This window comes from Pygocentrus nattereri, chromosome 24 (assembly GCF_015220715.1).
Source record: "Pygocentrus nattereri isolate fPygNat1 chromosome 24, fPygNat1.pri, whole genome shotgun sequence".
Classification (NCBI taxonomy): domain Eukaryota; kingdom Metazoa; phylum Chordata; class Actinopteri; order Characiformes; family Serrasalmidae; genus Pygocentrus; species Pygocentrus nattereri.
In genome coordinates, this window is record NC_051234.1 from 24,562,481 (window position 1) to 24,622,480 (window position 60,000).

Here is a 60,000-nt window from a genome sequence, read left to right on the forward strand (position 1 = left end):
ACGGTCATGAAAACCAACACAGTGACACACATCCACCTGTTCAGCTTACTGCAGTTTAGCTTTGCCCATTCAGGCTGACGTTACAGAGTTTCAGATTGCTATTGAATAAGATACAAAATAGGGCAGCCAATTAGAAGAGTCTGACAAATATCGGTCTTAAAGGTACAGTAAGAGTAGCGTGTGTAAAGGATTAAGACAGGGTTAGAAAAAGAAAATGCCAGGCAATTTTAATTGTAATTAAAAATGAATTACAACAATATTTTAAATACATTTACATAGAAAATTATGAATAGTTATTAACAGTGACTGTCAGACAAAAATCTTCAAAAGAGTAACTTTACAGGACAAAACAGCCTTTACTTTTAATGACAGTCACTGCAAAAATATTTAATTCCTTCCAAGTAATTCTGGATCATTTCTGTTGGTCCATAAATACCATGGTACTACTGTATTATACTTATGTTCTAAAACAATGAGATAATATTTTGTCAAATAAGCCAGTTAAAGCAGCACTGTGCACATTGTTTTGTTGTTGTTGTTGTTCAAAATGAAAGAAATAGCTTTACTGAGTTAGAAGAAAAATGTTGAAATATGGTGAGTGTGCAATGCTGCAAGTCAACCTGTTAAGCCTGAAATAATAATTTAAATGTCCAGCACTGCTACTGAAAATATGAATAACTAATGTTTACTGAACTCCAGCAGAGCCTGATGTTCGGAGAAGTAAGCGTAAATGTACTGGACACATGTATGAAACAAATGACTTAAGAAATTTGCACAGAAAACAACGCTTAGCACTGTTTTTCATGAGCCAGGGAAGCTGCACTTAAGGATCAGCTGTCAGTATTGGAAGAGAAAACGTTTCCCCAATTTCAATCACAATTTATCACTTCCCATACTGTCATCATGACCTCCAACACATGAATTAAACAGATTACTGAACATCAGATTTTATCTCCATATTGTCGGCCCCAGATAAAACTTAGGTAACGGCCACAGGTGCAAACAAAATGCTGTGTCCCAATACACAAAGTCAGCGAACACCTGAGTCTCACTAACACACAAACACAGAAACGAGGATTGTGTGTCTCAGTGTTCTCGGTCACTAAATGATATATCGGTGTTTATTTGCTGATCTGGAAAAACTATGTAAAGCCATTTGAATAGAGCGACTAGAAATACTGACTCTTATGTGAATGAGGTCTATGAGTAATTCATATTAGCACACATGCCCCTTCCACCAAGTCGCTCATTCACCACACTCTGTCCATCGGCCTTCAGCAAGAAGAGACGTGACAAAGTAGAAAGAGTGACCTCATTTTGGGCCACTTAACTCGGCTCATCAGCACTCCACTAACATACTCACTCACTTATTAACGCATATTAACTGACCGTAATGTATGCCCCCTCATGCACAGCATCAAGAACCCAAACCCACACACACAGGTTTATTTATATAAATGTAAGGATATTGTGTTATACACTTATCCTACATACAAGTACAAGTTACTGATTTTTCTGGAGATATTTCTGACAAGATTAGATAGAAGATATTTACATAAGGTAGAAGCAAGTCATGGGAAAAGCATTACTTTCTAAAACTGGAGCTCAAAAATGACCGAAGCTATTGGCACTCCTAACAACCACCTGGAAGACCTGCCAAAATGGCACTGTCAGATTATCTGTAATTGTTATTGTTTTCTCTTTTGTCACTTATTTGTTTGCTGAATTTGACTACCTCTTGTTTTCTTTCTTTCTCTGTTGTTTTTAGTTGACACTGTAAAGCACTTTGTAGCTGCAATTCACCAACTGAATCCTCAGAGAACTCACGTACAAGAAGTTGACAAGCTACCGGAGGGAAAAGAATGAATAACAAAAATAAATAAAAGCAAAAAAGGAAAAGGTGAGATTTTGACCTACAATCACAGGTCACCCACAGAGGGGTCCAAAGCTTCCCAAATGTGCCATATTTATTTAATCATATCATGTTCATTTTTCCAGAAGTAACTTTGCTACCCATGTGAGCTACATCTACACTCTGCCTGTGTAGCTGCATTTTAAATGTATGAAACACTATATGAATAAACTATATGAATAACACTATGCGTCTAAAAGGATGTGAAGCCGACAAGAAGTTCTTACTGAAAACAGCAAATAGACAAAAAAAGAACATAAGCAAATCAACAAAGAAGCTGATGGTATTCAGAATAATGGACTGACCACCTCAGCGCCCAGACCTCAAAATCACTGAATGTATTTGGGATTATTTGGATTGTGAGAAGCAGAAAATGAAATAAATGGATATTATTTACAGTCATTACATGTTTTCTTTTTCATTCCAATGCTGAAAAATGAATAGACCACCTCAAAATTAAGTGACAGGTGGTATGTAACAAGAATTTTCTAAGCACAACCCCAAATCTAACCATAACCTCAGTAACATAAAGACATGCTTTTGCTCTGTCAGTTTTAAAAAAGGAAACGTGGCCTTTTTGTAAAAAACACTTTACAGAGTCGTGAACATGCTCCTGTAGGTCAGTCCTGTTTTTCTCTTGTTTTCCTACAAAGACAGGACATTCTGTCCTAAAAATATACAAATACAAAGCCACACACACGCATGCCTTCGAAAATACATATTTTAGTCTTTTGGAGAAAATGGCTGTGTCATACACCTGTGTGACAGTCCTGATTTAGAGACGGTCTATTAAGAATGAAAGCAGAGGTCAGCAAGAGAGCTTGCGATTCGCAAAAACAGTGTGTGTACTTTCAGGAGAGAAAACAAATACTCTGGAGACACTTCTAATGACATCCCAGCTTTCCTCGTAAGATCTATAGGCCCATCTCCCCTGCATTTAAAAATCAATGCCTTTCAGCACCACTGGGAAACAGAGGAGAGAGAGAGAGAGAGCGATCTTTTCAAAAAGGCGTGTCTACAAACACGTGTTTGATTCTAGCCTGTGGTACATTCATTTTCACCCCTCACTGGCTCTGTTACAGCCCTGTGAAACTCATTATTAGGTCCATCATGATTATTTAACTCAAATGATCAGAATACACCCAAAAAAAAGAAAAAGCCTGAGAAGAGATCACAAGTTTGGTCCGCAGCCATACATGGCCAGCATAATTGGCCTGGCTCGCTCTGGGTGGGCAGGATGGCCATCCTTCTCCCCCTCATCACTCAGCACAATCAAAGTGGCAAGTCTGTTCGCTCTGCGTCAATCTTGGCAAACGTTTATTTCCATTCATACAAGGCCTGGCTGTTATCTCTCTGAAAGGGGAGAGATCTATAAACTGAAAGCCACATTAACCTTTCAAATCCATAATAAAATCTGACAAAAACACCACGGCGCTATTTTCTCCTGTCCAGGAAGCTCAAAGAATACAGTGTTGCTTCACCCACCGGGTGATAGCTGGAGACCTAACTAGTGGATAGAAGTGGACATGACTAAAGTGAAGTCTGGATCCACCCCACCAAAAATATCACTGATTAAACTTCTTGATTAACTACAAGTTATTAGGTTAGTACAGTTTGCGTGATAAAGTAAGAATATGTTCATATACACTTCATTGAAGTCTTTTGGAAGACTACCAAGGAAAAGCTGGAATCTTTAAAAAGCATTGCTTTCTTCTTTTATTGCTCAATTCATTTTTATTGTTTAAAAATGTTGTTTAGTTTAAACTGATGACTCCATTACCAAAATAATCCGCAGGTACTTAATATAACCAGTAATGACAGTCAATAAAGCTGCCGTATGAAAACAGACACACTCCTGCTCAGGTAATCAGCTCTTAACAGGTGAATCTGTGTCAGAGCAGGACAACGTACGACGCCAGCACATGCCTGCATTCACCGAACCTTTCAGAGCTCCAACCTGATCAATACAGTCTCTGTCTGAAGGGATTCCATAATCAATAAGGTCCATTCATCACTTTCTTTTCTTTGCAGATATGAGCACACAGAGCGGGTAACCTCCACCCTGCAATTCAGAGCTTTACAGCTTTGCTTGTATGAGAAAAGAAAGAAAGAAAGAAAGAAAGAGAAAGAAAGAGAGAGAGAAAGAAAGAGAAAGAAAGAGAGAGAGAAAGAAAGAGAAAGAGAGAAAGAGAGAGAGAGAGAGAGAGAGAGAGAGAGAGAGAGAGAGAGAGAGAGAGAGAGAGAGAGAGAGAGAGAGAGAGAGAGAGAGAGAGAGAGAGAGAGAGAGAGAGAGAGAGAGAGAGAGAGAACACAGAATGAAGATAAACAGAGAGAGAGAGAACACAGAATGAAGATAAACAGATAGTAAACAGTGATTCTTACCTGACATGACAGGTTGTCATCCTCTCCTAAAGAATCCTCCAGGACGTGGTGGGTCTCCTGCAAACAGGTGAAAATGTAAACACACTCTGTCACTCATTCTGTAAAACATGCTCAGCAAGACAAACAACAGAAGAGCAAACCACAGATGACAGGGTATAAACACCCTGACCTGTGACACAGTGGGCCTCTGAGCTTCTGCAGGTCATCGTTCTAAGAGAAGATGGCGGTTAAAGGAAAACACCAGTGATTCTCAGATTAATCTCTATCTGCTGCATCTGCAGCCAACAGTCGATTACCATGGACAATAACTGCACTGTTATTAAAAAAGAACAGAAAATGCGTCGACTTAAAAAGTATTTATAATAGAAGTCAACTGACATGCAGATCAGACTAAAACACCATTCTTTTTAAAATGATGTATAGTTAAATAACAGTTTTTAGACAACTCTACTCATATGTGGGCCCACACATCAATTCCTCTCTCCACCATAACTACATAACTTGAAAATTTGATCAGTGCAGCATCTGATTTTTGAGTGGACATAAAACAAGAGCCTCCTATATTGTGCAATATGAAATCTAACAGTATTGAATTTATCCTTTTTTTACTTTTGTGTACCTACTTCCACTTTAACTCTTCCATCCCTCTAATTTAAAGAAAATGTTATGAATGCCTCTTCCCAACTAAATCTGGCGAGATGCCAGGGCCCCAGTGTTTATAATGAAGAGTTATGAAATGAATTTAATGTTTTTAAGTGTAACGCTGATTAAATTGGAGAGATAAAAAGGATTTCTGAGTTTAAATGTAGGATTATCCAGATGCATAAAAAGGGGAAAACAACTGGAAACATACAAGAATGTTCAACAATTTGTTTAAAAGACACAAAGATGGGACTCCAAACAGCCATAAAAGACCTGGTAGACCACGAAAGTCGTCACCATCAGATAAACAGCACTTTAACCTTTCAGCTTTGAGAGAGAGGCGAAAATCAAGCTCCACCGTTGCTTCAGATCTGAAAAAAACCACAGGTGTTTCTGTCCATCCATCCACTGTGAGAACACCACTCAACACTATCAGTCTGAAACAATATGCAGCTGTCAAGAAGCCGCAACTGTGAAAAAAACGAATCCAAAATCGTAATTAGGATTGTTTGGATTGTGAGAAGATGAAAATGTAAGCAACTTCTAAGACTGAACTTTGGAGATAAAATTAGGTGGAAAATCATTTCTGCAGATTTCTTTAAAAATAACTCAAATTAAGCCTCCTGAAAATGATGGAAGCTGTAATGAAGACAAAGGGTAGGCACAATAAATACTGAAAATGCTGACATTATATATAGTTGTTGAGGCTTCTTTGCTCTTTGATTTTAAAAGACCTCAAAAAATGCTCTAAATCAAGACACCACTATCATATTAAACAGAACTCTGAATCCTCTGAATGGTTAAACCCCTGGAGGTTAGGTTGACACTGTACTCCTTTATCACGCTGACTGTAAATGAGTAGGTTGTGCCTCGGGCTGAACTAACCATGGAAAGATACACTGTTCAGATGTGCAGTGCAATATCGTTAGGCATACAGAGAGCGCTTAAGCACACATTAAACTAGGCGGAGCCTCAGACAAGCCTCTCTGTCACTGCATCATCAGCAGACTGACTGATGACCCTTCTCCATCTGCTGACTACCTCGGCCACAGCCACTCGCTCTGCAAATCACTCTGCTACTGCACACATAGGCTTCCCACGCAATTTCGTTACAGCCTGCGAAGGACATCTGGTCGATATGAAAATATATTACATTGTATGAAATTAGACATCAGGATTTTTTTTTATATCCTGACATTGTAATTATAGCTGGAAACTGACAGGGGCTTCACAATATCATACATACAACACAGCAATATGATACATTACCATATGAAGGAATGTGAGACGACCAAGTTTTTAATTATAAGGAATTAAACCAAAGATGAATATATTTGGACTGCAGAGTAAATAAAAGAAATGGGAAAATTACAGCTACAATGCGCAATGTGACATCGGAACGACAAAATGATACAACTCCACAAGACGTAAGAATATTGTATGTGATAAGAAAGAGACCTTGAACATATTTCTATATTGGTCTGACAGTGTTTTGCTGCCAGACTATGACAGTAAATGAAAGTAACAGGACGACTTCAACCCCATGATCATTCAGGGTGAATACTGTGTAGTAGTTGCCTTACTACTGCTTTAGCACAACCACAAACAGCATGTTTTCTGTCTCTATGTCACGTCAACAATGACAAACTGAAAATGATGGGCTCCATCTATGCACTATGGGTCTGCTTCCCAGACATGAAATTAGCTTAGTCCTGGACTAAAAAGTGCCGTTTTAATGGTGAATCGTCACTGCAAATTATTTTTAGTTCAGGCTTAAGCTTAATCCAGGTCTGAGAAACTGGTTACACATGTCCAAAAGTTTGTAGCGACCAAACAGAGACAGCCACAAGAGCATTAGTGAGGTCAGATAGTGACGTTGGATGATTAGTTCTGGATCACAAATGCCACAGTGCTGGCGAATTAATACCCCTTTTGGCTTTGGATACTGACCTCAGGCTGCTCCAGTGCGTCCCATTCTATTGCCACTGCTTTTCAATGGAGATCTCAAGGTGTGTACGCGGGTAACTACCTGTGTCAGCAATGAGTGCGACTTTTAGTAGCCTAATCCGGCACTTCTGGACATATAAAGTATATGCAAGCTTCTCTTCTGTGCTGTGGATGTGGCAGGGTGAAATGACTAAGTGCCATTGATAGATCTCACACAGTTAAGGTGGGAGCATGAATAGCCAGACTCCATGATTCATTGATGCCGTGACGCTAAACGTGAAACTAAACGCAACTCAGCTGAATAAATGAAATTGAACAAACCGAAGGAAGCCAGGTGCTGACAAAAAAACTTCCCTTTTTGACTCGAACAGGCTAACAGCCCATGTCATGTTATAGACTGAGGTTACCCAACTATGGCACCACGCCAGCTGAAGGGGAACTCCACAGATTTTTCAAAAAGTCTACGTAATTAAAAGGACTGAGATTTAAACAAAGTCATTTAGGCTGGTTGGGTGCGAAATGTCCTACTCTAGAGAAGTTAACAGAGTCAGAATTGTTCACAGTGGTGGTGATAGGAACCAGACGTCTCAAGAGTTCAATGCCTCTGAAAGCTCCCTTACAGAACAATGTTAATACTGCCTGCTGTCTGACACAGACAAGCAAACTTGTGATCAGGTTCTGGCTTAAAATTGAATTTTAACTCATTTATTTTCATCCACTCGTGGTGGAGGGGTGCATGCAGGGCGTTTTAAGGCAAAATGCTCCGCAAAGAAAACTTATTTTTTTCAGATTTCTGAACCATCATCAACATCACATGCAGAAACTCAGAAGACACTTGCAGATTCAACGGTGGCTTTTAGATGGTAAATAAATAAAATGGCTGTATTTGTGTTGCAGACATGCTAACCCCTGGTTCCCATCACCACCACTGCAAAGAAAACAGTTTCTAAGGTTCTCCACAATGAACCATTTCACAGCAACCCACTCTGAACGACCCTGTTTACATCTCAAGCACCGACTTATTCGGAAACTTTAAAGCAATGGTGGAATTCCCCTTTAAGGAGAAGCTCAAAGCTTATTAGAAAGAACTTGAACGCTGATTAATTCATTCATTTCTTTTCTAGCTCCAAGCACTTACATCAGAGACACAGAAATAGCTGACAACGCTTGGACGTTCGCCTCACAGACGAGACAGCCAGCACCAAGCATAGAAACGGGCGTTTCTAATCAAAGTAACACCTGAAATAAAGCAGTCAGCTCCAGGAAAGTGGAGCAGTAACTTACTTCGTGACTTACCTCGCTCGCTGCGCTCCCAATGGCCATCTTTCGCCAAGGGTCAGCTAGTTGCGCCAGGGGCATCTTCACTGCTGGAAGTTAGACTGAAAGCTGAGGGAGGAGGTGGAAAAAACACAGCACAACTCTTTCTCAGCAAACCCGGCCACTTGGAAAGGATTTGTGAAGGCTCGCTGTGAAAGCGAACAGAAACCCAGGCTGTAGATGAAAGGCTCGGCGGTTTCACAGCCAAATGGTTAAAGAAGTGACCGCCACCTCCTCGCTCAACTCTCCACCTCCCTCCCTCTGCCCCTCTCTCCTCTCTGCTCAACCCGTACGCTCTCTCATTTCCGCTTGCGCGCGAGTGGAGCCTTCCCATTGGGTCTGGCTCCCATCAATCAGCGATATTCTCCCTCTGCGTCACAATCGGAGGGCGGGGCAAAGGCTGAGCCGCGCGTCCTATAGGCAGGTGAGTCACCCTCTCGCAGGTGTGTGAGGACCGGTTACTCATCAAATGTTTTCCCAAGCGCCGGTTTGTCCTCGACATGATCAGCCGCCAGGAAACCAGCCAAGCAGGCCTGTCTGTTTCCTTTTGATCTGATTATACGCTCATTTACAATTGTTAATAAATTCCCCTCAATTGCTGTTCTCCGTCATACATCTCTTGCGACACCTACAGGCTCCTCACTGAACTTCACTAACACCTTCTCGAGTATATGCCCGCCCTAACCAGGGCAGGGAACGTTTTTAACCTGGGTTTCTGCATAATTAAATGTTTATGTTGTGAAGTAGGGGTCCTTAACGTCGACCACCCTGCAGAGTTTAGCTAAAAGTCCTAATCTAACACACCTATTATATATTATTGTATTGCACAGTGTATTGTAGTTTACTGTACTGTTGAATGCACCGTGTATTGTAGTTTACTGTACTGTTAAATGCACAGTGTATTGTAGTTTACTGTATTGTTGAATGCACCGTGTATTGTAGTTTACTGTACTGTTGAATGCACCATGTATTGTAGTTTACTGTACTGTTGAATGCACAGTGTATTGTAGTTTACTGTACTGTTGAATGCACCGTGTATTGTAGTTTACTTTATTGTTGAATGCACTGTGTATTGTAGTTTACTGTACTGTTAAATGCACAGTGTATTGTAATTTACTGTATTGTTGAATGCACCGTGTATTGTAGTTTACTTTATTGTTGAATGCACTGTGTATTGTAGTTTACTTTATTGTTGAATGCACTGTGTATTGTAGTTTACTGTACTGTTGAATGCACTGTGTATTGTACTTTACTGTACTGTTGAATGCACCGTGTTTTGTAGTTTACTGTATTGTTGACTGCACCGTGTATTGTACTTTACTGTACGGTTGAATGCACTGTGTATTGTAGTTTACTGTACTGTTGAATGCACCTTGTATTGTACTTTACTGTATTGTTGAATGCACCGTGTATTGTACTTTACTGTACTGTTGAATGCACCGTGTATTGTAGTTTGCTGTATTGTTGAATGCACTGTGTATTGTAGTTTACTATACTGTTGAATGCACTGTGTATTGTAGTTTGCTGTATTGTTGAATGCACTGTGTATTGTAGTTTACTGTACTGTTGAATGCATCGTGTATTGTAGTTTACTGTACTGTTGAATGCACTGTGTATTGTAGTTTACTGTATTGTTGAATGCACCGTGTATTGTAGTTTACTGTATTGTATTGTATTGCATTGTACAGCGCAGAGTTCTGTGTTCAACTCTGGTCCTTCTTTCTGGGTATCTACAGTGACTTTGTTTCTAGCAGTATCTGAGCTCAGGACTGTCTTTTTCTCTAACCTATTGGTAACTAGCAAGGATGGCTGGTTCTAACTGCATTGCTGACATTGTGACGCCACAATTCAGCACGACCACTGTAAAGAAATCAGAGTCAGAAAGTTTCTCTACAATGAACCACTTTACATGACTCACATCTGAAGGACTGAGTTATGCAGGTGGTGTTCCAATTTAAAAGCTACATTTTTAATAACTGGAATTCAGGGGAGTCAAACAGGGCACTTCACAAAATATACAAAACATTTGAACTTATGCTGTTTACTAACTAGCGATTAAATCTCAACAGCAGAACATGTACAAAATAATTTAAGCAGTTCATTGATTTAATCCTTTCTGTTTACAAGATCATACGGTGTGTGTTAATCTTGACCTGTTCCATTTATAACATGTTATTCTGAGGGAATTTCCCTTGTGTACCCTTGTGTTTTAAGGGCCTGACAGTTCATGATATGCTTCGTCTTCATTAGCTGGAAACATGAACAGTCAACAACACAGAATAAAGCACCTATTATAGTGGCTCAAGTTATCCAAGTTTATTAAGTCAGACTTACATGTTGCTATGTGCATTCGGTAATATTTGGTAAGAACAAAGAAAAACATAAGCACAAATTTCATGAGCGATTTGAAAAATATACCTTAGGTACTTGCTGATACCCTGGTATAAATGTGTGCTGTCATTTTGCCAAATATAATAATAAAAAAAAAACTTGTAAACATGGGGTAGCCATGATAAAACAGTCTCCACTTCTTTCCTAGATGTTGGACAACTAAAAGACAATCAATCATGAAGAGGCAAACATCAATATTTATAATATTAAAACATTCTCACATTTCTATTAATCATGACACACATTAACCACAAAGAAAATGAATAACATGTGAGCGCTTTCAGGAATATATAATACTTGGCCCTCTGGATGTTACAAAATCCATCCCTGGGATTTGTGCGTTTGCAGTTAGGTAACATAAACAAAGGATTTTGGACGTCAGTGCTGAGGGGGGTAAGACTGTGCTGCTGGCTCTAAGGTGCTCTGTAGCAAGAACGTCCTGCTCATGTCGGGGTGAGGGCAGCTGGCAATTTTTAGCTGATGGACTTGAGCTTGGACCAGGGGTTGGTGCCACGCACCTCCATGGGTGGTTCATTGTAGAAGATGTGGTTGCACAGCTCTTCCAGCGGGGGCTCTGGGTCAGACGTGGCGAACTGAGCTGCCTCCTCAATCTCCTTACGGATCTCCACGTCAATTTCCTATTTTGAGAAGAAGAAGAAAAAAAATTAAAAACGAGTGACGTGTAAATAAGTGATGTGTGAAGCTCTGACAACAGCAGAAGGGGGTAGATCTTGTCGTCCAGGGCTAAGTATCTATATACATATAATATCTTTTAACATTTATTTATTTATTCATTTATTTATTCACTCACTCATTTTCTTACTTTAGTTGTGGCCAACCCGCTAGTTAGGCCTTCACCTACTACACAATGCTACTAAGTAAGACGGGTGAAGGCTTGCACATGCTTTTTGCAGAGATACAAACTGCCAGCATGCTTGGAAGAGAAGGCTAACTGCCAATTCTGTTACATCAGCTAACAGATGCCCATGTTGGCTATCATCACCCATGGGTGACCCTCAGGGAGAGGAAGGACCATTCTACCCAGCCCAGTTATGCTCTCTTGGATTCCCGGTCACGGATGGCTGTGGAATCACCAGGGATCAAACTCACGATCTCCTGGCAGAAATTTGAATGTGAAACAAGATTTAGCGCTGCCAGAGAAGCTGCAGCAGGCTTACTTGTACACACAGGTTTTTCTATGCTTTGTTTAGCATGTCTTCTTTGTGACACAAAGCTTTGACTAAAATAAAATATTTGTCATTAATGTTAGCACATCTAAAATGCTGTCAAGTGTTACTTTGTTTACTCTGCAATGTGCTGTGGTCACTTCAGAAGCTCATTCTAGTTCTTTTTTTTTTTTTTTACTTTGTATTTTTTGTCCACAGTCACTTTCAGTATGTATTCAAATCCAAGAACAAGTTCAACTTTTGGGGCAAAAAGGGAAGTCTAATTTATCTGCCTGAAAATACCAATAGGACTAGGAGAATTTTTAAAAAAATATTTGTACAAAAAGAATATTCGGGTCATCTAAATTTTTTGTAGCACCTGATTTTTAAAAAAATATTTTTGCATTTAAAAATGTATTGAACATAGTATCTTTCAGAAACCTGTAGTAAAATGAAGGTATCTTTATTAAATATATTGTGAATAATACCCTAAAAGACCCTAGTCATGTGCAGCTGCGTGAGCGTATAACCCTACCTCTACGTTTTCCATATAACCTACAGTTACTGTTCATGCACGTTCTGTACTGTCTATGCACCTATTTTCTTTGTACTATTGTTTTTTTTTTTGTTTTTTTTTTAATCTATTTTTTATCACTGCATCAGAGAAGTTGCCTGATAGTGGTTCATTATACTCTACTACCCTGCAGGTATAATGAAAATATACTTGAACTGAAAGGAATTGAATATAATGTGAGCTCACCTTTATTTCCTCCAAACTAGCCATATTATTGCTGATCATTCGATCCTTCAGCATCGAGATCGGGTCACTCTTACTGCGCACTTCCTGGATCTCCTCACGAGTTCGATAGCTTGGGGGAAAAGCACCGATTAGAAAGGGAATACGAGGAACACAGTCCAGGAGAAAAACAATCATCTACAGTACTAAAAACTTCAGCTACTGAACGGTGGGAGAAATGTGGAATCAGGGTGTGGTCAGAGAGGTTGGATTTAGGCTTCTAAAACAGCTCTGGTGGACTGCACCATAGGAGGGACCAGCGATTACCACTGGGGAAAGGTCAAAGGCTAACCTCACCTGACCCCGGGATCGCTCATGCTGTGTCCATGGTAACGATAGGTCTCGAGTTCCATAAGAATAGGACCCTGGAGCAGACGGGTCAGGAGCGGGTCAACAAAGAGCCCAAGAGTTATAGATTTGTTCTGCCAAATGCAACTGTTACCACACAGCACTGCCTTCTAAAGCTCATTACTGATGTTATGGCTGAAGAACAGTATCTGTGCTGAGCTTCAGCTGAAACTTACCTTTCCTGATCTGCAATAATCAGCTGCAAACTTGGTAGCTTCTCTCACAGTAAGCACATCCATCCCATCCACCTGAAAGACAAAGAGTCAATGTTGTACTGACTATAGAACCATTCCCTTAGAGCTCCACCTTGCCCAAATAAAATGTACATCAACTGATGGGCTACAGTCTGCAACAGTAAACAGGCATAATGCACATTACAGTGCTGTAAAAGAATCTCAGCAGTCATGACGTTTATTTAACTACGTATTTGGGCATCCACTGCAATGGACTGGCGACCTGTCCAGGGTGTTTCCTGTCTTCGGCCCAGTGACCGCTGGAAGAGGCTCCAGCTCAACTTAGAAAATGTGTGTTTCTCTGGGTAGCACATATTTTAGCTACTAAAAACACTGTATAACATTAGAATTAGAGGTGTTAATCTTTAGGCACCTCACGATTCGATTACAATTCAGAGGGCTGCGATGCGATTATAAACTGATCATCGATGCATCTTGATGCATCTTTTTTTTCCATACAGGCTTTCAATTTTCCTAATGTCTGAGGACTTGGTAGTTTTAAAGCATTTTTTAAAGCAAGTATTTGTAATGATCCATAATGTAAATGCATTACAGATCATTACAAATACTTTCCTTTAAATATCTAAAATCTTTTATTAACAAATCAAAAGGCAGTGATGTGGCAAGTGAACTAGAAGACTCTGAAGACGCTGCTGCCACTCATCTGCAATAAAATGCGCTGCTACGGTGAAATAAAATCCAGTGGCAATGCATGTCCACGCAGCATGTTACCGCTGTCCTGCCCATTTACTTTAGTGATTTTATACCGTTGGTTTTGGTCTCCTTGTGGGGAGGGGTCGCTGTGTGAGTAAAATATTTTCGAGACTGGACGCTGAAGCTCCAAAGTGTGCAGCACAGCGCAAAAGCACTGGTCCTCAATGACTGAGAAGCAGATTGCAGGTCACCAAGCAACAAAGTCTCGCCTCGCCATTAGCTACGAAAAGACGAACATGATTCGAGACTAACAGACTTCTTCGCATTTATAAGTGCAGTTGGTTTCCTGGTACGTTAAATCTGCAACTAGAGAGTCTCTATAAAAAGTTGTGAAGCAGAAGTCGCTACTTTTTTTAATTTTCCCATTCCACCTTAAATGGTGCAGCAGTTACATTCGGCGCCTCAGGCAGAATTTAAGGTAATATGGGAAAATTAGAATGAGAAGCTGGTGAATGAGAAGTGACTTCAGCCTCGTAAAACAGCCGAACAATGAGAGACATTTTACAAGAAACTGTATTGTTTATATTTTAGCCTATACTAGGACATGAGCACACACTGAGACATACAGGACATTAAATATTGTAGCTCCCAAGGTGGTTTGACTTTGTTGAAAGGACAAAATATCTAATCTAAACATTTGGGCTGTGACTCCTGACCTAACCTGGCTTTTAATGCACAGTGAGCCGTTCAGATTTTTCACTCTTCCCTGTGTTTTTGTTATATGCCACCCAAGACTGTCCGGGTGTTGCACTAACCCACTTCCAAGTTCCGCCTTTTACTTTCTGTCAACATTTGCGTTATAAATTAAATAATCAGAAAATCAATATTTGACATTTATGAATCGATTCAGAATTGTTCATGTCCACATCGCAATGCATCTAAGAATCAAGTTTTTCCCACACCCCTAATTAGAATGAATGCAAATAAGCATAAATAAAGAATCCATACCCTTTGCAGTATGCACATTTTTTCTCTTAAAGTCTGCTGACTTACAAGTTTGCTATACAGTCAAAATATGATGCAAGCTAACACAAACTAACCATACCGAATTATCAAAATACCTCATGCAAGCGTGAGGTGGTTAAGCTTCTCTGGCAGTAGCAACATCCAGTTTGAGTAGCTGAACAGCATTCAAGTGCAGTACTTGGCTTACTTTCAGGCAAGGTCAATTCAAAGTGCAGGACTGTTAGCCAGCTTGTAGCATGTACCACTATCAATTAAGTTTCTCAATGAATTGTATCTTACTTAGTGATTTTCAAAAATGCAGCTCACCTTTGTCAAAAAGACAAACTACCTAGACCTGTACATTGGAAATAGTAATTAATTTAGAGCACTGTACAATTAGAAGAACACAAGTTTGATTCCTGGAATCCAAACTTTTGACAGAATTTCTCTGATTGTTTCAATGAGTAACAAGTAAGAAACAATTCACATAAAATTACAACATACTTTTGTTAAGGGTTAACTGCATATGAATGTGTGTTACCTTCAGTCCAGGTATGAAGTCTCCTCTCTTGAAGTAGTCTGTGCTGGCCGATGCTCGCTCCACCGAGGTACCCATTCCATATTTATTGTTTTCACAGATGAAGATGCAGGGGAGCTTCCACAGTGCCGCCATATTGAAAGACTCAAATATCTGCCCCTGATAAGAACACAAAGCACGATACTAAGTGGAGAAGAAGTCAGTCACTTTCTCCCACAACAGAGGTCACTTTTATAAAGAGCATCTGACCTGGTTAGCAGCTCCATCCCCATAGAGTGTGACGCATACTTCATTATTGCCCTTGTACTGGCATGCAAGAGCCAATCCAGCCCCAAGGGGAACCTTTGAGGGATGATAAATAGCTCACAACAGTGGAATAACAAATGTTCAGTAAACATTTAAAAAAGCATCAATTTTGAAATAAAAAAAAAAATGAAGTTAAGACATTTAAAATCTTGCTTTGCACTGTTTTACTCCAATACAGGTCAAATCTGATTTATAAATCACTGCCTTCTGTGATTATTTGTATATTAACTTTTAAATATCAGTGCTTTATTGATGTGGTGTTCACCAATATCATGAAACCTCAATACTGGTTGACAGCATCAGCCTACTCAAAAGCCCTTGTGAAAATGTCCATTACAATATTGTAGGACAATGGAGGTTAAAAATAAAATGAAATGAATGTCACCTGGGCTCCCACGATTCCATTTCCACCGTAGAAGTGTTTTGCATACATGTGCATAGATCCTCCCTTGCCTTTGGCTACTCCACCCCTTCTGCCTGAGAAAGGTTACAACACTCATACTGAAAAGCAGTGATGTAATCGTGTACTTAAATGCACTTTCATTGTAAACTGCTCACTCAAAATCCTTTTTATTGTGAGAATGGGCATAATCTATGCTTGGAGAAAAGGCTCTTAAGGGAAGCTTCACCAAATCCTCTTCCTTTTAAACTATTTTATTCTGAGACTTGCCTTAAAAGGCCTCTATGTAGGACTATTTAATTGTTTGTCCTTTTTGTAATTAAATGGTGCTACTTAAGTGCCCAAGTTCAACCTAAACTAATCGTAAGCATCATAAAATTTTTGAGATTTTCACAAAAAAATGATGTTGGAGTGTGAGTGACGGACAATTTAAATAAATATGTGACAATACAACGGCCCCTAGTGTACAGAAAGCTAACAGCACAAATGTGAGCTGTTCATCAATACTGTGGACTCAAGATGAAGAATTACTATAACTAGAAGAAATTATGTTATTTTGCACATAATAGGTTTAATTATGGTTATTATTTTTGACTCAATTCAATTTTTTAATCAGTGCCCCGTAGAAATATTCTCACAGGTCTATAAGGTATATGCTAATGTAAACAAAATATATTGCCATGATTATCTAACCTTTCATCACAGTTTAAGACATTATCATGATAATGGAAGGGAAAAAAACACCACATGCAAAAGTACAAAGAGGTAGATTTTTTAATAAACATCATATGTTGTTTTTTTCTACATTTTGGAAATATGGGGGATCTCTGTCTTTGATGGGTCGTTGTATAATTGTACAGCAATTTTCATTCATTTCTGTTTTTCAACAGGCTTAATGGACATCATGTCTTTGGTTTCCACTAGCTGGGGATCCTCTAGCTAGCTATCCTTATATGAAACAATAGTTGTGAAGGCACTCACTGAGTTGTGAAGGCACTCAGTCCAGTAACACACTAAAACAGATGTTTCAACATCAAATAAAGTAGGAGATCACAATGTGACAGCTTAGTGGGAGCTTGTGAATCCAGAGCTACTCCAGCGCTGTGTGTTGAATACTGCAGTATACCTTATTACTATTAATTAGCTTATTAGTGAATTACAGCTTAGTTTACAAATAGCTTTGACTGAACCGCTGAAACTGCACAATGACTTCTTTTAGAAGTGAATTTCAGTCAGTGGGATTCCTTTTCTTCTCTTTCTACAGGGAAACTATTATTGCTTGGGGCAACTGACTGTATGTTACAGGTGCAGCACATAGAGATTAGATTGAAAAACCGGCCTTAATAGTAACGGTTAGAGCGACAGACTGCTTTAAAGGATGATTAATAAATGTTTTAATGTGTAAACATACAATTTTGTGAAAGTCATGAAAAGGCACAAACCTGTGAGCTCAGCCAGAATCTCTTTCACAGACACACCTCGCGTGTAGGTGTACCCATGAGCGCGATATGCTGTGATCAGGTGGTCACTGGGGTTAATGCCGGCTTCAATGCCCACAGCACATGCCTCCTGAGAGAAAATCCAGGTAGAATGGACAGTGTATTATGTGTGGGTACACAAGGACTGGACAATAGCTTTGCTCAAACTACACAAACATCAAAGGAATAACAAATGAAATAATGTTGAAGTTGGATTTACATTCACGTTTTTAGGCTTTTAGAAAAAATGCAGTCTTTCATGTGGCTGTTAACTCTATGTCTTTTGAACAGTTCTTTTTTTTTTTACTATATTCACCAAAATTATTACAGTGTGTAGGCTACAGAACGTTGCCTTGACAACAGAGAAATGTTGGTCATCTATTGCAAAGAATTCCATTACTGTTTTAGTTATATGATGATCTGCTTTTAGTCACAGTGCACCAGTGAGCTGGAATTCACTACAGGAAACACTAAAACTCAGTTCACTGGTGTCACTCAGTCATTTTAAACGTTTAATATCAAACCACCTACAGACAGCCTGTACCTGTTTTACTTAATCATATTTATTCGTAACTTTTATTTTTGTGTTAGTTCTCCTTTGTTCTCTATCTTTTATTTATTTATTTCCTCTCATTGTATTTTTTTATTAAGTTTTTTATCATTACTTTTTTAAATTTGTGATATTGTATTATTACAATACATTTGTATTATTACTAATTTCTTATCTACTTTTGATCTTAATTTCTTACCATTTAAATCTCACGTTCTATTTTTTTCTACTTTTATCTTTTATTCACTGTTATTTTAAATGTTTTTTTTTCTTTTAATTTAAAATGATTAAATGTAGTTATTATTTTCTTTGTCATGTCAATCCCTGTTTTTGTAAATGCTCGGCTACATTGAAAATGAGGGTTGCCCTCAATGTACTTCCGAGTCAAAATAAAGGTTGATTGATTGATTGATATGTTGCACTTTGGTTGTCAATTGTAAATACTTTTTTTCATAACCTGATGCTACAGACAGCGTTCTTGTACTAGTGGGGACGTTTCTATCTGCTTCTGTTCAATTGCTATACTGTGCATATCCAAGCAGGATGGTGTATTTTTTAAGTGCTGTTAAACCAGCAGTGGGGAAGCTCTTGAGTGTCATGCACTCCTGATACTCAGCATGAACACAGGTTTTTAAAGCGCTTGTTTAATGTCCGTTAGAAAGAAGAAAAATAAAAATAAATAAATAAATAAATAAATGCATAGGAGGGTGAAGGAAATTTCAAATTGTTTTTTGTTTTTTTTTTGTTTGGTTGGGGATGAGGGGGGATGGGGTCAGCATTTCGTTTCCACTGGCCAAAAAACGAAAGAGCTATTTTTGGTCATTTTCTCCCAAAATGTTACTGTGGCTGAAATTTCTGCAGGGGAAAAAAAGTGACCTCAGTGACTGCAACCACATATTCCTCCACTACTGTCAGAGAAGGCTCACCTTTTTTTTACAGCTTTCAGTTAACATGCAAAAAAACTTTTTTTTTCAGCTTGGGGTTCGTGGAGCGGTCCACACAAAAGACAGGACACATTAAAAGCAAGGTCTCCTGCTTTCCAAAACAGCACTTCTCTCCCATTGAAAAAGTATCTTGATGAAATGTACCCCCCCCTAAATCCTTGGGATTTTCTACATATTTGAAATAATCCACTTTTGTTATTTTTTTTATAGTACACATCAGTTTTCTCACACATGCATCATAATCTACTGAACCTGCTGAGTAGTGATAATACTGAATCTATACCTACTGACCACTACAGCTGCATGACACTAGCAATTCCTGGACAAAAGTTATTGAGATAATATTGCTACCTAGTGTGATTGTGACAGTATTTGAAGGGTATTAAAAACTGGTAAATCCTTAATGTGATGTAACCATACAAACAAACCACTTTTTGTGAAGCATTTTAGCTCCATTTCAATGCACTATTATTATTATTAGTAGTAGTATTACTATTATTATTGACATTTGTTGAAGCAAGTAAATGTTTGACCCCCAAAAATGACCTATAGAAGCCACAGAAAATCTGGAATGTCTGAGGCTGGTCAGGAGGCTCCCACCACAAAATAAATGAACTAGTACTCATTTGCATATTACAGTCTTCTGTGAGATTAGTAATGCAAAGGCCAATATATTACTCTACTTCAACTCAAAAGAAGCCTAAACTACAGCTCTCACCTGTCCGTCATAGAGGTGACAGAAGCCTCGGATGATCTTCTGCTTGTACAGCTGGTCTGCTTTCAGCTCCATGCGTCTCATGGTCTGCATGGTGCGGTAGTACTTTAGCCCCTGCTCCCTCGTCAGCAAAGCCTGTGTGGGTGGGCCTTGGTCCAGCCGGTGCAGTTCACATTTCTTGAAGGGATGAGTGCACAGTAAAAGATTAAAAACAATGGAAATCTATCCCTCAGCAGGGTTCAAATCATCTGAGAGAGCATTTTTTAAAACTGTCATGAGATTTTCATATCCTCAAAACCTGGTACCAAGAATGGACTAAGTATCTAATGCACAGCCTGGCTGGCTCAGCTGCTGACACAGAGGGACTGTCAGCAAAGCCTGCATTCTTTTCTGATTTTGAAAGCAGGAGTTTCAGCACTACCAACAAAGATTTCCACTACTTACCAATAACAATCACAAGACTGCGGCACATAAATTGTTAGGTCTTAAATATGTATCTAGCTCATTATTTCTGTTTTTTCAACTACAATGGTTTAAGTGGGACCATTCCTATTGGTCAGTTTCCTATGCCTCTAAATAAATGTTCAAAGGAAAAAGAATTTGGTGGTTTAGTTTCAAAACTGTTTTATTTCACAAACTACAATTCATTATTCCTACATCTTTCAGAAATCCACTGTGCTGTCACTAGTTTAGGATGCTACTTTGGTAAAGAGCTACATTGCTAATTTAGCCAGCGTCTTTAATTTAGTCATTGCACCAAGCTGTGCTGGTTAGGGTTGTGGAGGAAGCAGTTTGTGGTTGGTATGAATAATGTCCAATGGTGTATTTCGACAAAATACACCATTACACATAAATGCAGTAAATAAATGCATTAGCAAGTGCTCAAAACACACCAAGCTTGAAGATTTCAAGAACTTTTTTTGAGCCAATATCAAATCCAAGGATGTGAGTTGATATAACTGGTCTTCAAGCATCATTGGTCCTGTTTTTTCCTTTTCACACCTTTAATGGTAAAGACTGAGATTTTTAAAGCTCTGGCAAGATGTTGATACAATTAAAAAAAAAAAAAAGCTAGTGACCTCTCCCCTTTAATAATAGCTAATGGACTGTTACACATCCACAAGCAGGCCACGTCTGCACTGCGTACATTCTTTAAACAATATATTGCACTGCAGGCTATAAGCATGCTAGTGTGTTTTTTCATACCTTCCCATCATTACAACACAGCCCTACCCAGTGACAGTACTTTTAGCATGTATACACCTGACAACATGCTGAAATGACTGGGTTTGTTTTATTCCGGTTCTTAGCTTCCAGGATTCTACAGGACAATTTTTGGCTATATTTCATGGCAGAGTAAAACTCCAGGTTGTTCACAATGCAAGAAAACAATGACACCGAATATAAATACCATATAAAGGCCTCAGTACTTTACCTTGATGTCAAAACTGGCCTGAGGACTGAAGTCTGCAAAAGAACGAGTTGAGCCCACCAGTCTGGCGCCCTGAGGAAAAAAGAGCACTTAAGCAGGACTATTACGATGAATAGATCAAATAATGATTGATATAAGCTGTGCAATAAATTATGTTCAGATTTTGACATTCAGTAGAGTCCATTTTAACATTTGCATTTAATAATTAATATGCATTACAAAAAAATGCAGCTGTATTCCACTACATTTAGTTTTTACACCATAAATACACAAAGATATTCCATTTATGAAATCTATATTTCTTGCAGTATTTGAAAGACTAAGAAGCACTTTCAATACTTCTGCAGGTTAATTAGTGGCCCACTGTGAAAAGTGAAGACATCAATGTCTTATATTACATTATATTACAGCAAACGCACAGACGAGTGATGGCACAACCCGACTGATAATATGGTCTTATATGAATGCTGAATATGCATGAAGTCATTATTATTAAGGATGAAACTGCTGATCTTGAAGAAACCCTTGCTATAATGATCTGTATACTGTTCTGGTACTAACTGATGGTGGGGGACGCTGAGATGGCGTTGCTGGAACATGCGGTGAGGTTAAGTCAGCAAGCTCAGACATGGCAGACAGCAGCTGAAGAATATGTGCGGATAACTGGAGAGAGAAACAGCCGGCCCATGAGGCCAGTTCAGGAAATACCCTAATTACTGGATCACCCACATTTGAGCAGGAGGTACATTCCATACAAGAACTTTCTCCCAGTGACGTTACGACAGTACACATTTCTCTATATCTGACCTAGTTGGGTTCTTCTAGGACACAACAAAGCAAACCTCACAGTTATTTCACTCGGTCATCTCTGGTTTATAATTGGAAAGAAAAAAATAAATGTGGCAGGACAACAATTCAGCTAAATAGAAAGACTGAAAGATCTGACCCTTGTAGGTGTGGGATACACAGCACAAAAGAGCGGAATAAACATAAAGCACTACAGCCTCACTGACATCTTACCTCTGACACTGTTTGAGCACCCTATAAGGCAACCACAGACAGAAAACAAGACATTGAGAAGACTTAAGAGGGATGGTTTGATTTGCAGCACTAACTTACACTCACCACAATTGACGAAATGTATAACAAGCACTCTCTACACACGTATTATTCATGTGCTTGATGCCTACAACGGATCTGCCTATATGAATTATGTACTAAAATAGATTATATGCAGGGTTGGGGTGTGACAGAATCCAAGTATTTGTAATACATCTTGAGAATACACAAATTTAGTATCTGTATTCAGTCCAAGTTACAAGACAGCGTATAGAATAGTTACTTTTTACATTTTTAGAAGAATATTTTTACAGTTCTGACCCAAGAAACTGAGAAATATCAATAGAAACACCATCACAACATGTTTATAAACTTTTTTTAAAATCACAACATGTAAAAATGTGGCTTCTTTACAGCCACAGAAGTTCCTACTAAAACCAGAGTAGACTGATAAATCTGATAAAGTGATGAGCCAGTTATGAATCTCAGCATTATTAAATTCTTTTGAGGGCCAATTGAACTGATCCTCAGGAGTTACATACTGAGGCGTTACATGCCTTTAAGTGAAAATCACACAGCTGCACACTTTGTAGTCAAATTTGTTACTGGTGAATATAGTGAACTGTGGGATTATGGGAAAAGCAGTGGACTCAAGAGGGCAATGGGAGCCCAAATGACGCTGAGAATTTCTACGCAGCAAATTAGCAGAAGAATTGCATGAAGAAAACTGCCAATGAGTAACAGTGTGAATTAGGTAGAAATAGTGAAAAGAAATAGAAATAGTGTAAAAAGTAGTGTCTTTTTACATTTATGTACCATAAATGTACTCTAAACGTGATACTTTTCATGTGATGCTTTTCACTGATGTGCAATTTAATCCAAAAGCCAGACTAGAAAACATTTTCTAACCCTGGTCATTGGCAGTCTTGAGGAGTTGCTCACAGTATTTTTTCCCTACAATTACAACTTGATTTATCTTAGCTTATCATCAGGCTCTTCACCAGTTTAGATACAGAAAACAGCATAGACTTGTCCCTCTTTGCTCGGGGGTTTCAGCAGAATTTGTTGTAAAATGCTGGAAAACCTATTTTGTTCATGAAAAAGAAAGATCCTGAGGTTTGTGCCAAGCGCCGTATAAAAGGCTGTGTCCTAAATATCTGTGAACAAACGACCCCGTCCTGTCAAAGTTACCCCGTCAAGCACTGTTTACGTTGAGATGTCAACGAAGGTAAGTTATGCAAACGACATGATAACGTTACATCTAACTAGTGGTGGAGAGAATTGGCTGCTTGCTAAGCTATTAACTTAGTTAGCTGTGCAGGCTAGCACACTGCTCGGCTATGTGAGCTAGAAGGCTAGTACCAGACAAGGTCAGTGGATTTAGCTCGCTAGCCAGCTAAGCCTCACTTGCTAACGTCAGCTGCCGAGCTAGCCGGGTGGGTTCCGCATCAGTAAAAGCGTTCACTCATACAGACCACAGGCCACAGACCACACACAAGCACACCATAACATACGTACATTTTTGCTGGCACCACCTCTCAGCACGTTAGAAATGAACGTCAGCATGTTCTGCATGCTACAGAGCTTCCACCCTCACCCCTCAGCACCTCCTCTCTCGGCTGAACGATTGATGGGGAGTCGATTCCAGAAGAGTCGACTCTTCGACTCCTACGCGTCTGGGAGTCGTGATCGACTCTTGGCCAGTGACTGACAGAGTCGAAATGCTTGGTTTTGTTTGGACTTTGTGTTTCTTCATCATAACTGCCTCGAGAGTAACTCTGCCCAGAGGTATGGACACTCGTTTCAGCCACTGGACAGAAATATACAACAATTTAGTAAGTCAAAGAAGGTTTTTCCACAATTATGAAATATTATCTTAGAATTATGACATTCTCATCTCACAATAATGACCACGTGTCTCAGTACAATGAGAGAATTTGCTCACAATTATGAAAAATGAAGTCGTTACTATGAGATACTACGCCAGAACTATGACAGTCGTTACTGTGAATGCTAACTCATAATTATGAGATTGAATTTCAATAAGATGACCTGATAAGTCATTATTATGAAATACTAACTCATAATTATGAGATAATAATAATTATGACATAATAACAGAACAGAACTATTGACACAGTAAGTCATTATTATGAGATTCTAAATGCATTCGATGGTTTCTGTGGATTCGTTATGAGATTCGCATGGCAGGGCAGATGAAGAACAGACAATACGTGACAAACATGCAGAGATGTACGCAATAACAGGAAACCGGCCAAGGCCAAAAACAGAAGTAGGTCTGCGCTTAACCGTTAAAACATGAGGTTTTCGCATCCATATATGGTAAACCATATGTGCATTGCACCCACTAAACAGGAACATGTACACATTTAGGTTCAGCTTATACACACACACATATTCAGCTTCAGGGTATAAAAGGAGTCAGAACACATTGGGAGGTCAGAGCTTACTTGGGAGATACATGATGCATGTTCTCTGTTTGTAACCTCTCCAGAATTCTGTAATAAAACTTTGTTTGTTTCACTTCAGTCTGATCTACTTGTCTCATTTTTTGCATCAACGAACACGCAGGACTGGTTTCGTCCACATTTCCCAGTGGGATCTAAAATCTAATTCTACAAAACGTTAGTGGTGTGTATTGAAAACTATTACTGCCTTAAGAAAGCAAAAGCATTCAAAAAAACATAAAAACCATCTTAATCCTAATGTTTTCTCATGGTCCTTTTTCGGCAGGGTAATGATTTTCTCCCTCCGGGTTTCCACTGAAATAGGCTGTCTGATGGTAAGTTGTGTTGAATCATTAGTCAGCTGTAATCATTTATTACAAATCACTCATTTGTCAAGCTTCCTGATGTTACTTGGTATAATGTCTGAATTTTCATCATGTCAGAAATTGGATAAACTACGTGCAGGGTGGTTTAGTCACTGCTGTATGCCTTTATCACCGATTCCGGAGTCGTCTTGGTTTTAAATTTTAAGTGGAATCGAAGAGTCGACTCAGTCGATTCCAGCAACAGGAGTTGAGAGTCTGAGTCGACTCCAAAAAACACTGAGTCGGACACTGTACCATAACTTACCGTACCATAATCAGGCTACCGTAATTTTTTTTTAGTCACAATAGTGATAACAGTAAGGATGTAACAATAACAATAAATAAACCAAAAATATATATAGTAGTAATGTTTTGTTCCTTTAATTTTTTTTGCCCTTTTCATTTATATTTTTTACAGTTACAGCATTTAGCAGACGCTCTTATCCAGAGCAACTTACAAGAGGTGCTTTGTCTATCTAGAAAATATCTTTGCTAGTTACCAATAGGTTAGAGAGAAAGAGAGTCCTGAGCTCAGATACTGCTAGAAACTAAAGTCACTGTAGATACCCAGAAAAAAGGAAGAGTGGAACACAGAACTACTCTGTGCTGTACAATGCAATACAGTACAGTAAACTACAATACACAGTGCAAAACAATAAAAAATATATGTGCAGCAAAATATACTGCAGACAATACTTATTTCATTTGTTTCAGTTTACCAGAAATGAAGTTTTTCCTTTTGAAAAATTTAATTTGTATGATGTGATGAATATAATTAATATGATCTGGGCATGAACTAACAAGGTAACTTTCTGATCCAGAAAATATAAACTTGCAACAATTGGACCTGTACACAACTTTTAAAAAGGGGATACCGACATATACTACCAGGTGTCACCCAGAAGCTCTGTATCACTCTATAACAGTACACATCTATGTACAGTTGCTCAAACAGCTCTAGAGCCTGTAAGAGTAGTGTTTAAATCAGTTCAAACTATCAGAAAATCTTTAGTGTTCATGTTGTCTTGCTCAATTCTGGTTCCCTTGGTCTTTGCAATCATTTAGCTACTAAAATTAAGTAATATATTTTCAGTCATTCAATGACAGTCTTTACTGTATTTCAAATGTAGGGCTTTTCCTGAAGTAGTAACTTGATTTTGCATCACTATTGCCCTTGTTGCGCTGTTTGAGCCATGAAAATGTCTGAGCTGTGACGTCCACAACTGAACTGAACTGAACTGTTTCAGCAAGAGTGGCTGTAAATTGAATGTGATAATGATAAAAACAGCTGTATGCAAAAGATTGAAGTCCCACTGGTCATTGGGCTGTGGGCAGGAAACACCCTGGACAAGTCGCCCATCCATTACAGGCCAGACACACACACACACACACACACACACCCCTAGGGCCAATTTAGCATTTCTAATTGGGTGACTGCATGTCTTTGGACTGTTGTAAGAAACCAGAACATTGAACTTTAAAAAGTCCTAGAAAAGTAATCTTAGCATGTGCAAAAGTTGCCTTTTCAGAAGTTAATTAATTAATTATTTCTTAAAGGGCCTGTTAGAACTATTTAGGAAGGCCAAGAATCATCAGCTATGCCAATTCCAGACTGTAATAAATTCTCTGACTCTTCAAATCTTATATTAACATTCAACAACCATGGACTCTGAGCAGCTGGCTAAGAATCTAAAAATGAAGCTAAGTGATGCCTACAAAGCAGGGAAAGGCTATTAAAAAAATCAAAGCCCTTCCATCTCACAACTTCTACTATCTGAAATGACAGTTAAGGGGAGCTACGGATGTCAAGGCAAGATCTTGAAGATCTTGAATCCACTTTTATAGAACTGCTTGTATGCTGGTCAGAAATGCAAAACAAAACCATTGTAGAACATGCAGGAATGTTTATCTGACACAGGAGTGGTGCACCGTACTACTGTGCAGTGTTGCTTGCACAAACTTGATCTGCAATAAAATGTCATCAGAAGAAAGCCTTACCTAAAAATGCTATGCAGAAGTCAATGTCTAAACATGCAAATCAACATCTCTATAAGCCAGAGGCAATTTTGGAACAAAAAGTGCTGTGGACTGATGAAGTAAAAACTGAATTCTCAATCATCAAGTTTATGTCTGGAGAAAAAAAAATGAGCAGCAATTGATGAAAAGAACACCTTGTAAACTGTTAAGCATGGGGGTGGGTCTGTTATGATTTGAGGTTGTATGACAGCCAGAGACAAAGGTAGTATTGTCACAATCAGTCATGATACTGAAGCTGAAAAGAGGCTGGCTTCTACGTCAGGATGAGGATCCAAAACATACCTCAAAATCCACCAAACTTGCAAGCTAAAGCTTTTGGAACGGCTCTGACAGACCACTGACATGAACACGTTTAGTCTCTATTATGCTATACCTAAGGGTTGTACAGTTGAACATCTGTATTTTTTGTCTCTTTGCACTCATCTGCTTTACACATCTGGTTTAAATATAGCACGGTGTTCCAGTGGACCTATACTTTGTTTCGCACACCTGTGGTGATAAAGAATGAAAAAGTTGACACTGTCTTTAACAAAGCTAGATAAAAGATGAAATTATGGTTCTGTAAGATTCTCTACATTTAAAACCTGAATTAGTCAGACATTTACCTCTTGACCTGTTGATAGCAGAGCTTTAAAAATGCATGTGGCTCAGAGGAGTAGGAAAATATGCTAGATAGCCTTTGGGCTGCTTAATCTTCTATTGCATGCATTACAAGAACAATGTTTTTAAAACTGTTCATCACTTTTCTTTCACAAAATGACCTGTTTATTAAAATTGAGCACAAATCAATAAAAAAAAAAAACAGGGTGTCCTTTTGGGGTAAGACGCCTTGAGAAATTGTGCGATACTAGAAAGGACTTATATAGAGCAGCATATCAAAATCAAGATTTTCTAAAAATCGAAATATTTGGAATGAATCTTAGTATACATTGTATACACTGTACATACATACTTTCACTTAAATTCACTCAAAGAGAGTTTATATAACTTGGTTTCCATATATGGTATGGGGAGCAAACAGTAAGTTTCTGCAACTTACTACATTAAAGGGGAATTCCAATTCCAATTTTTCTAAATTTCTGAATAATTCAGTCCTTGAGATGTAAACAGAGTCACTCAGAGTGGTTTAATGTGAAATGGTTCATTATAGGCAAAATAAAACTCGACTTTCAAAAATAAAACTGAATAGGTGTATTGCAAATTTATTAAAATAAACTGATAAAAGCCAAAGGTTTGTCAAAAAACTATCATAAAACAATGCCTTGGACATCAGACCGCATTTCTAAGCTCTTCATGTAATAACTTTCTGTGACGGAGCTTTTAGAGGTGGACGTCGGGTTCCTATCACCACCACTGGGTACGATTCGGACTCTGTAAGGTTCTCTAGAACGGAGCATTTCACACTAAACCCCTCTGAATGACTTTGTTTACATCTCAGCCATTATGTAGAATCATTTGAGTTCCTCTTTGAAGTCTTTTACTTTAAAAAGTGGGGACAATTCTTTTTTTCTGTGGTATGGGCCCTTTAAGTTACCTGGCTAACTGAGTAATCCTTCATGGAATACCCCCTGATGTAGCTCAGAAAGGTCTGACCTCCGGCTAAAGATTCAGCTGCAGGAGAATAAAACCACTAAACTGTCCAGAAGCAGGTGGGCTACATGACCGGAGGAGGGAAAACTGCCATTATACGTCGTGACTTTTCCTCGTCATCGGCGGAAGGTCAGCGAACACAACCGGAAAGCAAGACTACTACCCCGATCCGCCATTGTGGAGCAAAAGTGGGGGGAAAAACGGAAGGGTTGCTGTTTTACTCCCCATCGGACGACACGCTGAGTGAATGTTTCGGAGCGACTCGAGTCCCATTCTACAGTCCAGCAAGTCGACATCCGTGGCCTCCGTCGTCTAAAGCGTGAGAGAGCCGGTGGAGTTGGCCGAGGCGCAGCGGGGACAGAGCGAGAGCCAAGCGAGGATACAGCGCACAGGTAGCGGGCAGCAGTGGCAGCAGAGACCGTGGACACGCAGCACAGCAAGCAGCTCGGGCTCCTGGAGGATGTCTGCCACAACTGTCGACCAGGTAAGTTGAATGGCCGACTGGAGTGGTTTTGTTAGTATTCTCCTGACGCATTTTCCCTCGCTGTCTTTAGTGAGGCAGCTAGCTAACCTGGTCATGTCCGTTTTAAACGTATGTTGGAGCGAACGAGCTAGGTTAGCTAAGGAACGTTAGCGTTAGCTGATGGCTGTTGCTAGGCCGAATCATTTGCCATGTACCCCCCCCCTCTCTCCCTCTCTTTCCCTCCACGTACAGTCAAGTCATTGTAGACAGCTCATCCACATTGCACCACACTTTGTTTCTCATGTAACTATAGACCTTGTTTATGACCAGGTGAAGTACTTATTTATTTTAGCTTTATTTATTGACCACTGACACATCGCTAGCTTTTGCTGCTGCTGGGCAGATCGGGCCTCTGTCTTCAGAGCATGAAGACATTTGTCGATCAGCGATGCTGCTAAATGCATCCCAACAGAGTCTGTTTCATTTTTTTTGTCTTTTCTCCCTTCTTGTCGTCGCTCTCATGCCCTGCCAACGCCGTAACAGAGACCTAAAGGACAAGGAAATAAAGGTACGTCACCTGTTGGAGTTACGATTAGACTTTTTACAGTCGTGCTGGATGCTATGCAGTGATGTTTAAAGGGCCCATAACGTAGACAGCACGAATTCCCCCCTGCTGTTATGTTTTTTCCAAGTAAGAAAGGATTGTAATGCTGTATGTAAATATTACAAACGTTTTGAAATATTCTGTTCCCTTTTCCACATATGGAAACGGCCAAAACAGCAATTCAACTGCAATCCACTGTTTTTGTGTGGTCAACATTTTACATACGTTAAGCCAAATGCAGCTGAGCCTCACCTATTCATACTGAAGTTATAAGCAGTGTTTCAGCTCAGAATGATGAGCTCTGAATGATGCGCAGTACAGTGCAGCCAGTAAGAAGAGGTTGTGTACACATCAATTTTTAAAGCACAGTTGCAAAAATGGCTTCTTAAAATACGATGAATAAAAAAGGTCATGTAAAAGTGAATTTTGAGTGTTTTAAGTCTATAAACCCACGTGTCAAAAGTGGACCCAAAAACACAGGGACAGTGTAGGATTTGGGCCCTTTTTAGCATTTTTTGTGTTTGTGTAGTATTTTATGTCTTTCTAAGATGTACTTATATTCCAGCTAAGTCTGGACCAAAATATAATATTAAATCTCAGTTCTATGGATTGTACAGATACAAGACAAACAGAAAAAATGCTGTACATATTTTTGGATTGAGATGTATGGGGCAGCCAACTTGATGCCGCACAAAAACAGCTGGGAATAACAGTTATTTAGGGCTGGGTATTATGATCACGTTTGTTGTTATTGTGATAAAGTACTTGACAATATGTTATGATATGATTTTCTGGGTATGTTGTGTATATTGTAAGGACTTAAAAAACAATTAGCAATTTAAAAACAAAGAAGAGTATAAATAGTCCTGTTTAATTTGATTTAGTATAGCAGACAATATGTGAAATGGTGCCCAGCCCAATAATAATTGTATTAATAGGATTTTTTAATGTAATATTGCTTGCTCTTAGTTATGCGTTCCCACTTACCAGATTTAAAAAAATATATACACATTATGTGTTGTGAAATTGCCCACTCTACTGTTAATGCTGTTTTTCTGCTTGTTTTCTGCAGTGCAAAACGGTTCAATGCATCAGAAGGATGCTGTAAATGATGACGACTTTGAGAATTACTTAAGCAGCCAGACAAATCAGGTGAGCGGAGTCCTAAACATCACATTATGTTCTAAACAAATTTATTGTGCAGTTAATTTTCAGAGAAGTGCTTGGCTGTGTAGTGTATAAGATACTGGATGATTGTTTGTTCAGCTAAAAAGCTACATTCATTCATAAACATCTAGTATATTAAATCTGTCTGCAGTATGTATGTATGTATGTATGTATATATATATATATATATATATATATATATATATATATATATATATATATATATATATATAAAAAAATTTTTTTTAGTTTTTCTTCAGACCTTTTATGGAGACAATTTTATATATATAGTCACCTTTTATTTTAAATTATTTTCCATACAGAGTAATAGCTACCCACAAATGTCTGACCCCTACATGCCCAGCTATTATGCCCCATCCATCGGATTCCCTTACTCTCTGAGTGAAGCTACTTGGTCTACCGCAGGAGACCCTCCTATGCCCTACTTGACCACTTATGGACAGATGAGCAATGGTGAGCACCATTTCATCCCGGATGGAGTATTCAGCCAGCCTGGAGCTCTAGGCAATACACCTCCTTTTCTCAGCCAACATGGATTTAACTTCTTTCCTGGCAATGCAGACTTTTCCACCTGGGGCACCAGTGGCTCACAGGGACAGTCTACGCAGAGCTCAGCGTACAGCAGCAGCTACGGCTATGCCCCCAGCTCTCTGGGCAGGGCCATTGCGGACGGACAAGCAGGGTTTGGCAGTGACACGCAGCTTAGTAAAGTTCCGGGTCTCAGCAGTATCGATCAGGGCATGGCTGGACTCAAGCTTGGGTCCGACATGGCGGCTGTCACTAAAACTGTGGGTTCTCCTCTTGGAGGAACCGCAGGTATGAGCAGTATGGCAGCCAACAGCATGCCACCTGTAAGCTCTTCTGCTCCTAAGCCCACATCATGGGCAGCTATAGCTAAAAAACCTGCTAAGCCACAACCTAAGCTAAAGCCTAAAACCAATACTGGTATGGGAAGTGGTGCTGTGATTCCTCCTCCTCCTATAAAGCATAACATGAACATTGGTACTTGGGATGATAAAGGCTCCATCACAAAGCCACCCCTTGCTCAGCAGATGCTGCCACCTCAGCCCCTGGTGCAACAACAGCTCCTGGCCCAGCCTCAGCCCTTATTGCAAAGCCCACTGCCTCCACAGCCTCAGCACCAGCAGCTCCAGCTGCAGTCCCCCCAGCCTCCTCAGCAGCTCCCCCCAGGTCCCCCTCACCCTCTCCAACACCATCCCTCTCAGCCTGGTCCCCCTCAGCCCCCGCACCCACTCCCTCAGCAGAACGCACCACCTCAAAACCGTTGGGTGGCCCCAAGGAACCGGGTCGCGACCTTCAACCAGAACAGTGGGGCTGAAAGCTTTGGTCTGGGTCCTGGCCTTCCCTTGAGTACCTCGCCCTCCTCCAGTGAGGTCCACCCCGTGCTGGAGAAACTCAAAGCCCTCAACAATTACAACCCCAAAGACTTTGACTGGAACTTGAAGAACGGACGGGTATTCATAATCAAGAGCTACTCGGAGGACGACATCCACCGCTCCATCAAGTACTCCATCTGGTGCAGCACCGAGCATGGCAACAAGCGCCTGGACGCCGCCTACCGCTCACTGGGGGCCAAGGGCCCGCTTTACCTGCTGTTCAGTGTCAATGGCAGTGGCCACTTCTGTGGTGTGGCCGAGATGAAGTCCACAGTGGACTACAATGCCTATGCCGGCGTCTGGTCTCAGGACAAGTGGAAGGGCAAGTTTGAAGTGAAATGGATCTTTGTCAAGGACGTGCCCAACAACCAGCTGCGGCACATCCGCTTAGAAAACAATGATAACAAGCCCGTCACCAACTCCAGGGACACTCAGGAGGTGCCCCTAGAGAAGGCAAAGCAAGTGCTTAAAATTATTGCTACTTTCAAGCATACCACCTCAATCTTTGACGATTTTGCACATTACGAAAAGCGGCAGGAGGAGGAGGAAGCCATGCGAAGGGTAAGCATGGCTCTCCAGCACACTCCACAATAGCTGAAAAATCTCTCCATCTATAGATCTCACCGATCCTATCGCTCGAACAGTATTGGATTAGAACAAAGTCAGCATGTCCATTCATTTCAAAGAGAGGGCTGTTATTAGTGCTTGAATTTGCAAGCCAAATCAGTGTTTCTGTATTATTTGTGCTTCAAAGGCGGGCATTGGAAAGCATCATTATTTGCCAAGAATGAAACTAGGCCTATATTAGGAAGACAGTGAATGTGGAAATTGTAACAAATCTAAAATCTTTATTGTATTCAATTGTTTGGTAGCTAAGGCTTGTTACTTAGAAGTTCCGCGAATCGCAAGGGCCCAACAGATGGGTTCAGAGAAAGACATCATGTAATGAGTGGTAATTAAAGGGAGGTTGTAACCTCATAACTTAATACCAAAGAACTGGCACTAACTGGTGACGACATACAGCAAACAGATGTCCCATTAATAGATGTTACATTGACATCATTTCCTGCCCACACAACACAAATTATTAATGACCGTGCCCATTACCTCAACATCAGCTACTTTCCATTTCCATCTGTGCTGTATGACAGCAGAGATTCTTTATAATATATTAGACTGCAATACATGTGGATGTGATACTATGTCTAATTTAACCCGGTAGGTACTAGCTGGAAGGAAATTAGGGATGCACAGTGATATCGGAACTATATTGATATTGGTGGATAATTGTTATTAAAAGATAATTCTTCATTGGCATCAAATCTGTAATTCAGATTTGACCGGCAGAGCTGGGTGTTAGAATTAAATATCTCTGTGGAACCATTCCGCGTGCATATTATTAATGTTGGTGCTTCTTTATTAGTCCTCAATCTGTTGCAGTTGGTAAATATTCCCACTCGCAGCACCTCAAACTTATTTGTGGTGTAAGATACGCCCACTTTCAGTTTATAATTTGAAAGAAAATATAAAATTATTGGTAAGTATCAAATCAGTATCGAAATGAGTGTCTGTATTTATCAAGAAAAAGCCCGTCATTCAGTCATAAAGTGAATAGTACTCATTCTCAAATCTGATTGGCTGAGCCAGGTCTATAGTCATTGTAAAGTAACTGATGTACATGCACTTATGAGCACATTCAACTGAATCCTGTATTAAGGCACCAAGATAATAGAAAGCAGCCGTGTTTACATGCGGCCTGATAATAAAACGACTAATAAATCAATCAGAACAAGGTACGTCCATGTATACACCTCAGTCGAAATAGACCAGTCTGATTGAGGCCATTCGGCATAAAAATTCTATCCAATTGAACAAGGTGGGTAATCCTGTATATCAAATCAATAGAAGATTAGTAGTCATGTAAGCACCTGTATCTGATTCCCAATCGTAATGTATAAGTACATTCTGCTTGTGCGTCGCGTCATAGCATAAGTTTATAATGTTCAACATGGAGGGAGCAGAAACTGGTCTGCAGAGGTGGCGAAGTTTATGCTTTGTTCAAAGTTTGTGCTTTGAACTTTAAAAGACGGCGATGGGATGAACGTCCAGCTTATGAGTCTCAGAACGTGACGTCTTCCTCTCGCATTCTTTAAACAGTACATGTGAAGTACGTTTTCCTGAGTCTGACATCATTTTAAAGTACTTGAAAACACAAGCCGCCAACTGAAAACTCACGTAACACAATGCTGATCGTCTCACTCTGACTGGACTTACGTGATGCTCGTTGTCATAGTAACGTAAGTGGTTCACTACGCGTGTATAAATTTGGATTGGATTACTTGTAATGTGCATGTAAACGGAGATTTTCCATCAGATTGTTGAGTTGAGTGAGCATATAAACACCTCAGTCTTAACATATAATTGGAATGAATTCAGTCGGATCAGCAAAAATAAACATAGCCAGTGTTCCTTATTTGTACAGAATGAAGTGCTGGTAGGTGGGGCCAAGCATGAGCATGTATTTGACGTAAACGGGCCAAAACCATTCTAAACGTGTCCTACACACTTCAGAGTGTGCAGCTACGACATCGTTGTTTTATGTAGTGTGGATAATTATTTTCGATATGGTACGTTGTTGTAGTTGTGCTCTCACCATCTCAAAAAAAGGTTTCAAACACCACCGTTTTTAACTGCATGCTTCATTTTCTAGTAGGCCTATCCAGCAGTTGTTGTTGCCTCTTGTGCCTTTGTACATTCAGTCTAACAGCTTTTAACTTTAATGATAAATTTGTCTTTTCAAACAGGAACTGTTGTGTTAAATAAAATAGAAAATTGTATTTTTAACCAATAATGTTGGTAGAACAGTTATTTGTCTGTTAACAGTTAATTGTTTAGTCATGTAGTCAGCTTCTAAGCCAGCTTTAATGATCGATACAAATGAATATGTGTGAATGTGTGTTCTGGCATCAGCATGGACAGATACATACATGAAAAATATAGACGTCTCTGTCAACAGAAGTCCAGAATGTTCCCTAATACAAGTAGTCCAGATGGTTCATATGCAAGTGTCTGGGTGCAGTGGGAGTATTAGTTATAGATGTGGTAATTCTTAGGCAGTAGTAAAGGTTACACAAGCATTTACTGTATATGGCAGGTCAGCACTTTGGGGAATTGGGTTTTGCAGAGAGCCTGATTTCCAGTACATTTGATTAATAATCTCTCCTGGATTGTGTGGACAGTAATTAATTAAAGTACACTCATTCCAAAGGCCAGTGTTTTGTTTTTTTTTTTTTTTTTTTTTTTTTTTTTTTGTCTCTTCTCTCCAGGCTTACCTTTTTGGGGGGTTGTCTTGTTCCCCTGTTTGATTCCTAGAAAAAGATTTATAGAGCGTAATCCTAAAACATAGGCTAAGCCAGGGCAAAGCATATTTCACCGCAGAGAGAAATATCTCTGACAGGTTCTGAATGATTTAAAAAGTATTTAGTACTGGTAGCATGGGGTTCATCCAAGTTAAACATGTTTGTTTGCTTGTCTCGCTTGTTTTCTTCCATGACTTTGCGAAGAGATTTGCTGTGACGGTACATGCTGCACACTCTGACATTACAAATTACTTTGTACCTGCTGGGCCGACTGGATGTAAATGTTTGGGTGCTTGGCACAGGTAATGTTTGGCTGCCTTCTTGATAGACTGTGATTTGGATATACACAAACCTTTAACTTGTATTGCAGTCTTATGTAATTTTCCATCATTTTCAGAGAGGATTGTCACACATTACTTGTTGTTGAACAGAACATTTGTGGATGTGGCCTATGGAAACAAACGTTTCCTGCTTTTTTGGTATTTCTTTTTACATGATGATAATACATTTGCACAAATTGTGTCATGTGAGAGATTGAGATGTGGTGATCTCTCATGTAACTGTGTAGAACAAAAAATTCAGCAGTATGTATATTATAGGGAAGTTGGTGAGTCTGAAGTTGAGAGATGGAAACATGGTTAAATGCAACTTTTTTTTGTTAGCATTTTTATAGTGAAAAGTATGTTTAAATGGAAAAGCTGCTGACTGTCAAAAATAAAAAAAAAGTTTTTTGCACATTTTCATTTTATTGCTTTCAATTGAAATTATTATTATTATTTTTTTAATTCAACATTTCATACACTACACTGCAGCGAATCCACATAACCAGGACTGATGATACTATCTTTTTAATGAAACGTGCTGTCAATCATTGTTCTTTAAGTACTGACAACATCCACAATATGCCCAGAAAGCATTTTGTGAGTGTGTGATGTGTATCATGGTGAATATTAGTGCAGGACAATGACCTTTATTGTTATCATGAGAAGTTACTTGACCATACGTTACAATATGGTGTCTATTCTAAGAACTTAAAGAACAATGACAACTGTATATTTATTTAAAAAGAAGCATAGTTAGTTCTGTTTAAGTGGATTTATTGAAGCACACAGTATGTGAGATGTTGACATAATAATTGTATTCATAGTATTTTTTGAATCTGACACTTTTGTTGTTCCTTCCACCTTGCGTCATAAATAGTGAGACAGGTTTTGTGTCATGACATATTTTCCGTGTGATCCATCTGTAATGAATATTGTCATTGGTGGCCACTAAGCACAGTTGGTTGGGTGCAGGTGACAGCAGGAATATCGCAGTGCTTCACAACACTTTCACGATATATAATATCAGTCACAGTATTTATTGTTTCTGAGGTTTGATCAGTTGGAACAGATAAAGAACATTTTTTGTAAGCAAAACAAACAAAAACTGTGAATACATTGGGCCCTATTACCAACCATTCTTAAGAAGAAATGTCTTCTTAAAACGTACTTAGACAGTTTTGACATTCACTGGTGTTTACTTATTTAAGATTAGTTCTTGGGTAAGAGAAGAATCTACATACACTCATTCGCACAAAGGTGCAAACAGTTCTGCGGTTTAAAAACACATCATGAATCTGTAGACTTGTTGTAGACCCTTCCTCAAGAACAGATTTAAGAAAAGACAGGAAGATAGTGGTGAACGAGGCTGATTGAATTGTATGCAAAGGTTTACATACTCTGCACTGAATCCAATTATACAGAGCTATTATTACTTTTAGGGATATTTTTACTGTGTATGTTGCATCTAGTTAGCAGTGTCCAAAGCTGGTTGATGAACAAAGCAGTGTTCATAAGATGCATATGTTTACTATGGTTTTGGGCCATTTACTTCATATAGGCAGTGTCTGTGACCAGTTTGACTGCAAACATGGGTGCATGAGTGAAATTGTGGATAAAATGAAATTTTGTCATTCAGAATCTTTCAAGAGAGAATAGCGATGCACCCAGAAATCAGTTGTGTACTATAAACTAAATGGTGTGTACACTGGCCATGCTCCCTTTTTTAAGCGCATTGAAAAGGAACGGGTTATTCTTGGAGAAACTGTTGGTAAGAAATTCTTCTACAAAACATCTGAACTTTTTTGGACGAGATGAAGTTCAAGGATGCATGTGCTTAGTATCCATCGATTATTAGCACATGTTTTATTGGGTAATATGTTGTACAGAACTGTCCAAACTGAAATAGAGGTTTGAGATTTAAGACAGATCTCCCTGCTTTCTGCTGACCCTGCGTTTTCCCTGTAGTGTATTGACCACACTGCCAAGCTGATTAATTTGTACTGTGTTACTCGCTCCTGAATATTTCAGTAAGGTGTAACGGGGAGGCCTGAATTGTAGCTGTGGGGGGTGGTAGGGAGTGGGTGGCTGACAGATCTTATTCTCAAACATAGTCATTCTAGATTTGTATTAGTCACCTTTTGGCCTTTCTCACACTGACATGGTCAATTGTCTGGTGCTCTGCTCACACGTATTTCTTCGTTGTTGTAGTTTTACTTAAATTGTTGTGCACAACTCTGGTTTTGTCAAACATTTTGATTGTATATTCCTTAGAAATGTAATGTCTTGTCCATCTTTTTCTTGTCTAATAGAAGTAATAAGAGAAAAACATGTCATTCATGATTGATGCAACCATCTAACTGTTGTCTGTATCATTAGGATATTGTGGGTTCCCTGGTGATGCTACATGGTTTTGGTGGCACTTGCCATCCATGGCCAGGAGTCCAAGAGAGCACAACTGGTCTCGCTCTCTGGGTGGGTAGGATGGCCCCCTCAGCGCAAAGCTAGCTACTGCAGGCATCCATGACTGGTGTTACAGAACCTGGTTCCCCCAAGCTGATGTAGTGTTAGCGGCACTTGGGAAAGGTGCAGTGGCCCTTCACAGGGAGCTTGCGCTAGCCTTCATCCTCCTAGTGCTGGAAGTATAATATTATTGGGGGAGTCCTAACTAGTGGGTGGAATTGGAAATGACAGGGTTGGGGGGAAAAAAATATCATGAGCTAAAACAAAGTTCACTGGCTGGTTTCACTGGTTTCACCTGAAAGATATAATAAAAAATGACTAACATTGATTTAGGGCTTAAAAATTCTGATAATTGATATTATATTGTCAGAAATTAAACATACTCCAATAATTTTAATCAGTGCTGTACTGGCTGATGTACTGGTGGTCCTCAATTGTCAGGTTTCTTAAAACAGCTGAAGGTTGTATAGGTGCTGTTGATTTCTATTAATTAGTTCTTATTTTATTTATTTATTTTATCAGTTTACTTCATAGAAAGTTTTATTTGCAGCTATAACACTAGCTTTTTACCAAATGTCTGTTTGGATGTCTTTCGTCTTTTTTTTTCCCTCAAAATTTACACTAAACTGGTGAAATTACATTCAGATTTACCAGTTTAGTCAGCAATTCTGAAACATAAGTGAGCAGGTGGCAACGGTGTTAGCAGTCTCTACTTACTCTAGTCTCTACTACTAGCAGACACTGTACTGAGCCGCTGCCTTATCGGTGGGACTTCTACAAATACAGATAAATGTATGGGACCTCATATCATGTCATTTCTTCGTTTTAATTAATGTTGTAGCTTATACCTTTAGCTACCTACTTGTAATATGTCTCAAATTACTGTGTTGTGGGCCACAACTTCTCATTAGGTTAATTCTCTAAAGCTTCTCCAACCCAACTGTTGCTATAAAACAACGCACTTGTGGGCAGAGCATGGATGTATAAACTGTTGAACATCGTTACATGTAGCTTGTTGGAGTCTCATAAATAGTCGTAGGCTGAAGGAATGTGAAAAGTAATTGTAAGATTCAGTACTGAAGAGTGTGGTAATATTTTCAGGTGAGCCTGAGGAGTGAAACTGACTGATATCGTTTGTTGAATAAATTCCTGCCGTAAGGGATGTTCCTACCACTGTTCGGCTGGTATAATGAAGATAATTAATGGCACGGTGACATCAGGGTCTTTCATTCCCTACATCCTCTCTGAAGGAACACTTTTTCTTTTAAGTTATAATTCCGGTCTACATTCCTAGGTCGTCGTGCTGTGGGTGGGTAAAGTATCAGTATGCCTTGTTCTTGATAGACACCATAAGAATGTTGACATGGAAAACAGAGATCCTCTGTTTTTACCTGAAAAGCTATAATGTATAGGCAATATATTATATATCATAATGAATTAATGCATGGTGTGTATCATGGTGTCAGTTCTTCCACAGCGCAGGCTGTTTTCATTAAAAAGTGGTTTTGGCTTGTTAAAGGGCAAATCCACTGATTTTTCAGAATGTCTGCACAACTTAAGTGTTAAAATGTTTACTATTGATTCACAGTGGTTTGATTTGGAGTGGTCCATTCTAAAGAAACCTGCCAAGTCAGAAATGTTCACAGTGGTGTTGATTGGAAGCAGACCTCCAAAGAGTGCAATGCCTCTAAACAATGACCTCACAAAGTTACTGCATGAAGTGGTTGTATATAAGCTACCGGAGACATTTTACAATGGCTTGGATAAAATTTTGGCCTAAACTACATTTTTAAAATTCATAAATGGTGTAAGGCCAAATTGTCCCCAAAGAATATATTTCCTGTGCATGTCTTTTTTTTTTTTTTTTTTTTTTAACCGTCATCACCTTTTACATACAAAAATTTTAAAATGACCGTTCACTTGTAGACAAAATGACCCTTAATTCCTGTCATTATCACTATAAAGAAGAAATGTGAGTTGATGGTTTCTGAATGAACCATTTCACATCAAACCATGCAGCTGACTTAGTTTACATCCCAGTGATTCAATTATGCAGAAATTTTGAAACATTGGTGGAATTCTTCCTTTTAGTTATGCAAAAATGGATGCTGCACAGCACCGATTTTGAAAATTAGAAAAAAAGTCATTGTTCTTGTAGCTTTAGCTAACATTTTAAAAGTACGGCCCTGTTGGTTTGTGTCTGTTTCAACTCATCAGATTTCCGAAAAATGAAATATTGTGATGTGAATGTGATTACCCCCCCCTCCCCCAGTCCAGTTCAGTCCAATAACTTTAGTACTGAACATTTGCAGCACTGATCTTAATGTTTTCATTTAGAGGAGATGAAGCTGGAGGTGGGCGATATAGCAAAAATGTAATATCACAATGCTTTAAAAGGTTTTCATGAAGTGCCATATGTCATGAAATATATTATGGAGAAGACAAAGGTGCCACATCATAAAACTAGTGCAATGAGTGCAATGATTTGTTCACCATTTCATGTCCTGTGCTGCACTAAATCCAGTTACGAGTTATGTTATTTTTGTAATTTAACATGCAGTTGGGAAATGTTTTTAGGTACTGACAACATCAGAAAACATAGTGACAATTTGTAGATTAAGGTTAAGATCAAGTGACCCTTATTAGTCCCACAAAGATGAAATTTTGGCTCCGCATTTAACCCATCCGTGAAGTGAAACACCACATACTCACCAGTGAATGCATACACACTCTGGGGCAGTGAGCACACTAGCCCGGAGCGGTGGGCAGCCCTATCCGCAGTGCCTAGGGAGCAGTTGTTATAACAAATACTGTCATATTCCCCAGCTCAGCTGGACTGCTGATTAATTAAGTAAAATCCCTTCATATTTTGTATTTAGTGACTGATGGGTTGTTTTTTTGCCTAGTTTTAAAATGACTAGTTTAATGTTCACTTTTGATTGAATTTGATTGCTCTATCTGATGCCCTACCTACACGATTTGAAAATACCTCCAGTAATGTCGTATCGTTGTTATGTGCTTAATGGCGCAACCTTTAAATTGATGGGTTTTATTTGGTGGAGTACTTATTATTTCTTTAGCAGAAACCATGTTGTAGTGCGAGAATGTCAAAATGGGCCAAAGTACTGTTGATCTACTGTGGTCTACCCTCATCTAATGCCCTGAATTCAGATCATAAAGACCTTGCTAATTAGCTAAAATGCTGAATCAGGTGTGCTCAGTCTGCAGTGTTTTGGCCTGTTTGGACTGGAGCCTGACACATGTTGTAGTGAGCTTGAATACCTTTGTGTTTTGTATAGGCTATTGAGTTTGTATTGCTCGAATGTGCTTGTGCAGCAGCCTGCTCTATCTTTTTAGATGTTTGCTTTAAACTGGACATGGTGTGTTGCACTGCCATTGGTAAAGCAGGACATTTGGAACACTTTAATTTTTAACCACGGCTTGTGAGGAGAAAACGTGACTGGAATCTGTTTTGTACATGGTTTTGGTGGCATGTTCCTCACGTTAAATGGCAGAAAACACTTGTTTAGACTCCGGCGAATAAAAAAATTTTTTTGGCCCTTTTTTATTATTTTAAATGAGCATACGAAACAGAAACTACAAGGTCATAAAGAAATCACTTGTGTTATTGATCAAATCTGCTGTCTGGAAGACCTACCTGTGCTAACAACAAATAAACAATTTACATCAAATGAACTTACACATTACTGTATATAAGCTACAGAATTTACCACAAAATTCAGTGTCCTTGACATGTGACAATGGCTGCTCATCCAAGGCAGTGAATTCCATTGTTTTTCAGTTTAGGTATAGATTTCAAAAACTGTGGGTGGATGGATGGATGGATTTCAAGAACTGTGGCTACAGATGGCATTTGTTGACATCTGCTTCTGCTGTTTTGCTGTGTTCTGTGTACAGAGTGGAATGTAGTATTTTCACGTCATCTTAAATCTGTAGTAGAGAAGTGACTCGGCGCAGGTATCCTCCCTTGATGCTCATGAACACGCATGAATGGAGATTATAAATCAATTGTCTAACATCTTTCATAGAAACTGCAAATTACTCCGCTTTTTTCCCCACCAAAAGTGCTGCTTTCATTTTTTTTCTTGGCTGAAATATTTGCCACCATTGCCAAATTTGGGATTAGATTTCCACTTTAAAAACGGTTCCACATTGCAGATATTTAAACAGCTTTATTCTCTTCTGGACATGCCTCCCTATTGCAGGTTCTGGAAAACGTCAGTTTGTGGCACTTCTATGACGAATAGAGCGCAAAAATTGTCTCGAAGGATCGGAGGTAGATTTGACTTAAAATAGATGATATGCAGTCCACTAAAATATGCCTGGATTGGAGGGATCCACTGAACCGATGGCCATCCCTTAACATGGCGTTACATTTTGCCTGTATCACACAGCCCTATAATTGAATGAACATGTTAAGTCCAGTTCATCTAGACCTGCTCAATGTTCCTCTGGTGTGTTTTACTGTCTGTTAGATCATCTCATGCTCTCTTCTCTCCTTTTCTGTGCTTTTTTTGCAGGAGCGAACTAAAAATAAACAGTAACCTTACAGAGGTCTCCCTGCTAGAACTTCAACACTAATAATGTAGAACCTTGAATATTGCCTAACCACAGAGGAAGAAGGGGGTTCTGATCTATTTTCTGCTGAAGACCATGTATGAACACTTAACACAACCATGGACTATTTGTGTCAATTTTTGATGCATCTGCCCTTACTCTTGAGTCTCTCACAAAAAAAAAAAGAATTACTGCAAATTGCTCACTTAAAACTGTATCTTTAAGCACTTTGTCCTTCTAAAAGCTTCTACCAGTTACCCTTAATAACTCTCACCGGACTTCTGTTTGGTATTAACTGACTAACCTGTGTAGTTGGTTTGGAGGAGTATTTCACCAGACTTATTTTTTAGGTTGATCATTTCTTTGTTTTTTGTTATTTGTTTGTCTGTTTTTTGGTTCTTTAATTTGGGTTTTTGTAACTTTCCTCACAATTTCAGCGCTCTGCACTCGAGCGCCCTCAGAGGAGACAACAAAAAGCATATGTATAATGACAAATCTTTACTTGAATCTGTGAAGCTGTGTGATTTTCTCCAGTTAGAGAGCAGGACTGAGGGCAAGGCGTTCATTTCCGCCTGACAGAAGTTGGAATCATGTCCGTTGTTGTAGACTGAATCCCCTCCACCACCCCTCTCCCATTGTATCAGCATCAGTTTGTGTACCAAAAGATAATAATTATGCAGCTTGGTGGACGACACCAGTTAATGCACATTTTTTTTTTTTGTTTGTTTTTTTGTTTGTTTTTTTTTTTTTCCTTGTACTTGTCATTCAAAAGTGCATTTGTCTAAGGAGAAGCTCGCTCTCTGATGCCATACCCTCACAGCTGCCCGCTCCTCTAAAGTCTATGTACCTCACTCTGAAGCAGGCCTCGTGCTCGCCAGCACCTCTGTGATGCTTTCGGGAAAACTCCACTCACCCACACGACCCCAGCCCCCATCCTGGTGGGTTTTGTCCCGAACGCAGGAGCAGTCTTCTCCTTTAGTGACTCACTAGCTAAATAAACATTATCCATGTTTAGCGATACTATGGTTTGAGTTTTTACTTTCCATTTAAAAGAAATAATGGGCTCTTGGTCACATTTAGGAGCTCCAGAACATTGACGCATTTCACATTGTCCAGATTTCTGTCGTGTTGCATGAGAGATTTTTTTTTTTTTTTTTTTTGTTTTGGCATTTGAAACGATATATATATATTGAGCATTATTCTGAGGACATGCAAAAAGAAAAATATATAATCTATTTAGGTCTTGATTATAAATGATTGAATGATTAAATGCATTGCTGTGGACAGTATAGGACAGTCAAATGGCCCCTCTGCCGGTGGCCTATGGCCCAGGTTGCCGGTATCAGAGACCCGATCCCTCCATTAAGGCCTGATCCTCGACAACATCTGTGAGTAATATAGCGCACTTCTCGTCTGTGGTATTTCCTGTTTGTTCATTAGCTGCCTTTTCCATAGGTCCAGTGTAGGCTTCTCTCTCTTTCTCTCTCACCCCCCACCCCAACCTACCCCCGTCCTCTCTCTCTCTCTCTCTCTCTCTCTCTCTCTCTCTCTCTCTCTCTCTCTCTCTCTCTCTCTCTCTCTCTCTCTCTCTCTCTCTCTCTCTCTCTCTCTCTCTCTCTCTCTCTCTCTCTCTCTCTCTCTCTCTCTCTCTCTCTCTCTCTCTCTCTCTCTCTCTGCTGTATGTTGTGCTGTGAGCATGTGGCTAAGCCTCTGCTGAATGCTGGAAGGGCAGCACCTCACTTTTCCACGGCCGGATTGGCGTTCTGGATGGAGTCGAAGGATTATAAATCCCCTGCGAAAAAGAAAGGAAAAAAAAAAAAAAACACCACCTCTCACCCCCGTCCCCCCGTGTGGTTTGATTTGTGGCCATGTTTGTATGGGTTACTGTAAAATCGATGCTTCGTAATGATGCTAAATGCTAATTGCATTATGATGTGATTAATTAATCTGATTTTAAAAAATAAATATAGATTTATGGAAACAGAAAATTGTCTGATTGAAGTGCACGCATTGCTCACATGGCAACACACATTTCTTTTAGCTGAAATCAAAGACATTTAATTCAACAGAGAGGGGTCTCTTGCATCTAACCCTACTTCTTTGAGGGGCCGTATAAAATATTTTACTGTTAAGATGAAATTGATGCAACACTATCGGTGTTTTGTTACTGCAGAGTCATTGAATTTTTTTATCATTAAATTGAGCAGTACCTGCTTCTACCACTTACTGGCGCCAGTGTAAAGGTTTAGTGATAGGAGCTGAAGTAATAAATGACTAATGCACTAGAGGGCACCATTGTTCAATACAAGCTTATTTCCCTAACAATTGCAGGGCCCAAAATGGTTCCCAGGAAAATATTAGTGGTACATTTTTGGACGAAAACGTCATAGTTTTGCTGTCTAATTGGCTTAATGCTTTTCAGTAGGGACCATGGTTTCCTGTAGAACACCTTTAGAACTCATTAGGAATCTATCAAATGCCTTTGGAATCAGCCGTTGGTCACTTGCTAAACCATGAGGATTCCTTACATGGTGATACCAACCCATCACAAATGCCAAACATTATAAAACCAGAAACTATGAAAATCAAATCTTTGGTAGGGTTTGATTATTGATTATTTGGACAATCGATTTTTTACAGGCAAAACAATAGAAATAGACATATGGAAACTCTAGCCAGCCATGCAGAGCCTTTCCAAGATTATTTTTTTCTCCGTATTTGTAAAAGATCAACAAGGAAGGCGGTTTCTTCACTTCTTTCGAAGCGAGGATCGAGTTTAATCAAATAATTGATAACTTTAATCTGTGAGTAAGAAAAACGTGGGCCTTTTACAAAATCAGCATCACTGTGCGAAACTAAAGTTGACCTCATATTCGAGTCTGTTCCATGACAAATGCCAGGACGTAAACAGCTGCACCAGTTAAGGTGGAACTGAAAATTCCTGATCGTCCAAGATGGTTTGCCGCAGGAAATGAGAGGAAATCTGAGAATGCGAGAATAAACAGGAGTTCTGCTCGTTGTGTCTGGGCTGATAGCTAGAAGTCGTGTATTTCTCTGTCTCTCCTGAAAACTCCACTTTAATCAGGGTCTTATTACAACACGCCTTGTCTAAACTCTACCTTTTTTTTAAAGGCAATTAAAGAGCAAGTCCACCATTTTTTCAACATTTCTGAGTAATTTAGTCATTGAGATGTCATAACCATCAACCACCAGTGAACCTCCATGCGCCTGAGTTTGTATATGTAATGCAGATAATGGTGAAATACCATTTTTCTTTCGGGACTATTTTGCCTTATAACACCCTGCATGTGCCGTTCCGACATGAATGGATAAAAACAGATTGATAAAAATACATTTTAAGCCAAAGCTTTATCAGTGTGTCAGACATCAGGCAGCATAAACATGTTTGAGGCACGAAACTTCAGACGTCTGGTTCCTATCAGCGCCACTATGAACAGTTCTGACTAGTTTCTCTAGAACGAAGCATTTCACACCAAACCAGTCGGAATTTACATTTATGGGATGACCTTATTTATGCACCAACACTTTAATTATGTAGAATTTTTTTTAATCATTGGAGTTCCCCTTTAATGCTGCCAACAGTGTCCTTCTGCCCGACTGGAGGTTTCTCTGCTGCTCAGAGTCGTAGGCCCTAATTGCATTCAGAGGGCTTTGAACTGAGTTTTAACTCTGTCCTCCTCTACATGTTCGTTTGTACGCCCATCTGCTTCCGCATCCACTGCCTACACGTTTCCTTTTCTCTCTCCGTTTTTTCGAGTTTGAACAACACTGTCCGTGCTATTAATAGGCTTCACAGCACTGCCTCCAAATTACCGGTTTCACTCATAAGCACGAAGAGGACAAAGCCGGAATATGCAAATGGAGATTTAATTTCAGCTTTCTTCGCGTCGTCTTGCTTTTCCTGCCTAGCTGTTGAAAGGGTGGATAAGCTGTTAGCATTAGCTCAGAAGTGGACACATATTTGACATAATGTTAATTGTTGTGTCCTGAAGCTCAGCCAGTGCTACTGTAAATCTGTTGAATCTCTCTTATCAGAATGAGCTGGTTGATGCTGCAGAGTAGTGCTTTGGGATTAAAGGGAAATGCTACCAATTTCCACTCAGTGGTTTGATGATAAATGCTCTGTTCTAGAGAAAAGTACTGAGTCAGAATTGTTCACAGAGGTGGTGATAGGAGCCAGATATCTGACGACTGTGAGGAGCACAGTTTGGGGACTTTCCTGCTCAAGACCACTTGATACAGCTGGTCAGGTCATCACCAGCTGTAGTTGGTCTTCTATAGCTGGGAAAATCACCAAACTGCGCTGGACTCCTGCTGTCAGTTTCCCATTCCTGCTGTAAGGCCTCACAGAAGCTATTACATTAAATGGATACAAATGCACTGCCTTTTTTTCTGATCCTTTGGCCTAAAACGCATTTTAAAAATCCAATCATGGCTGAGAGATACAGGCACCACTATTTTACCATTATTAGTATTTAAGTGACACTTTTTAATCCCACAAATGGGGAAATTTCACCTTCCGCATTTAACCCATCTGTGAAGTGAAACACCACACACACACTAGTGAGCACACTTGCCCGGAGCGGTGGGCAGCCCTATCCACAGCGCCCAGGGAGCAATTGGGGGTTAGGTGTCTTGCTCAAGGGCACCTCAGTCATGGACTGTCGGCGCTGGGGATCGAACCGGTGACCTTACGGTCACAAGGCAAGTTCCCTAATCTCCAGCCCACGACTGGCCCCCCCCCCCTTTTTTTTTATCAGTAGCCATGTAGAGGTTCAGATTAGATTTGATTCTTTTTTGTCCTCCAAAGAGGAAATTTGTTTTCAGTCTGTGCCATTCACAGGCAGCTTTACCTATAAACCACCAACATAAGACCTATATATCAGTTCCTTTAAAAGCAGCCCTTGTGGAATGTCCATTTTAGCAGGGTAGGATAGCAAAATAAATGGATATATTTATACCCATTGTGATCCCTGGTTCCTATCACCACCACTGTAAAGAAATTCAAGTTAATATGTTTCTCTACAGTGCACCATTTTGCATAAACGCAGTGAATGACTTCATTTCCATGTCAGCAAATGAATGATGGAGAAAATGAAGAATGTTAGTGGGATTCCTCTTTAAGTGGTAGCATGCATAGTATTGAAGCAAGATCACTGTCCTTTGATATCTGCTGTTGAAACAACCTTGTCGTGTTAAAGGAGATGCATAATGCAAAAGTTGAGATGTAAACAAAATCATTCAGGGGGGTTTGATGTGAAATGGTTCACTGTAGAGAAGGGGTGTCAAACTCAAGCAATAAAAAAGCAACATTTAAAAATCTCAACAAAACTGTGGGCCAGAAAGCGCCTATGGTTTTAATTCATTTTAAAATAGCATTTTGCTGTAACCTGAACTGATCATTATTCAAAATATGATAAAACGTGAACAGCAAAGTAAAAGTGTTTGTAATAGACCTTGAAACATTACATGAACACCTGAAATATTCATATCTCCAGGTGCTCAGTCTTTAAATCTACTTATTTGCTTAAATTAGGCGCCTGCCATCTTTTCTTGGCTGAAGGTAATTCATTCATGGGATCAATTTTGAGTATTTGAGTGTTAATATTGTCTGAATAGCAGCTGAAACGCAGTGTTTGGTGATATGGCTAGTGTGGTATAATTGTGGTGTAACTGCTGTCCCATAGATTGCTGTTTGGGAGAAGGGTGGCAGGAGTGCACAGTGCATGCTGGGGATTGTAGTGCATGGTGTTGTGAAACGGGCTAACATTATTTGAAAATTAAAATAATTTCACAGGCCGGACAGAATTGTGCTGCGGGCGTGATTTGGCTCACGGGCCTTGTGTTTGACACATGGGTTGCAGAGGACCTTATTGATTCAGGTTCTATTACAGTGGTGATGATAGGAACCAGTGGTTATGATGCTTATAACACAAATATAGCCATTTTATTCACCATCCAGTGAATCTCCATATGTCTTCTGACATCTTTATGTGTAATGTTGATAATGGTGAATGGAAAATAGGTTTTCTTTGGGGACTTTGCCAACCAACAATCTGCATGTATTTCTCTGCCATGAAATAACCTTTACCTTAGTATTTTAAAGATGCATTTTAGGACAAATCCTCTCAGAACTGTTGGAAAACAACGACTGCGGCATTAGTCAGCATGTTCGGAACTATTTCGTTTCATTTTTGTGTGCAGTAGCATTAAGCATTCAAGACCGTCTGGTTCCTATCACCACCACTATGAACAGCTGTGTCTAATGACATTGTTTACATCTTAACCATTTAATTATGCAGACAAATCAAAGAAAATTCCTCTTTTCAGATATCAAGAGAAATGTTTTGGAGTGATGTAATAGATAGAAATATAGAAATATATGTTAGAAAACGCTAGAAACGTAGGTTTATAAGAAAGGCAGCTGTATTCAGAGTGAAAAGTACACTTAAACAACAAACTTGCTGGGATTTGTATGAAAAAGCAAGCCCAACCAGGTGAGTCATTTCCACTGGCCCCAGTTCTGTGGTTCAGTCAGTGAGTCATCAGAGATTTGGGACATTGGCCCATTGGGAACTGTATAAAATAGGTACACAATTTCAGCGGCTCGCAGCATGAACAAAAAAAGCACTCAAAATACCCATTTCTCACAGTTTAGGTAAGCAACCTGGGGAGAGCTTAGAAACATAGCCGTGCTACACGGGGCCAAGACCCGTCACAATTGTCTGCAAATTTATTTATTCATGAAATGAGCACTAGAGAAAACAAAATCTTCTCCAGTAAAATTACTTGTATACAGTGTTTGGAGGCACTTGGAGTTCAGTGTAAAGCAAAAGGGATTCTACATGTTTGGTAACAATCTGGTTTATAGAGAGAGAGCATTTTTACAGGGTTAAAGGAGTAAAGTTCTGAGAAAGGATCTGAAAGCCCTCTGGTAATTCCTGGGTTTCTGCAGAAAAGGCTGCTAAAATCAGGCCTTCTAAGTCCTAATAATGAATAAACACTTAACAAACACAACAATTTATAGTTTTTTATTGAACAAATAGTTTAAACAGTAAAGTCACTGATGGTCAGCCACAGTATTTTACTGGCCTTGAGATGCCACTCTAAAACATGTCATTTCTTCAGTTTGAGTCATTCTCTTAATACATTTTCAGTGTTTTGGATCACTGTTATGTTGCATGACCCAATCTCTTTGAGTTCAAATTCCAGGTACCTTGACAATCTGCTGCCGAATACCCGGATAACTTGAAATTTGCTGATTCTTCAATGATCGAAAGCCATCCAAGCTGAAGAAGTGAAGAAAACCCCATGCCAAATACTCCCTCCACCATGCTTCACAGCTAAAATGAGGTTATGCCTTTAGTATACAGCATTTCTGTGTCTGCAGGCCATCTGGCCTAATTACATCTAATGGTGTAGATCATCCAGGTTGCAAACGTGAGGTGGGCAGGAATGTTGCTCTGGAGAGCAGTGGTTGAGGTTCACTTACCTTTTCTCTAGGTCATCATTCTAACATGCTTTTCCATCAATGTTAAATTGTTGTTCAGTAAAATACATCACAAAATGATGTATATGCTATTTGTTCCAAAAGAATAGTACTATAAATTTGTTTATTATGAAATCTTTTGATATTATTATTTAAATATGAATATTAAACTATTAATGATGTTATTTGATCAGCTCATGTCTGAAGGGCTGGAAATTCATAAAGATGGGCAGATTCCACATGGGTCATAAACTGTGATTAATAAATAAAATGTACAAAGGCTTCATATGTTTACTAAACATTTCCATCATGTTAACTAATAATAATTAGAAATACATGAGACAGAAAATGTGTATTTGTTTGGTATGGAACCAGGAGATATCAATGCCATTACAAGTAACGTCTACTTTAAAAACCACTAATTGAGGGGAAAAAAAAGATTTTGATTTAATCAGCAGTGAGTTCGTGTGTGAAGTATTTGGAGCTGTTGTTTTTGAAGTATTTGGAGTAGTTGTTGCTCCAAGGGCTTCAAAATAACCAGAGGGCAAAATAGGGTGGGAGCAGGGGGGGAATCATCATCATCATTTTAGTGAAAAAAAAACAGTTTAAAAGCTTCCATTTTTATTAAATTTGGCTCAGCAGATGAGTGCTGGTGACAGCAGTGGTTGTGGGTTCAAATCCCAGGACTGGCGGAATGGGTGAAGGTTTGTGGGACTGTGCTTGCACTAAAAATAAAGGTTCCTAAATGGTTCGAAGCCAGGACATTCTGGGAAAAACACTTTATTGATATAGAACCTTTACAGTATGTGGAGGTTCTTTAACTTCTTTTCACAGTCCTGCTGTTTTGGAGGAGCCCCATCAGTTGAACTATTTTTTTTTCCCTTCTATAACACTGCTGTAATATATTTATATGATGGAGATATTTATGGTTTACAAATACGGAGCTACTTTTTCATCTTTGAAAGGGTGAACTAGCAAGTCAATAGTTATAAAAGCATTTTATTGTCTATACATGCTAGTTTTTTATTATGGCAGTTGTGTACAATCCTGTACAAAAAGCTGGCCCATTCATCATGTGTGTCATACATGGGCACCCTATATTACAGTTTTTGGCCAAAAATATGTGGACTCACACCTAAATGAGCTTGTTGGACATCCCATTCCACAACTTGCTTCCATTTCACAATAATAGCACTTACAGTTGACCAGGGCAGACCTACCAGGGCAGAAATTTCAGAAACTGACTTGTGACAGTGGTGGCATCCCATGACAGTCCCATGTTTAAAATCATTCCTCAGTACAGCCCATTATTGCTGTATTTATCCATGGAGGTTGCATTGCTGTTTGCTTGATTTTATATACTTGTTGGCAATAAACGTGATTTGCACTAAAATTGAGCACTAAAAGTTGCAGAAAATTGCTATATTTAAGGTCACTCCCTGCAGAGTATATGCCAACATATTTTCGCCTAGCGAATCAACAAAATGTGTGATATGGCCTGGGAGTGTTCAAGCATGTAGAAACGTAGATGGAGGATGTCACGAATGTAAAAATGAGACTAATGAGGCACATTTTAATGTTGTGATGCATGTGGTCTGTAAAAATATTCTGTTCTATGCAAAAAAAATAATACAAGATTTTCTTATGATGTTGATTAATTTGTTTCGAGGTGGGTTAGTTTACACTGATACATCCATTAACAGCCTCTAATGAAGGATAAAAACAAAACACGCAGGCTACAGTTGTGATATTCACTAAATGAGAAAATGTCTGAAGCAATGTTTAATTATTGCTAAGTGAAGTAAACACAGTTCTTTCAGTAAGAGGCTTTGGGATTTATAATTTCAGCTTTCCCTCCAGCATTAAAACGTCTCCAGAACAGAAAGCTCATTAATGGAGTTGAAACTCAGGAGAGATGCTGAGGCACTTTCAGGACTAGGTTTAAATGTGCAATATCTAACAATCGATAATCAAAGTTCATAATGTAATAACAGCAAACTCTCAAAATAACATTTGTTGAATGATCTATCCGTGCTCTTATTAGTGACGTTTCAGTGATTAACCAGCAAACCCCAAAAGCTATAGGAAAGATGGCACACGCCTGATAAGATAAGGACAAAAAAGAAGATTAGATTAGCGCTTTTCTCATTTCAGTGTTTCTTTTCTCAAAGCTGCAGATTCGTTCAGAGAATATAATTATAATAAAGTCATATTCATTTACAAGGCTATTCCTCAGTCGTGTTAAAGTAGTTGACTGTGTTATTCATTTATGCCTGTTGCCTCTTACTTGAAAAATGCCTTGAGCACATTTTTATCTGCAGCATTTAACCCAATCCCAAAATTACGAAGTGAAGCTGCAGATGAAATCTTTATGCATGGAAATTCTTTGCATGGAAATTAGAGCACTTGTGCTCAATATTTCATTACCCACAAGCCCTGATGAGAGTACTCCAGCCCAGAGACATATTTGCTCTCGTAACAGAGGTGTCAGCACCTCTTTTGGAAATGGGAGGGTGGACAATATGTCCCACATCATCAGTGTCTTGGAGGGGCCTCATAGCCCTCTCTCACTGGAGCTCCAGTCCAGCGACTTCCCCCTCTAATACCTAATGGAGATTAAGGGCCATTAAAGCCTCTTTGCTGCATGCGCAGTTTCTATTGATCACATCGACTCAACTCGTTTTAGCCAATGATCCGATTACAACTCTAGTCCCCCCCATTGCCCCCCTCCTTATGTCTCTCTGGGTTTAAGATCCTCCACTGTGCCATGGACCCATATGCTGACACATGCGTTTCTTTTAGCCATCCATGCTGGCCAGGGCAGGTCAGAGCATTGGCACACCAGCCCTCCATGGATTCCTGGATTCTGGATCTGTGGAGGATGTGTGTAGCTATGAAGGGCTCATTCTAAGTTAATGAAAATACAAATTGTATTTATGTAAAATGTAAAAATGTAAAATGTGATTATACACTAATGGAAACATGGTTATGTGTACTATATTCCATTTCTGCTAATAAATTCCCACTGCCACTAGGTCATGTTGAACTACGCCTAAAGCCTGATGTAAAACAGACTGCAGCAACATACAAATTAGGCAGTTATACATGTATTTAATTTAGACAGCTTGTGGTAGTCACTGTAATGAATTAACCTCTAGTTTCACTGTACATCAGCTAGCAAGATAGGGGCCCCAGAAATTGTGCTTAGGCGTCTTGAAAGGCAAGTCGGCCTGATCACTTAGAATAACTGCATTGGTCTGCAGTGACTATTCCCTCTTAGGGGACAAGTGGGCCCAAACCACGCCAGGAAAATGCCCTCCACAGTATAACAGAGCCACTCACACCCCTCAGTGTAGAGGTTTCAGGCCCATGCTGTTCTGCTTGGATATGCTGCACTTGCACTAGCCCACACATGACAAATGTGGTAGAGCACTCGTGACCATATCAATTTCCAGTGACAGGGTCATCAAATTACAGGCCCCTGGGCACAGATGTTTCATGGGATCCTTTCTGGCTACCTTTTTGGTGGCCAGAGAAAGGCAGACATGGATTTTTTTTTTTCTTCTCTTGTATCTCATCTTTGAAGTACACAATTTGCAGATCACTGCCAACAATGATGTAGCAGCTTTTTCCAAGAGTATGAACGGCCTTAAGGTTTAAATCACCACATTGATTTGTCAGTCTACTCAGGCTTTAACACAGCTCAGTAAAACTGAGATTACTAACTGATCATATTGATTTATTAGTCTACTCAGGCTTTAGCAGAGCTCAGTAAAACTGAGATTAATAACTGATCACACTGATTTATCAGTCTACTCAGGCTTTAGCAGAGCTCAGTAACACTGAGATTAATAACTGATCACATTGATTTATCAGTCTACTCAGGCTTTAGCAGAGCTCAGTAACACAGATTAATAACTGATCATACTGATTTATCAGTCTACTCACACTGTAAAAAAATCAGATATCAGCTCAACTTAAAATGATTTAGTTACTGATTTCATGGCTTTTCTTAAATTGAGTCAACTTGAGGACACCAGAGTTCATACAACTCAAACTTCTTAGTTGAGTCAAAAATTCTCCATGCTACTGTTTCTAGATCTGCATCTCGGTTAGATAAACTAAACTGAATGTGTTGTTTTTCACTCAGTTTCCCCACTAGCTGGTGCTCCTTCTATCACACAGTCCCATCTGGCATAGTCTCCTCTTAGGTTTCTGGATAGAGGACAACTGTGGTATTGCTGGGATTCAAACTTACAACCTCCTGATGTTGGGATGAATTATTACACAGCTGCACCACATGAGATAATGCCACGCTTCAAAGTCAAAACAACAAATATTTTCTCCAGTGTATTAAACAGTTGTAGACACAAAATCTGAGTTGCTTCATGTGTTCCTGAGTGGTGCAGTGAACTGAGCCGTCAACCCAACAGGAGGTTATGAGTTTGAGCCTCAGCGAGGCCATAGCCATTGATGAGTGTACTCAATGTCTCGCAGGATGGTGTGATAGAGACAGTTTTGGCTGGTGAGGAAGTTGACTATAAAAAAACAAGTTCATTTTATTTACATAACTGAGATGCAGAACTAAAAACATTAAGAGAACTTTTGACTCAACTAAGAAATTTGAGTTGTGTGTCCTCAAGTTGAGCTAACTCAAGAAAAGCCATGTAATCAGATACTATATCATTCTGAGTTGAGCTGACCCCTAATTTTTTACAGTGCTTGCTTTAGCAGGAACTTCAGTGTTTGTAAAGAAGGTCCTCTTCAGGTCCTCTTCAGAATTCAAAAGAGCATGTCTGTGTGCTGATTTTAAAATACTTAATAAACAAGCTGTAACTATATTCTGAATACTGCTTTTACAAAATGCCACCTCTTCACTCTCCATCAATGGAAAAGGAGCACCATGTCAACCAACATACACCTATATTGTAGGTGCACCTTATAAACAGGTATGTTGCCATGTAATTTGGGAGAACACAGTTTAGGTATCCAGTTTATACCATAGAACTGTGAAGGAGAAGGGGCAGTTAGAGCTGCTGAGAAGAGATGAGTTGGTCTGGACACTCCGAAGGCCACCAGGGCCCGCTCGGCCAAAAGATGCCTGAGGGAGTGCGCTTTGAAATTGCCTTGGTTATTAACATCGACAAAGCTTCTCATTAATCTATTTGGATCCCCGCTCACAGAGAGGGTCCCAATGGACACTGGGGTTCAGAAAACACACACTCTCTCTTTCTCTTTCTCTCTCTCTCTCTCTTTCTCTCTCTCTCCCTTGCTCTACAATCAGCTATTCCAATAAGCAGCAGCCTGATGTTATTAGTGACATTTGTCCCTCAGAGAAAGCCCCTATTACACTCTTCTTTAGTCAGATTCTTGACACTCACTGATCTACTGGTGCCATGAAATAATGAAGTGTTGAAAAACAGAGCTGGATCTCTTTCACACATATGCAAAAGTGCCTTGTATCTGTGATCAGATACAAGCTACTAGACTAGTCCCTCTGTCTGCACCTGAACAGAAGAATGCATCCCAGCGGCCTCTGTAAAGCTAAGAAACCCCGTCTGAAGAGCGTGACAGAACTGGGTCTTAGTCCACAGATCGGCTGGTGCTTCTGATTACTGCACTCCGTCTCCCTCGATTTCTCTCCCTCTCGCTCTCCTGTTCCTGGGCTCTGATCTGACACGCAGCACTCCCTACATGACTGATAGATCCAGGACAAGCTAGTAACAAATAAAACCAAGGGATTCGTCACATATCGTAGAGCTCTCAGAAATTGATTTGAATGCAGTGCGGATGTCACGCCGCACCGTGTCTCGGCCTTAAAGCGTATAAAATGATAAAGATCTCCTACAGACAGTCCGTTTTCCCAGTTTTTCCCTAAATGCTGGGAATTGTGTTGATTTAATTAGATCACAAGATGCAAGTTTGAGCTTTGAGTTTTTGCAACAAAAAAAAAGTTAGTGAAAGACTAAAAAAACCCCACAGCAGTAGTGTTTTCCACTAAACGATGCACGTTTTCATTGCTTGAGCCTGAAATTGATTTTTGAGGAGTATCTTGTGGAACCTGTGGTCTGCAGTTAACATGTAGTTGCCTGCAAGTAAATGAAAATGAAAACATTTTGGGATCAGTTTCAACTTCACAATAAGCATAACAGTGATTGAGAAACCTTCTTCAATCTGGAGAGGCCACACCAGGGCTTGTATTAATTTAGGTCTTATTTCTGAAATAAAACAAAATAGTGACCGTTAAAGATTAACTAAGTTACCAAGGTACCAGCCCACAGGGAGGTAAAAACATTGATCACATGTTGACTTATTTCGTACAAACCATAGCCGGATGCTATTATTCCCACATGTGAACATAATTGAACTTATAACCATGTTGGGTAATGTAATATTCTAAATATATACCAGTTCTATTGCGTCTGCAGATGGAATTCAGTGGCAAACCTTGACTATTAGAGCTAGTCCTTCGATTTGAGCCATAAATGTCAAAACATGAAAAAAACCCACCTCTGTGAAGATGCTAAATTCTGTTAGCGTCCCTATCAGGCTCACATCAGACTCATGCTTAACTTACACATTACTTGACTCCGACTTGTGCTTAACTTAATTGTGACTCGACTCAGGCTTGTACTTAACTTACTCGTGACTGGACTCAGAATCATGCTTAACTTACATGCTTTTTACTAGATTAGTATACTACAACCTCAACTTCTTACTGAGATAATATAAGAGTAGCAACTGTAGCCACTCAAGTTAAGCCTCATATTCCTTTAAAACATAATAAAACTTCAATATTAGATTAGGTATTATGCTGACTAGCAAACATACCTGCAAACTGCACACTAAGTGTTACAAGATATTTTGCCTCCTGTACTGCATTATTAACCTGCATGTATCTCTTCGATCTATACTTCAAACAGGTTTTTCTACAGTGAAAGGCTCCTGTTGTTCTTTACATTGTGTATAAATCACATGAAGAATGGACTAAACAAAATGGCACAAAATGACTCAGAAAAAAAGTCTGGTTCCATTGACTTACATTAAAAGTAAAGTATGTATGATAAATATATGATAAAATGTAAAGTATGTCTTTTCCTTCTATTGTAATATATATATATATATATATATATATATATTATATATATATATATATATATATACTACATTGCCAAACCTCACCCCTCCAAACCATTGAATTCAGGAGTTCCAATCACTTCCATGGCCACAGGTGTATAAAACCAAGCACCTAGGCCTGCAGACTGCTACTACAAACATTAGTGAAAGAATGGGTCGCTCTTAAGAGCTCAGTGAATTCCAGCATAGTACCGTGATCGGACGTTACCTGTGCAACAAGTCCAGTCGTGAAATTTCCTCATTGCTAAATATTCCACAGTCAACTGTCAGTGGGATTATAACAAAGAGGAAGTGATTGGGAACGACAGCAACTTGGCCACGAAGTGGTAGGCCATGTAAAATGACAGCGCGGGGTCAGTGGATGCTGAGGCGCATAGTGCACAGAGGTCCAAACTTCATGTGGCCTTCAGATGAGCTCAAGAACAGCATAGAGAGCTTCATGGAATGGGTTTCCATGGCCGAGCAGCTGCATCCAAGCCTTACATCACCAAGCGCAATGCAAAGCATCGAATGCAGTGGTGTAAAGCACCACCACTGGACTCCAGCACTGGAGACATGTTCTCTGGAGTGATGAATCATGCTTCGCGGTCTGGCAATCCGATGGACGAGTCTGGATTTGGTGATTGCCAGGAGAACGGTACTTGTCTGACTGCATTGTGCCAAGTGTAAAGTTTTATGGAGGGGGGGTTATGGTGTTGGGTTGTATTTTAGGAGTTGGGCTCGGCCCCTTAGTTCCAGTGAAATTAACTCTTAATGCTTCAGCAGATTTTGTGCGAACAGTTTGGGGATGGCCCCTTCCTATTCCAACATGACTGCGCACCAATGCAGAATGACTGGCTTCTCAGATACAGATTATGCATTGCATTGTCAATACTGAATCCCATCAAATCTAGTCTTAGCAATAATCTGAGTCTGGAAAACTGGCCCGTAAAGTGTTGTCATCAGTAAGCGGTACAGTAAGTGCCATTTCTTCTTTCAGCTTCAGTGTTGAGTCTGCTGCACTGAGAGGTTAATGACAGTCCTTCATTACCCTTGTCAGATGTGTATAAATGTGGCATTTTACTGGGGTGTGTGCCCATTTGTGTGTGTGTGTGTGTGTGTGTGTGTGTGTGTGTGTGTGTGCATGGCAGGCAGATGGTCACTGCGTGAATAAAGACCCTCACATGCTGGCGATCTCTCCATGGTGCTACAGGCAGGACAGAGACACAGGTCTGATGGGTAGGTCAGGTTCTGAATACTAACACCAGCCTTCTGTAAACACACACACTTTCAAAGGGTTAATGTGGTCTAAGCTGCTGTGTGTGTACTTACTTAGCTAAACAGAACAGTTCTACCTACTCTTAGCTTACAGCCACTCTAAATCAGAGTTGGGGACTCGAGTCACATATTGACCTGACTCATGACTTAACTCATATTTTCACTTAACTTGCTCGTGACTTGACTCAGAGTTGCGCTTAACTTGTTTGTGACTTGACTCAGACTAGTGCTTAACTTACTCATGACTCAGACTTGTGCTTAATTTACTTGTGACCTGACTCAGACTTGCACTTAATTTACTTATGATTTGACTCAAACTTGTGCCTAATTTACTCAATTTAGACTTGCACTTAACATACTCATGACTTGACTTTTACTTGCACTTTACTTACTTGTTACTCAAGTCACACTTGTGCTTAACTTACTACTCGGCTCAGACTTGTGATTAACTTACTCGTGACTTGACATAGAATCATGCTTAACTTACTCATGACTCAACTGAGACTTGCATTTAACCTGTTTGGGACTTGACTCAGATTAGCGCTAAATTTACTCATGAAACAGACTCGCACTAACCTAACTTGTGACTCGGCTCAGACTTGTGCTTAACTTTTAATTCAATGTAGACTTGCGCTTAACTTACTCATGACTTTCAGAATTTCATCTTTCCGAAGTAAAGATGAGGAGGGGTTCACTACTCTGTGAAACACTGTGGGTAAATTCAAGAATAACGTTTTTCGACGTAAATTGCAAAAACTTGGGGATTTTGTCATTTACAGTACATAATATAATTAGAAGATTCAGAGAATGAGAAGAAATCTCTGTATGCAAGGAACAAGGCCGAAACCCAAAATGGGCTGGCCATGACATTTGGGCCCTCAGGCAGCACTGCATTAAAATCAGACATGATGTGGAAATCACTACATAGACTCAGAAACACTTCTGAAAACTAGTGTCTGTGAAAACAGTTAATCTCTGCATCTACAAATGAATCAATTAATAATGGTACAGTTTTAAAAAGTAAAAATGATTAAAACCATTAATGCTGA

At 39.5% G+C, this 60,000-nt stretch overlaps 3 protein-coding genes across 6 annotated transcripts in view; 1 reads left to right on the forward strand and 2 right to left on the reverse strand.

Moving 5' to 3' along the window:
• rps6ka3b (ribosomal protein S6 kinase, polypeptide 3b) overlaps nucleotides 1–8,460 on the reverse strand; it is a 76,337-nt gene extending 67,877 nt beyond the window's left edge. For 2 of the 3 annotated variants that reach the window (XM_037534112.1, XM_037534111.1), the window contains exons 1-2: nucleotides 8,168–8,460; nucleotides 4,295–4,351 (exon numbers count right to left, since the gene is read on the reverse strand). In XM_037534112.1, coding sequence (XP_037390009.1) covers nucleotides 4,295–4,351; nucleotides 8,168–8,242 — 132 coding nt within the window. In that variant the 5' untranslated portion in view covers nucleotides 8,243–8,460. The remainder of the gene's footprint in view (nucleotides 1–4,294; nucleotides 4,352–8,167) is intronic. The other variant, XM_037534114.1, reaches the window with a different exon arrangement.
• A 2,034-nt stretch (nucleotides 8,461–10,494) lies between these two features.
• On the reverse strand, nucleotides 10,495–23,885 carry pdha1b (pyruvate dehydrogenase E1 subunit alpha 1b). 2 transcript variants are annotated; one of them, XM_017716884.2, is made up of 12 exons: nucleotides 23,734–23,848; nucleotides 22,177–22,197; nucleotides 21,160–21,228; nucleotides 19,728–19,901; nucleotides 17,480–17,606; nucleotides 16,023–16,114; nucleotides 15,581–15,673; nucleotides 15,335–15,490; nucleotides 13,078–13,149; nucleotides 12,851–12,918; nucleotides 12,518–12,626; nucleotides 10,495–11,229 (listed from the first exon to the last, which is right to left on the reverse strand). In XM_017716884.2, the coding sequence occupies exons 1-12, from the start codon at nucleotides 23,788–23,790 to the stop codon at nucleotides 11,065–11,067; spliced, it is 1,203 nt and encodes a 400-aa protein (XP_017572373.1). In that variant the 5' UTR covers nucleotides 23,791–23,848; the 3' UTR covers nucleotides 10,495–11,064. The 2 variants fall into 2 exon arrangements, with proteins under 2 accessions (XP_017572373.1, XP_017572382.1); XM_017716893.2 differs by lacking the exon at nucleotides 22,177–22,197 and having other exon boundaries at nucleotides 23,734–23,885.
• A 4,871-nt stretch (nucleotides 23,886–28,756) lies between these two features.
• On the forward strand, nucleotides 28,757–44,067 carry ythdf3 (YTH N(6)-methyladenosine RNA binding protein 3). The gene is made up of 5 exons (XM_017716874.2): nucleotides 28,757–29,159; nucleotides 29,682–29,706; nucleotides 30,815–30,894; nucleotides 31,233–32,888; nucleotides 43,011–44,067. Exons 1-5 carry the CDS (start codon nucleotides 29,136–29,138, stop codon nucleotides 43,032–43,034), a joined length of 1,809 nt encoding a protein of 602 aa, XP_017572363.1. The 5' UTR covers nucleotides 28,757–29,135; the 3' UTR covers nucleotides 43,035–44,067.
• The last annotated feature ends 15,933 nt before the right edge of the window (nucleotides 44,068–60,000 follow it).

What these genes read in the sequence shown, in the direction of transcription:
- pdha1b (XM_017716884.2), bottom strand. Translation starts at nt 23,790, where the DNA reads ATGCAGAACATGCTGACGTTCATTTCTAACGTGCTGAGAGGTGGTGCC. An exon ending in GAGGTGGTGCCAGCAAAAAT is followed by an intron (nt 22,198 to 23,733) that starts GTACGTATGTTA and finishes GTTGCCTTATAG; the next exon opens with GGTGCTCAAACAGTGTCAGA. An exon ending in ATTATTGCAGATCAGGAAAG is followed by an intron (nt 12,919 to 13,077) that starts GTAAGTTTCAGC and finishes CGTCTGCTCCAG; the next exon opens with GGTCCTATTCTTATGGAACT.
- ythdf3 (XM_017716874.2), top strand. Translation starts at nt 29,136, where the DNA reads ATGTCTGCCACAACTGTCGACCAG. An exon ending in TAAGCAGCCAGACAAATCAG is followed by an intron (nt 30,895 to 31,232) that starts GTGAGCGGAGTC and finishes TTTTCCATACAG; the next exon opens with AGTAATAGCTACCCACAAAT. An exon ending in AGGAGGAAGCCATGCGAAGG is followed by an intron (nt 32,889 to 43,010) that starts GTAAGCATGGCT and finishes CTTTTTTTGCAG; the next exon opens with GAGCGAACTAAAAATAAACA.